This window comes from Castanea sativa, chromosome 8, assembly GCF_040712315.1.
Source record: "Castanea sativa cultivar Marrone di Chiusa Pesio chromosome 8, ASM4071231v1".
Taxonomy (NCBI): domain Eukaryota; kingdom Viridiplantae; phylum Streptophyta; class Magnoliopsida; order Fagales; family Fagaceae; genus Castanea; species Castanea sativa.
Genome location: NC_134020.1, coordinates 25,511,371 through 25,583,185, shown reverse-complemented (window position 1 = coordinate 25,583,185; position 71,815 = coordinate 25,511,371). Strand labels below are relative to the sequence as shown.

General features: G+C 36.2%; 5 protein-coding genes, 1 long non-coding RNA gene and 2 other non-coding genes across 15 annotated transcripts; 5 read left to right on the top strand and 3 right to left on the bottom strand.

Moving 5' to 3' along the window:
- The first annotated feature begins 11,755 nt into the window (after positions 1-11,755).
- Positions 11,756-11,829, top strand: TRNAV-AAC (transfer RNA valine (anticodon AAC)). Its single transcript has one exon. It is a non-coding gene; the product is annotated as a tRNA-Val (tRNA).
- A 66-nt stretch (positions 11,830-11,895) lies between these two features.
- On the bottom strand, positions 11,896-11,967 carry TRNAC-GCA (transfer RNA cysteine (anticodon GCA)). The gene has a single exon. It is a non-coding gene; the product is annotated as a tRNA-Cys (tRNA).
- Positions 11,968-18,086: 6,119 nt separating this feature from the next.
- Positions 18,087-25,005, top strand: LOC142608237 (uncharacterized). Of its 8 annotated transcripts, none has more exons than XM_075779974.1 (5): positions 18,087-20,659; positions 21,655-21,749; positions 22,576-22,806; positions 23,485-23,769; positions 24,100-25,005. In XM_075779974.1, the coding sequence occupies exons 1-2, from the start codon at positions 18,268-18,270 to the stop codon at positions 21,663-21,665; spliced, it is 2,403 nt and encodes an 800-aa protein (XP_075636089.1). In that variant the 5' UTR covers positions 18,087-18,267; the 3' UTR covers positions 21,666-21,749; positions 22,576-22,806; positions 23,485-23,769; positions 24,100-25,005. The 8 variants fall into 8 exon arrangements, with proteins under 8 accessions (XP_075636089.1, XP_075636087.1, XP_075636088.1 ...); XM_075779972.1 differs by having other exon boundaries at positions 22,455-22,806; XM_075779973.1 differs by having other exon boundaries at positions 21,655-21,754; positions 22,455-22,806.
- LOC142606078 (ACT domain-containing protein ACR9-like) lies at positions 22,484-24,213 on the top strand. The gene is made up of 5 exons (XM_075777482.1): positions 22,484-22,525; positions 22,576-22,806; positions 23,485-23,592; positions 23,877-23,948; positions 24,100-24,213. Exons 1-5 carry the CDS (start codon positions 22,484-22,486, stop codon positions 24,211-24,213), a joined length of 567 nt encoding a protein of 188 aa, XP_075633597.1.
- A 4,793-nt stretch (positions 25,006-29,798) lies between the features above and the next one.
- Positions 29,799-30,573, bottom strand: LOC142607398 (histone H2B-like). The gene has a single exon (XM_075778868.1). The coding sequence runs from the start codon at positions 30,460-30,462 to the stop codon at positions 30,001-30,003; it is 462 nt and encodes a 153-aa protein (XP_075634983.1). The 5' UTR covers positions 30,463-30,573; the 3' UTR covers positions 29,799-30,000.
- A 12,441-nt stretch (positions 30,574-43,014) lies between these two features.
- Positions 43,015-43,975, top strand: LOC142605549 (histone H2A-like). Its single transcript, XM_075776950.1, has 2 exons — positions 43,015-43,402; positions 43,532-43,975. The coding sequence occupies exons 1-2, from the start codon at positions 43,208-43,210 to the stop codon at positions 43,769-43,771; spliced, it is 435 nt and encodes a 144-aa protein (XP_075633065.1). The 5' UTR covers positions 43,015-43,207; the 3' UTR covers positions 43,772-43,975.
- A 13,264-nt stretch (positions 43,976-57,239) lies between these two features.
- On the top strand, positions 57,240-58,839 carry LOC142607928 (uncharacterized). Its single transcript, XR_012839398.1, has 2 exons — positions 57,240-57,488; positions 58,427-58,839. It is a non-coding gene; the product is annotated as an uncharacterized LOC142607928 (long non-coding RNA).
- Positions 58,840-64,383: 5,544 nt separating this feature from the next.
- On the bottom strand, positions 64,384-67,138 carry LOC142606077 (uncharacterized). Its single transcript, XM_075777480.1, has 4 exons — positions 66,534-67,138; positions 65,191-65,522; positions 64,602-65,066; positions 64,384-64,421 (listed from the first exon to the last, which is right to left on the bottom strand). The coding sequence occupies exons 1-4, from the start codon at positions 67,136-67,138 to the stop codon at positions 64,384-64,386; spliced, it is 1,440 nt and encodes a 479-aa protein (XP_075633595.1).
- Between the last annotated feature and the right edge of the window lie 4,677 nt (positions 67,139-71,815).

Below are 71,815 nucleotides of genomic sequence, written 5' to 3'. Positions count from 1 at the left end.
ATCTTTGGCTTGTCATTTAATCCTCACATACTTCTAACCTGGGTTTCAAGCCCACACTCTACAAATTCATATTGTTTAAGGCTCATTGGGCCTGAGCCCGTAACTGTTCTTGGGTCCAGGTGCAATTGTGCACTTACAATTGGCGCCGTCTGTGGGAAATCTAGTCTAGAAGAGGTAGGGATATTATGGCAGGCCTAGGCTCTCACCCTGCAGAGTCACAGGGATCACAACCGGAAGATCATTTCGAACGTCTTGAACGTCGAAGGGATCGTGAAGACAGTGTCCATACAGAATACCCCGGCGCTAGCCATACTCATGGTGGGGGTAGCACCACCCACGAGGAGGGTTCTAAATCCATGCAGAAGGAAATCAATCGTTTGAAGAGGAAGTTACGCCGTGCTAAACGTAAGTTTTCACCGTCCTCGTCTAATTCTTCCTCGGAGAAGGGTAGGGGAAGTGGCTACAGTTCAAGGTCGCGCTCCCCCACCAGTGCAACATCCTCCGGTGAGGAGGACGACCAGCCAACCCGCAGACGTAAGAAGCCTCGTTCTAGGGGCTTAGGCAACGATACCATGAGTGGGCGTTTACACCAACTTCTCTAAATCTACGTGAGGATTGAGAGGGGAGGCTTCCCAGAGGTTCACCCAGCCTCACCTTTACCATCTATAATGGCCGGCTACTGCCGGGGAGCACGCGAGTCACTTCAACCGAGACAGGATGGCGTGCACTCTCAATGAGACTCCGATGTGTAAAGTTTTCCCCTCCAGCTTGGGACCTGGCTGGCTATGAGATGGTTTAACGGTCTCAAATCGGAGTAGGCTCGATTTGGGGAGCTAACTAGGGCATTCGCTTCGCGGTTCATTACGTGTAGTAGTCCCCGGCCATTGGACCGCTCGCTATCCATGGCCATGAAGGAAGGGAGACATCGAAAGCATACTCCGACCGATACCGGGAGATGTTTAACGAGATAGATGGTGACTTTAATGAGGTGGCGCTTAATCACCTTTAAGGTAGGTCTTCCGCCGGACCACGACCGAAGAAAGTCTTTGACGAAAAAGCCCGTCCGCAGCGTACGCCGCCTTATGGATCGTATTGATGAATACAGAGGTAGTAGAAGACCAACAGGGGAAGTGGAAAGGAGAAGGTTATCCGCAAGAGGAGAAGGGATTTTGTCGACAGATACCACAACAATAAGCCGAGGAGGGATTACTTCGGCAATCCGGCTCGGCGGCACCTGGGGAAATACTGTGTTCCGAGAACCAGTGCATCAGTTACTAGAGAAAATTCGTAAAGAGCCCTTCTTCAGATGGCCAGGCAAGATGGCAGGGGACCCTGCGAAAAGAAACCAAAACCTCTTTTGTCAGTACCATCAGGATGTGGGCTACACTACCGAAAACTGTCGGATCATGTGGAACCATCTAGAGCAACTCGTCAGTGAGGGAAAGTTGAAGCAGCACTTGTGTCAACCCACTGGGCAGGTCAGTCAAGTTGGTTCAAACAACCAGAGGAACAATTCATCTCGGCCAGCATTGGGAACAATTAATGTTATCTTCGCTGCACCTGGTAGGACCGGCTCAGGTCCCACTAGGGTGATGGCGGTTTCCCATCCTTAGGCTGAGGATGTGGAAAGCAGGCCGAAGAGATTGAAGGGCACTTTACCCGTCTTGGGTTTCTCCGAGGAGGATAAAGTAGGGACTATCCAGCCCCATGACGATGCTCTTGTGGTTACCCTCAGGATAGGCAACTATGATGTAAGGAGGGTGATGATAGATCAGGGCAGCGGTGCAGATATCATGTACCCTGATCTATTTAAGGGGCTAAGGTTGGAGTTGGAAGATCTAACTCCTTACGACTCCCCACTTATAAGCTTCGAAGGGAGAGCCGTCAGTGCAAAGGGGCAGATCCGTTTACCCGTTCAATCCGGCAGTAAACGTGAGGTGGATTTCATTGTGGTTGACGCGTACTCTCCATATACACACAGCCATCCTCGCCAAGGCCATGGCTGCACGCTTTGGGAGCCGTCTCCTCTACCTTACACGTTTAGGTTAAATTCCCTCGGGAGCATGTTGAGAGGAAATCCTCGCAGCCAGGGTAGTGGCCAGGCAATACGCATATCGGCCGCGGTGCTTCGTCGCCCAGAAATTGAGTCATCAACTTTGCCCATCCAGGAGTCATAGCAATTAACGGCTGAGGCACCTGGAGCGATGACAGGAGATGAGGCTGTTTGTGAGGAGTTAGAGAAGTTTGTAATAGCAGGATGATCCGGAGAGGTTCTTCCAAGTTGGCATACGTTTGCCACACCAAGAGAAGATGGAGTTGTTGGAATTTCCTGAAGGATAATATAGATGTCTTTGCGTGGGACCCCTATGAGGCCTGTGCGTAGATCCGAGTTTCATTTGTCATCGTTTAAACGTCAATCCTGCCATTGTTCCGAGGAGGCAGCCACCTCGGCGATCTTCCCGAGAACATTCGAGGCTGTGAAGGAAGAGGTTCTTAAACTCAAAAGGGCGGGGGCTATCAAAGAAGTTTTCTACCCCGAATGGTTGGCTCATACGTTGTTGTTAAAAAGAAGAACGGCAAATGGAGAGTATGTGTGGACTTCATCGGTCCGAACAAGGTCTCGTCCTAAAGATTCGTTCCCAATGCCACGGATTGATCAACTGGTAGATGCCATCGTCGGACATCCTCGGATGAGTTTCTTGGACGCCTTCTAGGGTTACCACCAAATTCCTTGGCGTGGAGGATCAGAGAAGACCGCTTTCATTACTCCAACCGGGAACTATCATTATAAGGTCATGCCATTTGGGTTAAAAAATGGGCTACTTACCAAAGAATAATGACCCGAATGTTTGAACAGAATGGGGGAAAACCATAGAAGTATACGTGGATGATATGGTGGTGAAGAGTAAAACAAGTACTTTCACACTCAGACGGTCTGGCCGACACCTTCCAGATGCTAAGGAAGTATAAGTTGCGCCTTAACGCCTCCAAGTGTTCTTTTGGCGTGGGGTCTGGAAAGTTCTTGGGATATATGATTACTCATAGGGGCATAGAGGTAAACCTAGTGCAGGTTAAGGCTATTCAGAATTTGCAGCCGCCTCGGAACCCAAAAGAGATTCAGAAATTGACCGGAATCATTGCTGCGTTGAATAGATTTATCTCTCGGTCAGCTGACCGGTGCCGTCCTTTCTTTCAGTTGTTGAACAAGTGGAAAGGGTTTCAATGGACCGAGGACTGCGAGTTAGCTTTCCAACAGCTTAAGCAATATCTTTCTCGGCCACCCATTTTGTCTCGCCCTGAGGTGGACGAGGTTTTGTTCGCTTATCTGGTCGTGGCTGTCCACGCGGTGAGCTTAGTCCTTATAAGGAATGAAAGCGGAGTGCAAAGACCGATCTACTACGTTAGTAAGTCCTTGAATGAGGCCGAGGTGCACTATTTGCCCTTGGAAAAAGCACTTCTGGCTGTAGTCCACGCCACGCGCAAACTTCCTCATTATTTCCAATCTCATACTGTGGTTGTTCCGTTCCTCTAAGGCCGTGTTGCGCAAGTCGATTATTTCGGTAGGTGGCAAAATGGGGAACCATTTTGGGAGCCTTTGATGTTAAATACAAGCCTCGCACCTCGGTGAAGGGTCAGGTCCTCGCTGATTTGGTGGCGGAGTTTACCGAACCATTGTTAGAAGAAACTTCAAAAGAAGCACACATGGATGAAAAATCAGTTGGTGTGATCACGGCCGTATTGCCCTCGGCTTGGAGAGTGTATGTGGATGGGGCTGCTAATCAGAAAGGGTCTGCAATCGGACTTGTTCTAATGTCCCCTGAAGGAATTGTCTTCGAAAAATCTTTGAGATTGGCCTTCTCGGCTACTAACAATGAGGCCGAGTATGAAGCAGTCTTGGTAGGCATGCAGATGGTACATAAGATGGGTGGCAAGGAAATCCATGTGTTCTTGGACTCTCAGTTAGTGGTCGGCCAGGTCATGGGAACCATGGAGGCTAGAGACCCCAGAATGCAGGAATATTTGGCCCAGGTCAAACGTCAGCAGGCTGAATTCGACTCCTTTGCCTTAGCTCACGTCTCTAGGAGTGGAAACACTCATGCAGATTCTTTGGCTACATTGGCAACATCCTCGGCTCAAGGTTTACCAAGGGTTATCCTCGTTGAGGATTTGGTAGAACCTTCTCTTGTAACTGCTAACGCACCTCGCATCCATCTAATAAGGCCTGGTCCTAGCTGGATGGACTCCATCGTATCTTTTCTTAAGAATGACATCCTTCCCGACGACAAGGCTGAAGCAGAAAAGATACGTCGAAAGGCGCCGCGTTTCTGGTTGTCCGAGGACCAGAAGTTATACAAACGATCCTTTTCAGGACCGTACTTGTTGTGTGTGCACCCTGAATCAACAGAAGCATTACTGGAGGAACTGCATGAGGGAATTTGTGGGAGCCACACCGGGGGAAGGTCCTTAGCCCATAGAGCCCTGACTCAGGGTTATTGGTGGCCCAATATGCAGAGGGAGGCTCAGGACTATGCCAGAAAATGTGATCAATGTCAGAGGTTCGCCCCTAATATTCACCAACCTGGAAGGGTTCTCAACCCTCTTTCCAGCCCTTGGCCTTTCGCACAATGGGGCTTGGACATTGTAGGGCCATTTTCGAGAGCTGCTGGAAACAAAAGATGGCTGCTCGTAGGGACAGATTACTTCACTAAATGGGTTGAAGCTGAGCCCTTAGCCAATATCCGAGATGTTGATTCCAAGAAATTTATATGGAAAAATATTGTCACTAGATTCGGTATACCACATACACTTGTCTCAGAAAATGGTGTTCAATTTGACAGCAACGCCTTTAGGCAATATTGTGGTGACATGGGTATCACAAATAGATACTCTACCCCAGCTTATCCTCGGGGAAATGGGCAAGCCGAGGCCGTTAATAAGGTCATAGTCAACGGGCTCAAGAAGAGGTTGGACGATGCGAAAGGCAGATGGGTATAAGAGCTCCCTCATGTCTTGTGGACATATCGGACCACACCGCGCAGGTCAACTGGAGAAACGCCATTCTCTATGACTTATGGAGCCGAGACGGTGATACCACTGGAATCTGGTTTTCCTACTTTAAAGACGAGTTCTTTTAGCCCAGAGAATAACAAGGGACTCCTAGAAAAATATCTTGATTTACTTGAGGAATGGCGTGAGGCAGCTATGGTTCAAATGACTTATTATCAACAGAAGCTAAAACGAGGATATGATGCCCATGTGAAACTAAGACCACTTGCGCCAGGTGATCTTGTACTAAGGAAAGTTGTAGGCACTTCTAAGAACCTAGCTTGGGGTAAGTTAGGACCCAACTGGGAAGGCCCCTATCGTATTGTTTCAGTAGCAGGCATAGGGTCGTATAAGCTAGTTGACCTAGACGAAAGAGTTGTACCACGTCCATGGAATGTAAATAATCTTAGAAGGTATTATTATTAATGAAATGTGCTTTTGTCAGTTGATATTCCAAAGTCATGAGTAGCTCTATTGTTTGAAGTTATCACTTTTAAGAATCAAATAGAAACTTGGTTAAGTGTAGTCCTCGGACCACAAACCTTGTGGAAATTGATGTCTTGTCATTTGTTAAACAGAACCTTAGTTATGCCGGGTCTTCGGACCTCCTACTTTGGGAAAATTAACATTTGAAGTTACAACTTTTAAGAATCAAATAGAAACTTGGTTAAGTGCAGTCCTCGGACCACAAACCTTGTGGAAATTGATGTCTTGTCATTTGTTAAACAGAACCTTAGTTATGTCGGGTCTTCGGACCTCCTGCTTTGGGAAAATTAACATTTGAAGTTACAACTTTTAAGAATCAAACAGAAACTTGGTTAAGTGCAGTCCTCGGACCACAAACCTTGTGGAAATTGATGTCTTGTCATTTGTTAAAAAGAACCTTAGTTATGCCGGGTCTTCGGACCTCCTGCTTTGGGAAAATTAACATTTGAAGTTACAATTTTTAAGAATCAAACAGAAACTTGGTTAAGTGCAGTCCTCGGACCACAAACCTTGTGGAAATTGATGTCTTGTCATTTGTTAAACAGAACCTTAGTTATGCCGGGTCTTCGGACCTCCTGCTTTGGGAAAATTAACATTTGAAGTTACAATTTTTAAGAATCAAACGAAAAATTGGTTAAGTCTTATCTTCGGACCACGACTTTGATCAAAGTTAACTTCTGATTATGTCTGGGTGTTAATGCGTTGCTGTTCATTAACTTGGATCTTAAGTTTTATATCTTTAAGTGTTAAGCAAATTTGTGTAAGGAATGGCCCTCGGACCTTACATCCTACTAGAAAGGATGCTGTACATTACAAGGGTTTAATCGTTATACAGGATCTTCTCTCCTTTTTTAATCAAAGGCATTGTTTAAATATCTCAACCATACCACCTTCTGTTAAATCTTTAATAATGTGCGTATGATTATGTGGAAGTTATGATTGTGCAATCCTTGGAGTTAGATTTGTTTACTCTGAGAAACTTTTGTTATGTATTAATGGGAAACTTTTGCGATAAATATAAAAAGAATAAAGTAAAAACAGATGCAACACGAGTAGAAATCAAATAAAGTTGTTCTTCATTAATCATTTGGGTATGCATTACATATAAAGGCTGAACATGGAGAAAGAGAAGCCCTAAGCTAAGTCCTAAGCTTTTGGAGGAGGATCTTGCTGAGAAGTGCTGGTTCCCTCTGTCTCTTTCAACTCCAACTCAAAAGGAGACAGAACCTTTTTTTCTTTGTCTGCTACTTTCGTTGGAGGGACATTGGACTCCATGACTTGGCTAAGTCCCTTCTCGGCATCTCCGCCTCCTTCCTTGTCTTTATTGGAACCCAAAGGTTCTGTAGGATCTGGAATTGGCTTCGGGACCATGGGAGGAAGAGCAGGAAGAGTTGTCTCAGGGGTAGGAGTAGCAGCAGGAGCCTCTTCAATCCTCGTATTTCCAAGGGAAGCCGACGTTCTCGGACTTCCTCAGATCCGAAGATAGAGGGAACTCCTGCTACGTTTAAAGCTTCCCCAGACTTTTGACATTCCCGCACAAAGCCGCGAACTTCTCTCCGTCACCTGCTCCTCGGTGGTTGCTACCCCTTCCTCGAAACTCGCCCTCGGGGCTGAGCAGGAGTTGGAATGAGCTGGCTTCTTCCTTCATCAGCGCCAGTTCCTTTTTCAGATCTGAGCACTCCCTTTGGGCTTGGGAGAGCTCTTCATCTCTTTCGCGAAGGAGCTTGCGCTGTCCTTCTATCTGGGTCTTCATGGTCTTCAAGTTTGACTCGACCCCATTCTTCTCTCTCCTCAGCTCAGCCACCTCCGAGGTAAGCTTTTCGTTCTCAGCAAGAGCAGTGCCCAAGGACTTCTCAGTCTCCAGCCTAATCTCCAGCTCAGTCCTGGCCTTCTTCCGAGTGTCTTCTATAAATTTCTCGGCTACAAAGACCTCTTGAATGGCCTGCAACAAAGTATGATGGAATCAGGAACAGTAAACAACTTATGAATATTATTAAAAGTGAAATCTTCCTAAAAAGGGGTAAAATTACCAGCGCTAAATCCCTTTTTAAGGAAAGGAACAGTTGTGGCTGGTTCATTTTTTCCAAGGTCTCCATGTCCTTGGGCAATAGAAGAAGGCGCTCCAACACTTCGGCCAAGTGGTGGGCATGGCCTTGTTGAACCGCCCTTATACTGGATTGGCAGGAGATGGGTGCGCCGTCCAGTCTTAGGTCGGGGGACCAGGTGGTCAGTGCTCGGCGCACTTCGGCCTCGTCCTTTCCCCGCTTTCAACCGAGCGGGCCCTACCCTTGCCTTTGTCCAGCTTCTCCTGGCTGACCGCGAGTTGTTGTCGTGGTTTCGGGGTCCTTATTGATCGTCCCTCGGCATCCCCCTTTCTCTTCTTCTTGGGATCCTCGTTGGAAGTTTTGGCTTCGACTTGGAGGAGGGGAGGTGGTAAAGATGGGGGAACTTGGGACGTCCCCGTCTTTTTCTCCACAACCTTCACTCTATTGGTTAGGAGAGACCCGCATCTCGCCCATATCTTCCTCGATTCGTCCTCGGGTAGGCAACCACAAACCCTGCAATTCCAGAGGCCCTCGTGGCTTCTTCCTCCTCGTCGAAAAGTACAACAACCGATTCCCCGCGAGGTCTCCTGTCTTCAAATGGAATTCCCATCTCGTCGTCAAGTGTATGCGAAGAAGACACTGCTCTTCCTGGAACGATCCAGCGCTGCCGAACACGGCGAGGGGAATTGCTGCTATAGGCTGATTGTACAAAACGGTGTGAGGGGCGTCCGAGAGATCGTGGTCGTCCAGAAAGTGGGGCCGGGCTACGTTTATCCTCCTTCGTCTTCGGTCACCCGCAACTATGGCGTTTTCTATCTCCTGGAAGTCCGAGGAAATGGGAGTGTACCCAAATGAGACGAACGTGCCCAGCAGTTGTAAGTCTTCGCTAATGAACACCTCGGAGCGAAGTACTCGGTTTAGGTCTGCGACGTTACAGTGACTCAAACGAGGACGCACGTGTTGCTTATCTGCAAAAAAGACATCAAAACAAACAAACCTGGTCAGATTCACACAGATATTTAATAAGTTTAAGTAAGTATGAATACGCATTTCTGTGTGTGTTAGAGGAAGTTGTGTTGTGGGGAGATTAATCCTACGGCATCGCACCTGGATCCCCCCACTCAACTGGGCAGTGGAAGCCGTCGTGCCAGTTCCCAGAGACGATCAGGTGGTCGTCCTTCATGCCTTTGTTGGATTTGGGCAGACAGGAGATTAACCTAACGACACTAGAACGGGACTTAATGTAGTAACCTACGTTGGAAAGTTTACGGGACTCATACAGAAAGATGACATCGTGCCAGGTGAGGTTCAGACCCATTTGCTCATTTAGAGCATCGACACTACCCAAAACTCTAAAAACGTTTGGGAGGCACTGGTCGGGGCACAACCGGTGGTTGCGAGGTACTCCCTAGTTACCAGGTTTCATTGTGGAGGGTCATCCCACCATCTATAAAGGCTATCATTGGGATGATAACCTCTCCCTCTTCCTAGAATCGCCACCTGCTTCCGCCGGACAATACTTTAGACCTACGTCGCTGGGAATACGATACTTGGCCCTAAAGCCTTCCATCCCAGCGGCGGTATCAACTAGACACTTGAATCTTCCCATTACAGAGGAACGAGAGATTAAACTCTAAAAGGGAGAATGTTTGTAGTGACAGCCGAGGACAAAGACCGAGGAGAAAAGGTTAAGAATAGAAAGAGCAAGAACTTACAAGGTTGAAGGTGTGCAAATTTCCACGGTTTTCTGCAGGTAAGGTATGATGGCTGATGTTTTGATGGGATTAGCTCCTGAGGAATTAAATGAAGGCGCAGGTTCCCGAAGCGTCACGACGTGCGAAAAGGCGGCCTCGAAATTATATTTGTCCCGCCTAAAATTTCGTGGAGTAACGAGGACCGTTGGATGCCCATCTCACCGTTGAACGTGGGGGACAAAGTGTAACTTACAGTAATAAATACGCGCGTTTTTGAAAATAAAACCGCCAAGTGGCATCTTCTGGGACGCGAAACGATTTCCACACGTGCCATAACTCACAAAGTGTGTGGAGTAAGTTCTCGTCAGATCAAAACCCTATTTTTCTCCTCGGACGTTGAAAATTAGAGTTTTGAGGGGCTATTGTGGGGGGTAAAAAGACCCTGATGGGTACATGGGCCGTTGGGCCATGCTAAGGAAGGCCGACCTGCTCTTGGGTTTAGGACTTGTTAGTACTATGGGTCGGCCCATGCGCCGATGATCCGAGGATCTAGCCGAGGGTGAATTTCTCTGCAGATGGACACCGGAGAACTCGGGATTTCATGGTAAAGGTTAGGGAATGACACGATCAAGGCCAATGGTTAAAGGGGGTGAACCCTTGAATGCCCTAGAAGCACTAATATTGGAGAAATGTCAAAGATAAAGGCTGCTACCTCCACATTAAAGACCTTGCACCTATCACCCTGGCCGCATTAATGGGGAAGTGACACCTGAACAGTGGAAGAGAAACTTCTGGTTACTATTCAAAGGCACTGAGAAAAGAAATATCTAGGTTAAGGGGGAGATGGGACAACACGCGTACAAAGTATCAAAAAGAGGAGTATTTAAGGGGCAACCTAAAACAGAAAAAGGGGGGATGGACTTCTTTGTAATCGAAAAGGAAAAGAAAAAAGGGGAAAGATAATATAATAAGAACTCTTGGCTTACGTCCGAGGAGGTTGATTTACAATATTCTCCATTATTTTTCGAGTGTTTGCAATCTTTGGCTTGTCATTTAATCCTCACATACTTCTAACCTGGGTTTCAAGCCCACACTCTACAAATTCATATTGTTTAAGGCTCATTGGGCCTGAACCCGTAACTGTTCTTGGGTCCAGGTGCAATTGTGCACTTACAATATCTATTTAGCTTTTTTTTGGGATAAACTTGAAGTTTTTTTTTTTTTAAATCGATTTGAAGATAATGTAAGGATGATTTTTTTAAAAGGAAAAAAGAAATAACTACAAACATATAGTTGTTTTGAAGAAGTGGGTTAGTAGGAGAGTGATCATATTTTGTAGGAAATGTTTTAAGTGAGAGTTAGAGATATATTTTTACTAAGTTATCCTCAAGTTTTCCCCCTACTTAAACGTAGTCTGTAGGAGTATTTTGGAACAAAAAAATCTGGTCCAAAGAAGGGAAGCTACTTAAATAGTAGTATAGATAATCCTTACTAGTATTCTTTCTCAAGCACAAAACCTCTTGATTGAAATTTTTAAGTCAACCATGGATAATAAGCAAGCATCTAAACAACCTTAAATTCCTATAAAAAAATCACATTCACCCATAAGTAAGCACTTCTCAAACTTTGAATGCTTGATAGCCATGACAAATAAGAACTTAAACAAAGTCAATGATAAAGAAAAGAAAAAAAGAAAAAAAAAGAAAAAAGAAAAGAAAAGGGAACTTACAAAAGATAGAATCTACAAAGTTGTTAGAGCCTCTGGCAATATCTGTTTAAATTGTTTAGAAACCAAATCCAAAAGTATAAGAAGGAGCCTCTGACAAAGTCTGTTTAAATTGTTTAGAAACCAAATAGAAAGAAGAGGATGTAGAGTTAAACTAAATGTCTTCAATCTGAGAAAGAATAAATAACTTTTTTGATAGAAACGTGGGTCTTTTTTTTCATTAGGTTTTTTGTTTTTAATTTTTAAAAAGAAGTTTAAAACAGTTTAAATAAATTGTAATATATATATATATATATATATATCTATATATATATATATCTATTTAGTTTTTTTATTTTTTGGATAAACTTGAGGATGTTTTATTTTTTTATTTTTTAAAATTGATTTGAAGATAATGTGAGGATGATTTTTTTAAAAGGAAAAAAGAAATAACCACAAACGCATAGTTGTTTTGAAGAAGTGGGTTAGTGAGAGAGTGATCCTATTTTGTAGAAAATGTTTTAGGTGTGAGTTAGAGGTATATTTTTTACTAAGTAATCCTCAAGTTTTGCCCCTACTTAAATGTAGTTTATAAAGGTATTTTGAAACAAAAAAAAATCCGGTCAAAATAGGAGAAGCCTTTTAAATAATAGTATAGATAACTAAATTACTAACAAATGAAAAACATGTATTAGTGAGTAATTATTTTTATATACATGTCTTTCATTTATTGGATTTTGACAAGAATGAGATAGTACAAAAGCAAATAATAACAATATGGTGTCGTGGTGTAGTTGGTTATCACGTCAGTCTAACACACTGAAGGTCTCCGGTTCAAACCCGGGCGACGCCATTATTTAATTTCAGTTTTTTTGCACTTGGATGCTTTTCACAGACAAGAGAAAAAACATATAACAATAGGGCCCAACCGGGTTCGAACCGGTGACCTCTTGATCTGCAGTCAAATGCTCTACCACTGAGCTATGGACCCGAAGTTGATATGGTCGGGCTACATCTATTATTTAAATAATGGTACAATCATTTCATGGTCTCATACCTGGCCGTTACATAGCAATATTGGGTCCAACTAGAGACATAACATACAAGTTATGATGAAGTACACCAATTATGAATAATCATTACAAGCCGTTTTGGAAATAACTTATTTAATTAAAACTAAATTTTTTTTGTTGAAAGTATAGAAAAAAAAAGAGTTAAAAACTAGTTGAATATTACAATGAGATTTATAAATAATGTAAAAAAGAAACTAAAATCTCAAATAAACTAAAGCAAATAATCACATCTCAAATGGGCTGTATATATGATCCGCAAACAAGATACTTTCTCATAGTGACAGCCCTTAGCCAATATCAACACAATGTGTCTTAAGACTTTCTTTGGTGGCCATTTTTTAGGAGGATTGATTTTCGGAAGGCAAAAGCTATAGCCCTCTTGTTTCTTTTTCTTTTTATTTATTTTTAACACCATCTTGTTTCTTTTTATTTTATTTATTTTTAAGACCATCTTGTTTCTTGAACAAATGGGTTTCAGCCTTTTACCAATTTTGTAAAGTTGCTCTGGGTTTTAAACCAAAATAAAATAAATAAATAATTCACAAAGCAATTCAACTTTTAATTGGTTTAGGATTATTTGTCTTGAAGTTCTTAAAATATTATCTATTTATTCTATAATTGGTGAATTATATTGTATCAAGATATGAATTATTTAAATAAATATTGATATGATAATTCACTTATTTTTTCATATATAAGGGAGGTTGAGGTGTGATTGGAATCACAGACATAAAACACAACAAAAGATACTCAAGTTATCACTTGAATTGTGTAGATTAACTTATTTCCAAATAAATGAATACAATTTTAAGAATTCTAAGATTGAGTTATTCAAAAGTCAAAACTATATAGAAGATCCTGATTTTCATTAAGTGTAGACTTCCCAAAGTGATCCCTGTTGCCTATTGGCAATATGTTCTCAGCTGGTGGCATGGGATTCATTCCATGGTCTCTCACACTTGCCCAATTCCCAATAACTTCGCAATTCTGGTGAGAAAATTGTGACTATCATTTAGGAAGATTTAACAAAGGTTTAATAAACTCAATTGTTCCACAATTGACCTCGAATCAGTCAATCGTGGTAGGTTTGATCTAATTGAAATTTCGATACTACCTGGTTTTCTCCATGGAGAGATTCTGGGTTCAAAAAATTTCTCCCCACTTGCTGTAAACTTCCACATACAATATAACATAAAACTTTTTTCTTAAAAATAAATAGCAAAAACGTATCTTTCTAAAATGTGCTTAAAACATGATTGATCATTCTGTTATTGTTTCTTCTTCTCTTCTTAAAATGACACAGTAACTTAACATTGAACAATGACAACAACTTCTGATTATTTTTAACGATCATCAATCTGTCTCACTCTCCCACAAGCCCAAAAACCGAACCACGAAAGCCGAAACAACCACTACAAGAGCTGCAAACACGGTTGGAAGAAAAACATCAAACTTGGACGTCCTCACCATGTTAGCAGGAAAGCACATCACCTCCTTGGGATAATCCAAAGGAATCCTTAAAAAGCCCTCCACATTACATGATTTCGAGAACAATGAAGAAGATGGAGAAATGGCATTCACAAAAGTAATCGCTGGAGCAAACGATGCCACGGCCACAATTGAGATCAAGAGAACCGTCCACATTGTCACGCATAATAGTAGCGGCCACCGTGATATGACTTGGTGGAAGATTGAGTGAAAGAATGTCAGAGACATGATTGGTGGTTGTTGGGAAATGAAGGTTTATTGTGAAATTTAGTGAGGAATGAGGAGAGAACGTGTTTTGAAATAGTAGTTTTTTGTGATGCGGTTGTTCCGAGTTCCTACTAGGTGTTGACGAAATAGAATGGTATGGCATGGAGGCACGTTTGCATTAATAAATATTTGTGGAGAGAAGGAGAATGACGGTAATGCCCTCTTTAGTTCGACTTTTAGTTACGACTTGAACGGCAACTTGCATGGCATTGTTTTGGACTTTTGGCCGTACAGGTTCTCGGGTTGCTTTCTCTAATTGGAATTTGGGATTTGAGACTTGAGAGTATTTGTTTTGTTTTGTCTTGTTTTGCTGTATCTGAGTATTGCTGTTTTTACCTGTTAAAAAAAAAAATTTTGATTGGCCGGCCTAGGACTTCATTTATGTTTCCATGTTTTGAAGTTTGGATTGTTGTAGTGTGTTCTGTTGTTATGTTTTGAAGTTTGGACCATTTGAGTGCTGGTTGATGTTTGAAGTGAATGGTGCATCTATGTTTTCTATGCACCAGTCAATGCTTAATTAAATGTCGAGTATTTGCCTTCAATGTACATGATTTAATTAAAGGAAAATACTAACGAATGCCATTGGTTAATAATTCATTTAAAGAAAGTCTTTATAGAAAAAAAAAAAAACAATTAATGTTTTGACAATTTTTTTCATTTCTCATAAAAGTAATATCAAAACTTTCCTAAAATGGATTGTTAACCAATGTTTTAAAGGCACTTGTTAGCATGACCCTAAAATCAAGGACAGACCTAGGATTTCAAGCTAGGGGGGCCGGAGATAAACGGAAAAAAAAATTTGAAATACACATCCATATAGTATTAAAAAACTATCAACCAAAACAAATACACAAAGGCGCAAGTGAACAATAGGCGCAAGTAAATCACTGTTATTTTCTTAAATTTGTGTGACAATTTACGATATTATATGATTTGTTTTTGTCTTTTGTCTTTGGTCTTTGTATCTCTGCTTTTATTTATCTCTTTGTCTTGGTCTTGTCTCCATATTTCTGACACTCACCTAGTCCCGCTACCAACACTATGAATTTATTATGGACTACCAACAAAAACTTTTCCTAACTTTACTCTTTTTTTTCTATCGCTTGTCCCTATTATTGCCCAACTATCAGTCAACAAACAATCAAACACTACACCGATATATTCTCTCTCTCTCTCTCTCTCTCTCTCTCTCTCTCTCTCTCTCTATATATATATATATCTATATAATATAAGAGAGAGAGTCACAAACACAAAGTGAAAAAGAGTCATAAAGCCAAAAGGCCAACAACAAAAAAAAAAAAACCACAGGCACAAACTCAATTCACAATCACCAAAATCAGTTCATCACTATCAGTAAAAACACAATCATCACAAGTCCACAAGCACAGATTGTTAGATTCTGAGATTCACAAACAATCAAACATTATATTAGGTTTTGAAGGATTGATTAAATACTGGTGTTGGAGCAACGAAGTTGTGCTAGGCAAATCGAGCAACCAGGGGGAAGATGGGTCTCGCGTCGACGTGGCGGCATTGGTGAGTAGCCGTTTGGGTCTACGACAGCTGACAGGGATTGGGATGGGTTTGCGAAATGGGTCTCACGTGATGGTGGCGTGGGCAGTGAGATGGGTCTCTCTCGCGTGGTAGCGGTGTCACAGCATGAGTGGTAGCAAGACAGTCTCTCTCGCCTCTCAGTTTCTCTCTATACTACTTTCTACTCTCTAAGTCTATCTCAGTGTCTCACCTCTCACTCTCTAAATCGCTTCTCACTATTTCCTCTCTTTTTTCATTCGTGTTACCGTTTGGTTTTGGACTACTGGGTTTACTCTTTTTTTTTTTTTAATTTTACATGTGCTTTAGGCTAGGGGATCAGTGGAATGGATCATGATTTTTGGAGGGGGGCCTAGGCTACAATGTAAGGGGGGGGGGCAATTCTTCTCTTCTTTTTCTGGAAAATTTACTTACTAAATTTTTTTTTTGGGCCCAAGGGGGGCCCGTGTCCCTTTAGGCCCCCACCTGGGTCCGTCCCTACCTTAATTAAAAGTTCTTAAGAAAAAATGATGTAAGCAAATTTGATGACTTTAATCAAATCTAAAGGGTAAGACTTAGGTACAGTACTCTTAAGTATTGTTCCTTAAGTTCTTCTTTTAAGATCCTGTCACGTGAATTTTTTCTCATGGGATAAAAATGTATTTCTTAATTAAGTAACCACATGACTAAATCTTAAAAGGAAAACCTAAGGAATAGCACATAAGGTACTATACCTAATTTTTGTCCAAATCTAAAGCCTCAATTTAAGAATTATGAATTGGCTTGATCCCCACTGAGGGTACGTACTACGTAAGCAATTTAAATACATTATTAGGTGCAACTACAAATAAATAAAGGCATATTTCCTCAAACACAAAAAATAAACTCATGTACAAAGGCAACGTGATTGGAATCAAAAGGTCTTCCCTTGAAACAATGAATTATAATTAAGAGATATGTTATCTTGAATAGGCACTGTTCACGTCAATCAAACTCATATGCCCAAACGCTTATAGGTGAAATTATGTTTAATAGATCGTACTAAATAACAATTTTGTCCAGCACTCGTCTTTGCAATATACAAGTTCAATTTGATCTAATTAGCTCAATAACTATGTTGGAATCAAGTTTGATGTCTAACTAAGAAATGCCCATATCCAATGTCATATTTAACCTATTTTTGAGTGCCCTAAATACATCTATACAGTGGTTGTGAATCTTATTGCCCTTGTAAAATGTTTCAACCATTGCCCTCTATAATCTCTTAAGAGACCTTCATTCAACAATCCTAATATTCTTTAAAACAAAACTATTCGGATTCAATTTCATCTAACTTAGTATTGGAGCATTTATGTTCAAAGGGAATAGATATTGTGCCTCTCATTAGGGGTGACAATTCGTGTTTGCGTGTCGGGTTCGTGTCGTGTCGACTCATAAGTATTCGACTATATAGGTCAACTCTAACTCAACATATTTATTAAATGAGTCAAGGTTCCATAACCCTAACACAACTCATTTATTAAACAGGTCAATCGTGTCAATTTTTTTATAAGATTTTATCAAAACAAAAAGAAAAAACTAATTTTAATATTAACCAAATTGATATGAATTATGAAAAACTAAACAAATAAATATTTTAAATATAAAATTCAGAATTAACTAGTAACTGCATTACAAATAATAATTCAAACTTAAAGCATATCTCAATATCATAAATAATCAGTCATAATATGTCAAAGAAAATAACCACAACAACTAATAAGTTTATATACCTAGGGTTTGAAGGGTATATTGGTAAAATATCATTTAATTTAACGGATCAGACATGTCAAACGAGTTTTATGTGATGGACACTAACCCAACATATTTATTAAACAGGTCAGTCGTGTTAACCCAAATATGGCATGAACTCATTAAGCATCAAGCTATAACCTACTAATTTTGTGTCCTGTCGTGTTGGGTTCGTGAGTCGTGTCTAATTTTGTCCACCCTACCTCTCGTGTTCCAATAGTGCCCCAACAAGCAATAATATTTGGTTGCCTTAGCAAAGACCAAAGGAACATGACCAAAAAGTTTGGAGTGTTCTTTAAAACCAAAAGAATATCCTAGGTCCTTCAAACCCAAAAAATGGTAGCCAAAATAGGGAAAATGTGACTATAAGTTATGAATTGCTGAACCTCTTTATCAGTAATTGATGTGGGATTCAACCACGTTGTGCATGTACATGATGTGTGTAGCACTAGTTAAGTTACAATTTGTACTTATTACAATCACTTATAAAATTCGAACTTTGACAAACAAGGGCATCCGGCCCTTTTTGAATATTTAATTATTCTCTCTGGTGTATAAATGTCATGAGGCCTTAGGAATTATTGAACTAACCCCTTAGGGTTCATTTAAGAAATTTTTTATAACACTTTTATGGGAAATATAAAAAATTGTCAAAAAAATCAATTACCTTTTTTTCATAAATTTTTTTTTAAAATAATCATAAACCAATGTTCTTCAAGCATCCTTTAACTTTACCAAAAAAAATCATTTTAAAATTTTCAATAAACTTCCAAAGAGGCAGCATAAAAATAAGCAAATCGGCATCTCATTAAAATATTTTTAATTACCCATTTCCCGTGTGCATCCATTCGATTCTATGTATTCATTTGAAAACAATTTATCTAGTTTTTTACTGAAATTTTTTTATTTGAAGTCTGCCTAACCGTATTTGTACCTTAAAAAAAATGGAAGAAAGAAGCGAGGTTTTAGCAAACGGAGCATTGGACTTCGACATTCAACAAAGCCCGTTTCCTCCACCCAAGCGCAGTTCCAAGTTAGTTTAGTCCCTTCCTTCCTTCCACAGACCTCTAGCTCGAACCTGTTACCTGGGCAACCTCAAATGGCAAAAAACTAAAACTCTCTCGTTTCAATCCCCAGTCAATATGAAGCTCACTCGTCCTCATCGACCTCTCTCAAATTCCACCATCCATTACATAAAACAAAGAAACCTCTCTACCTCCAAATTCACCTCCCAAGACAATGACGAAAATGACTCTCACTTTGTTTCGATCCTCGGAGACATCGTAAGAGGAAACCGGAGCTGGAAAATCGCACTCAACAACACCTACATTTCGAGCACTTTGAGGCCCCACCACGTCGAGAAGGTTCTGATCCAAACCATCGATGACTCCAGGTTAGCTTTGAGGTTCTTCAACTTCTTGGGCTTGCACCACAATTTTCACCACACCACGACTTCGTTTTGCATTTTGGTCCACTCACTGGTCCAGTCCAATCTCTTTTGGCCAGCTTCTTCGCTTCTGCAAACGCTTTCTCTTCGTGGGTTGGACCCAAAAGAGGTTTTTGAACATTTTCTAAATTGTTACGTGGAATTTAAATTCTCTTTCAGTTTGGGTTTTGATTTGTTGATCCAGAATTATGTGCAAAATAAGAGATTATTGGATGCTGTCGTGGTCGTAAAGTTAATGAAAGAGAATAATTTGTTGCCTGAAGTTAGAACTTTGAGTGCCCTTTTAAATGGGCTAGTGAGAATTAGGCAATTCAATACGGTTTTGGAGTTGTTCAATCTGTTTGTGAATGTGGGTCTTCAGCCTGATGTTTATATATACACTGTGGTGGTTAGGAGTTTGTGTGAATTGAAAGATTTTGTTAGGGCTAAGGAAATGATTCGGCAGGCAGAGTTGAATGGATGCAATTTGAGTGTTGTGATGTATAATGTGTTGATTCATGGGCTCTGCAAGAGCCAAAGAGCTTGGGAGGCTGTTGAGATTAAGAATTTGTTGAGAGGAAAAGGATTGAAAGCGGATGTGGTCACATATTGTACATTAGTACTTGGTTTGTGCAGACTGCAAGAGTTTGAGGCTGGGGTGGAGCTGATGAATGAAATGATTGAATTGGGGTTTGTGCCAAGTGAAGCTGCTCTTTCCGGAGTTGTGGAGGGGTTGCGGAGGAAGAGAAAGATTGAAGATGCTTATGACATTGTAAATAAGGTGGGGAGAATTGGAGTGGTGCCTAATTTGTTTGTTTATAATGCCTTGATCAGTTCTTTGTGCAAAGAAGAGAAATTGGATGAAGCAGAGTTACTTTTTAATAACATGGGTGAGAATGGTTTGTTCCCAAATGATGTCACTTATTCTATTTTAATTGACTCCTTCTGCAGAAGAGGAAAATTGGATGTTGCATATCTTTACTTAGGTAAGATGTTGGAGGCCGGCATAAGAGGTACTGTGTATTCTTACAATTCTTTGATTAGTGGGGAATGCAAGTTTGGGAAATTGGATGAAGCGGAGTTTCTTTTTGGTGAGATGATTGTTAAAGGAGTGGTGCCAACAGTTGCAACCTATACATCAATAATAAGTGGATACTGCAGAGAAGGGGAATTGCACAAGGCATTTAGGTTGTATCATGAGATGACTGGGAAGGGCATTGCGCCTAATACTTACACCTTAACTGCACTTATTTCTGGTTTCTGTCGTACAAATATGATGACTGAAGCAGGTAATTTGTTTGATGAAATGGTTGAGCATAACATTATGCCAAATGAGGTGACTTATAATGTTCTGATAGAGGGTCACTGTATGAATGGTAACACAGTAAGAGCCTTTGAATTGCTTGATGAAATGGTTGAGAAGGGTCTTGAACCAGATACATACACATATAGGCCCCTAATTAGTGGTCTTTGTTCTTTAGGTAGAGTTTCTGAAGCCAAAGAATTTGTGGATGAACTTCACAAAAAGAATCATAAGTTAAACGTGATGTGTTATGGGGCACTTTTACATGGTTACTGCAAGGAGGGAAGGTTAAAGGATGCATTAGTTACTTGTCATCAGATGGTTGAGAGAGGAGTAGACATGGATCTTGTGTGTTATACAGTACTCATTTGCGGAACCCTAAAGCAGCATGATACAAGAAAATTATTTGGTCTCTTGAAGGAGATGCATGATCACGGACTGAAGCCTGATGAAGTAATATATACAAGTATGATAGATGCGTATGGCAAAGCTGGAAACCTTAAGGAGGCTTTTGGGTTTTGGGATTTGATGGTTGCTGAGGGATGCTTTCCTAATGTGGTGACATATACTGCCTTGATAAATGGTTTATGTAAGGCAGGAAATATGGATAAGGCAGAGTTTCTTTTAAAGGAAATGCTGATTGGCAATGCCCTTCCCAATCAGCTCACATATGGTTGTTTCCTTGACCACCTTACAAAGGAAGGAAATATGGAGGAAGCTGTACAGCTGCACAATGCAATGCTTAAAGGGTTTCTAGCCAACACTGTCACATATAATATACTTATCCGTGGTTTCTGCAAATTGGGTAAGATTCAGGACGCCACTGAGCTCCTTGTTGGAATGACTGACAATGGTATTTTTCCTGATTGCATTACCTATTCAACATTTATCTATGAGTACTGTCGAAGGGGTAATTTACAGGAAGCTATTATGTTGTGGAACACTATGCTAAACAAAGGTCTTAAGCCAGATACATTAGCATATAATTTTATGATATATGGTTGCTGTGTTACTGGAGAACTCACCAAGGCATTTGAATTGCGTGATGACATGATAAGAAGAGATGTGATGCCAAATCGGGTCACATATAACACTCTTATTCATGGAACTTGCTTAAAAAGTTCAGTTCTTTCGACATAGTCATGCTCAAGAATAATTTCTGCTACATGTATTGTTGAAGTTGATTGATGTCTTTGTGACATAATACCAGAGCTCTTTTATTTACCATAGAAGAACCATGAGCTTTGACCTTGGGCTCATGTAACTAGATCTAACTACCTGCATTGCTAGTTAAGATGACTAAATTCTTTCTGTACATAATTATGCTTATAAACTAGGAGGTGAACGATAGATAATGTACTATATAGATTGAGGATGACCAGTATGAGAATGAAAAGAATCTTTTACTGATGGAATGACAGCAATGTTTTGCTGTAAGCATTTTTGACCAGTATATAGAATTATGGCCATTTTTGGTTGTAGAATTTTCTACTGATGGGATATGGTGTTACATAGTATTATGGGTAGTTCCTCAATCCAATTCACTCATCTTGAGATGGTTGAATTTAAAAAACTGTCTTGTATCTGTATGCCCATCATGTATGGTATCATTTTACTTGGACCAATCATCTACGCACTCCACGTCTTCTTCGGTTTACCTATTGAAGTTTTTTAGCCTTGATCAAAAAGGATTACTACATGGTAACAATGATTCTCTTTAATTCTTCTAGTGTCCTTTAGTTTCTTTATTTGTATGTCTGTGTGGTTCTAATGCAGAAGGTTCTGTGTGATGTTACACAGGTCCTCTGTGAGCTTGAGCTTACAATTCAAAGGGTAAAAGTGATGACAACCCCGGATGGCAGAGTTCTTGACCTCTTCTTCATAACAGATAACATGTGAGGTGGTGTTATAATTATTATTATTTTGATGATGGTGGTGATACAAGGTGGAATTTTCTCTTGACATGCATTTGATTTTATTACTAGGAGTTATTAAAGTCATTGACTGTATTAGCAGGCTTCTGTCACATAATGAACATCATGTCTAGAATTTCCTTCCTCTGGGCCATTTAATAAAATTGTCCACTTTTTTGGCCTCAAGGAAATAAATGTGATGTGGTTTCTCATTTTCATTACAGGCCTTTCTCACCATTGGATTGCATGCTCACTTTGCTGATTCCCATTTTTATCTGTGATTCCCAAATTAGCATCCAAATATGGTTTTGATAAAGATGTATTTTCTTTTTTGTCTTTCTACATCTAGGATATAGATTTAAGCTCCCTGATGTCAATGGTACAGTTTTTTTTTTGTACCTATCCTCCACTTTTTCCCTCTTTCTCCATGTTCATTTTTTAAACTTTTCTTTCCAATTTTGCTAACCAAGTAATTATTTTTCCTGGGCATCTGGAAATAAAATAGACCATATGTATCAAAGAAATCAGGGAACTGACTTGAATTGATGGGACTAAATTGCTGTCCTCATTCTGATTGTTTAGAGCTTATTATTATTTTTGTTATTTGTTGATATTTTTTTCAAATGCAACAATCACTCAAGGTGAAACTTGATGGTTTTTTCACTCACGTCTACTATTTCAATTCAGGGAGATTCTAGACACAAAGAAGCGACAAGATGAGACACAAGAACAATTGCATGCTGTTTTGGGAGAATCATGTATCAGCTGTGAACTTCAGCTGGTAGGTCATGAGTATGAATGCCCTCAGGGAATTTCTTCTCTTTCTTCTGAGGTAGCTGAGGAGCTATTTGGGTATGAATTATCAGACAAGGAAATCCGCTCTCAAGCTCTTAGTCCAGATATGTCAAAATTGAAGAAGGCTAGTGTCGCAGTAGACAATTCATTGAGCCCAGCTCACACATTGCTTCAAATACACTGTCCTGATCACAAGGGTCTCCTATATGACATCATGAGAACCTTGAAAGACTGCAATATCCAGGTTTTTAACTCAAATCTGTTGTGGGGATATTCTAATGTTTCAGTTTGGATCCTAGGTATCCCAGACTAGGCTGGCCCTCCTCCCATGTTGTTTTACTTTATACAGAAATACATTACTTGATTTGCTATAATCCAAGTTGACAGATTAGCCATTGGCCTTGGGCTCCCATGTAGCTTAATTGGAAATAATTAAGCTACCTACCACCTTAATTGGCTATTTGGTAATTGAAGCTATTAGACTGCAATCTTGTAGTCCCAGTGTCTTTAACTATGACTAGGTCACCTTGATTATCCTCTCAAGGTTAGCTACTAATATGGTTTTGCCATGTGGTGTTAGCAAACCATGAGTGAACTTTTCCAAATATCTGTTGTTCCTGTGAGCCAATGGTCTGTCCAACTTGCTTCTAGGGTCACCATTTTTACATTAATAAATAATAATCAAACAGATAAAAGACAAGGCACTGATTGTGAATTATTTTTGCTTGAGAGAGAGGGTGAGGTCAACTAGATAGTAGTGAACTCCTGGATGGTTTTTTTTCTTGGGCTCAATATGTATTGATGAAATTTATAGTCCTCTTCCTATAACCATCGCGTAAGTTTGGATGTCAAATTTTTCTGACAAATGATTACATGTTTGCAGTTTTCTGGTATTTATTGTATGTTGTTTCTTCTTGTTCAGATAGCTTATGGTAGATTCTCACCAAATTCAATGGGCTATCGTGATTTAGACCTATTTATTCAGCAAAAGGATGGGAAAAAGATTGTGGATCCAGAGAAACAGAGTGCAGTATGTTCTCGTTTTAAGGTAGAAATGCTTCATCCCTTGCGTGTCATCATTGCCAACCGAGGACCAGACACTGAACTGCTAGGTTGCTAATCCAGTTAAGTTATCTGAAATGGAAGACCACAAGTTTTTTTTGATGTTACGCTTGCTCTAAAATCACTTGGGACCTGCATTTTCTCGGTATGAAAGTTTGGCATTAGAAAGTAAGTGATTCAAAAAACTCATCAGCACATTGCAGCTACCAGGATCTTCAATCTTAGATGGTTAAATGAATATTACATTTCCAGCAAATAATGTGGCAAATTGGGAACCATAGTTCTTATATTGCTAATGCCCTTCCACTCCACATGTTGGCATGGGTAATTGGATATTGGCTAGTACCTAACTATGGTACTTGCTTTTTCACACAAACTTGTGCAGTGCTGATGGGATTCTTGAATCACTTCCATATTGTAAATTACCTAGTCAAATCTTGAAATACTTGTAACACTTTCTGTCTTGGGTTTTTAGGCTGAAATAGGAAGATATTCAACATCAGAATCAGATCATGAATGGGAGGTCTACAGATTTCTTTTGGATGAGGACTGCAGGTTTCAGTTATCCAAAATGATAGCTAGGAATTAGATTGTAGATAGAGTTAGAAGAACGTTGATGGGCTGGTGAGTAGATTTATTCGTATTATGCCAAGATTCTAAGTTGGACTCAACTTTGTTTGCTTTCCTCCCTCCATCCTTTTGGGCTTAAATGATCAATAACCTGGTGCGTTAATTTCCGGTTATCTAAGGCAGAAAGTTTGTATTCTCAAATTTCCTCAAGTCATGACTGTGTGTTGAGCGTAAGCCTTCTAAATAGGAATGGCTTTTTTGCTTCTCCGTGTAGGCTTTGTGAGCTTTTCACTTTCCTGTGGCTGATTGATATGTATTTCTACTTAGCATTTTCTTCTTCATATCGATTTAGTTTGGGTTTGAAGGGCGTAAGTTTTGCAAACTTGGGTTTCAAGGGAGTAGTAAGTTTTACAGTTTTCATAGGAAACTGGTACTTGATGGTGTCATATTACTGTAGCTTAGCTTTTCTGCTGCAAAATGCATTTCAAGGAGACTATATTGGCTTCATTACAAGAGGACTATCGCTATATTGGTTTGGTCCTATACTCCCATTTGATCCAGAAGCCACTTAACCTTGAGACTAGTACTTCATGGAGGGGGGGAAAGGGTGGTTCCATACTCCACTGCTTATTTTCCAATTTTAAGGAGTCTTGGAAACCAAGAAGCAAGAGTGTGTTTAGACAGAATTTACTATAAAGTTGATTTGTTTGTAGAATGCCATTTTCTTGTTGATATATTTTGTTACTTATGCAACGCATAAAATAATTAAGTTTATCTTTAGTTCAGTGAAATGTTTCACAAACTTGTTAGTTGGTGGATCTGTGTCCTTTCCTGAATGTTGAACATCCTATAATATTGGAAAGATACAAATAAACCGTGCACAGTGATATTCTATATATTTGTGAGTTCGACACAATGAAATGTACAAATTAAGAAAATAGTTAAGGGTATGCTTGGGGAGAGGAGAGGATCATCTTGTTATGTTGCGGCTCCATGAAGTCACGTTCTCACAATATGTGATTTTCTATATATTTGTGAGTTCCACATGCTAGGAGAGAGGAAGGTCTCATGGAATCACTCCATGAGTTACCGCCTAAGAGAGGAGAGAAGAGAGAAAGAAAGGAGTGCCTCTCACATCTACTCTCATTTAGCAAAACGAATGTGTAATCAAACAGAAGCTTAACAAGCATTACCTCCTTCCTCATTGTCAACTATTATGTAGTTATCTCTCAAATTATTCTAGCGCCCAATATTTTACCCTTTTGACTGATAAAATATAATTTTTAATCATTTTATAAAGCTATCTACTGTATTCTTACTTAAAACTAAAAGTGTTAAGTTATTATTTATTTATTTATTTATTTAAAATGGTTAGAAATATAATTACTAGTATGTCACACCCCATGTGGCTTGAAACAAGGCTCTGGCAATTCCCATGCATTTAGTGTGTAGGGAAGTACCATCCTGATTAATGAGTCCGTTGGTTTTGACGTCAGTTATGAACTCTGAACATATCAATTAGGGTCGGCCACATGTATTTGTTTCTCCATTCTATTAGTGCATAGGGAGGTACCATCCAAACTAATAAGTCTGGTGTTTCATGTTGAAATACTTACATCGTACGTAGAACCATTAGCTAGCTTATCTGTTTCAGCATCAATTGGTATTATGTTGGTATCCATAATACCAGTGTTTTTTTTTTTTTTGGGAGTACCATTGATCATTTTTTTATGCTTTACACCACATCTACTCTCTCCCTTTGAGCATTTGCCCCCCTCCTCTCATGCCTTGTCAAATATGAATGTGTGATTTAGTTTGTAAAGTTTAAATTGCTACATTTAAATCTCTAGTTTGGATCAAAATGAAGCACTGGGATAGTATTAAATGAGTATGATTTGAGTGCTTGTTATTTGTAATGGGGAAAAAATGTTATGGGTTTTCTATTTGGGTTCCGATTGGGGAAGCTGACATTTCTCCCTGTAAATTTGTAGTTCACCTCTTTTTCCACTTGGAAGAATAATTTTAGGGATGGTGAATTTAGTTGTGCGAATAGTGTAATGTCAGTGCTAAAACCAGACGATTTTGAGGGCGTGAGAATGAAGCCTATTTTCTTTGATTTTCTCAGTTCCTTGGCAGCTAAACAGGAACACTGACAAGAAAGGGAACAGGTAATGAGGGCAAAATATCTCTAACGAATTTATAGAGAAAATTCACCAACGGGTTTCATTTTGTTCATATTTAGGACAAATTACAGGCAATACTCCATGGCCAATTTATCTTCCCACTCATGACAGACCATGAAATACCAGCAAATAAATCATTAATGCTTTAACATGACTAACACAAACGTGTTTAAAAAGCTACATTACAGGAAGACCATATAAAACATAACTTTTGTCACAACTGTCCAAATGGCAAACTTGTGAGCAGTGAAAAAAAGTGTTTTAAGTTCATGTGAAAATAACAAGCAACTTATATAACTAGTTACATAGAATACTTGTCACAAAAGTTTGGTATTGTAGTAGAATACTGGGGCAATACTCCGTTGCTTCTACTTGGACAATAGTCTTATTGCTTTGCGAAAACTGATGTGGAGATGTTTTCCCCATTTAAGTGTTCAAAAAGCTCAGAATTTGGTGTTTAAATCTTGACCTCCACGTTGAGTGACAACAAATTTGACAACGAAAACAAACTAGGAACCATCCTCTTTTAAGACATACTTGTGTTAACATACATAATAACTGAACAGAATTATCCAATAATTAGACTGAAAGTCAAAAGAAGCATTTCTAGCATTGCCTATGCTTTTTTTGGATTTCAGTTGGGAATGCCAACAAGCTCAGAATGCAGATGCAGCGTCGGACATTTCAGAGCACTACCATGTAGAATGTACTACTAAACAGAGCACTAACACGTAGAATGTGGTACTAAACATGATCCTGCAGCTACTAAAATGGTAATCACATTGCAAACACTGAAATCAATCAGAAAGAAGAGCAAAAGCTAAGAAGGTTCTTGCTCTCATGTGAGGAGTCTGGTACCATCAACAACTAAAGCATTTTGGAACCCACCTCAGCCAGGCACATAGAAGTCACTCTCTTCCCATAAAATAAGCCATTGGATTGGCAAGACATGAATCATTCAATGGACTTACATCCGGTGACTGATCAGAGTTCACTCCTCAACCAAGACAGCATTACTAAAACCCATACCACCAATGTTTCACCATCGAGCAACAAAATATGGAGCGTTGGCATTGAAAATGATTTACAAGCCTGCAACAGCTCTTGACCCTGATGTCAATGCAAATGGTACTTAAAAACTGCCAATTTTCACAAAAATCCTGGCGTTGTCACCTTCAATAACGAAGAGACATACAACATTCCTTCCACAGACAGACCCTCTAGATATCAATGTGTGAATCGAGTGTATACTTTAAAACTGCTTATTTTCACAAGAATCCAAACATTGTGTCACCTTCAACCATTAAAACACATACAAAACTCATTCCACGGACTTAGGCTGGTGCACGATTCCAAATATCAATGCATGAATGGAGTATGCTTAATCACATGAATCCAAGCATTGTCACCTACAACAATGAAGCCACATATAAAACTCTCCCAGACAAAAAAGCCTTAGGCTAGTGCATGATTCTGAATATCAAAAGAAAAAAATGTATCCAGATTCAGAGAGTGGATTAACATCACAAAAGGAAAACAGCATAGGCTTAATTCTTGTCCATCTTCCACAAAAATCTACCAAGTCCTAGGTAAGAGACTCCTTCCACATGTGGCCCATAGGTAATAGTAGCAGCATCTTTCACACAATCATAGCATCAGATTATCATTCTAAAAAAGGTTAAATTAAGCGCTAGATGCATTTTAGGTATTAATAGTATTTTTAGTGTAAGCTCTCAAACTCACATATACGGATATACCAGTAAAATTGTTCTGTAATTGCTTTACAGTTAATTCTACATAACACCATTGCAATAAACAAAAAACTACCTCTTAATTTTCATATATTTCCCAACCAGGTAGTACATATGCAAAATGCATGCTCCTACCACACTGAAATGCGTGTAAACCAACAGCAGAATCTACCTAATGGAATTTGTCATAACCGTTTCCCACTAAATTGACAGCCAGATATTCCTACTTTCAGTATAAGAAGCTATGAGTAGAATATAATTATTCAAATATAAAAAACATGCATACCATGTACTCTTTATGCCAAAAAGATCAATAGAGCAAAGACGAACAACCATGTTTTGAATTCTAACCAAAATGCATTTCAAGTATACCCTCTGGAGATGAGAAAAATTAATAATGAAAATAAATAAGCAGGTGGTTCATGCCAAATAAAGCAAACAAGACAAAAAATGACACTTGACATCATATGGGCCATCCCAAGCAAAGCAGACAAGACAAAAACCTGACAACACAAGAACCAATATGCAAAAGAACATTAGCAGAGTTTATTTGTTAGATCGTGCATACAGCACCATTAGCTGCTGGAGCTACAGTAGGTGCCACAATGTTTATACCCACAATCTCTATCTTCAATGGTTTCCCATAAGCTGGACATTGTTGTACCTCTTGACAGCGGCCACAGCATCACCTAGTCTGGAGAAGACTACTTCAGCCATTCCCTAAGAAAAAAGTGTTTTTATAAACTGCAGCAGAACAGAGAATTCATCAGAAGGACCTAATCCACCCGTCATAATGGATTGTGTTACATTTCAGGTCCCGACATCTGAAAAAAGTTCCTGCACATAGCTCCAAAAAAAAAAAAAAAGTCCTCAAAAAATGAAAAAAACAAACAATAAACTTTTTTTGAATCAATTTTCTCAAAGAAATGTCATGAATGTATCAGATCATGAGAAAAGAAAGATTCAAAGAGATATTTTTGCTCATTGAGGTGATTTATTTTTTGTGAATATAATGTAATTAATATAGGGAAGAATCTTATCAAAGAATGTATATAACCTCCTGGGAAGAAATGCATATGCTTCATGATGCCTTTCAATTGTGAGAACCAAACAACCAAATGTAATTCCCACTTCCGATCATCTCAAATATATATATAGAAGAGGAAAGAAAGTCATTGCAATCATGATAAAAAAAAAACATGAACACATAAAATGGCTTATACAACAGAATCAGCATAAGATAGATCCCAATTCATAAAAATTAAAATTAAATGCAACAAATAGACAAACAAGGTAATCTCTCCATTAGTTGATATGTGCACTCTGCTTAAATTAGACAAATAGAGTCTTACTTTTCCAATCATTCCTGCAATTGCAATCACCACCACACATACAAATTAAAAGGCAACCATTAAATGCACACACTCATTCCTTAATAACAAGCACTACAAACCAACATCTGCTGCGTTTCATTCACGGAATTACCATAAAAATCATACAATCCCGAAGGACTAACCAAGATTAAATAAACCAAACCATAATCACAGCATTCACCACTGATGCAGTAAATTCCTCAATGGGCAAAAAACTTGACAAATACAGGAACCAATTATAGATTGAATATACTAATAGATATTACCACTAGTCAAAAATAAAAACAGAAATCAACGTGGGTAAAAGCATTTCCATTTCCAATTAAAATCATATCAGTACTTACATCGCCACTATTAGGTTCAACTAATATTACTCAAAAAAATAAAAACATAAAACGACATCAAATTAGAAAGTACCATCGAAACCCTAACCCTAATCACAAATCACAAAATGAATAAAAGTCAAGCCCGAAACCCTAGCAATACCAAATCATTCAATTCAAGAGCTTGTAAACTTTGTGACCGCCTTGGTGCCCTCAGACACAGCGTGCTTGGCGAGTTCACCGGGCAAGACTAAACGAACGGCGGTCTGAATCTCCCGAGAAGTAATGGTTGGCTTCTTGTTGTAACGAGCCAAACGCGAAGCCTCCTGAGCGAGCTTCTCGAAGATATCGTTGATGAAACTGTTCATGATCCCCATGGCCTTGCTGGAGATCCCGATATCTGGGTGGACTTGCTTCAGGACCTTGAAGATGTAGATCTTGTAGGTTTCCACGCTCTTCTTCACGCGCTTCTTCTTCTTGTCTCCGGCGCCGGCTCCACCTTCCTTGGGAAGCTTCTTCCCGGCCTTGGGCTTCTTCTCCGCCGGGGCTTTCTCGGCGACAGCCGATTTTTTCTCCTCCGTGGGTTTATCGGAGGCGGGCTTCTTCTCAGCGGGCTTTTTCTCGGCCTTGGGTGCCATCGGTATTTTCTTCGTTTTTTTTTTTCTGGGGAATGCAAACACAAACAAAGAATTCGGAGAGAGATAGAGAGTTTGTTGAGAATTTGATACGGATGAAGAGATGGGTTTAGTATTTTGGTATATATAGTGCGGTTAGGTTGATTTTGATTGGGGGATAGGTGAAGACGCGGATTGATGACATGGTGATTTAAGGGCTGTTGGATTTGGGGGACTTTGAATTCGAAATCGACGGCTACCAGAGGATGCGTGAAGAGGTCTTTGGTTTGTTTTGATTGGAGGGTAGGGTGAGCCATGGATTGATGACGTGGCGTATGAAGGACGTTGGATTTGACGGTGGATAAGTGGGGATCCACGGCTTGGATTGAATACTTTTACAATTTTGATGACTCCTCTCTTTTTCTTTTCAGTTTTTCTTCTTCTTTTTCAGTTTTTTTTTTTTTCCTTGTTCTTTTTTAAGTAGATATTGATGCTCATTTTGGGAAAGTCTGGCAGCAAGAAGAAGCCCAACCATGTGGGCAAGAAGAGAGTTAAGGGATTAAGAGAATGGCAGGAATGATGGATCTTAGGTCCATAAAGTAAACAAATAGAATTTGAAAAAGCAAATGGGCCAACGAGAGCCCAAAGGAAGAAACAATAAACACATGGGCATTATGCGTTGTAGAAAAATGAGAATGGTTCATAGTAAACCCGATGTAATGAAGTAAAAGAGTAAGAGGTTTGTGGAAAGTCCATGAACCCCAATAATGAAAAATATAGTAATTAGGGTTAGGAAGCCCAAAAGGAGTTATTATAAACCCATGAGAATGTAGAATTGGAAATCGGCCGAGGACGTCCAAGGAGGGAAAATGGGTTGAGGATGCCCAATAAGGAAGAAATGGGTCAAAGGAGCCCACAAGTAATGTAATGGGCCCAAGAAGCCCAAAGTAGCATGAATATGAATTCAATAATCATACTAAATCATTGAAACCAATTGGGAGAAGAACGTGCAACAAACCCAAAAGAGGCCTAGCAGGCACGGGTCAAATAACACCATAGCATGAATGACAGGGTTGTATGGTCGGAAGAACAATAAAATTACGGAAGGAGCAAAGAATGGGCTCAAGAGGGGCGAACCCGCAATCAAGTAAGGCCCAGCCCTTGGAAGGGGCAAGCCAATAAAGAATGGAAAATCAAAAGACAGTTCACACCATAAGAGGTCAAGGATGAGCGGCAGAATGCACAGATGAACCTCCAGACCATGGCAAATGCATGAGCAACAGACAAGCTTTTGATGTACACGAAAGAGGAGTATGCGCAAGGCCCAGACACTACCAACCTGTACCCCACCAATACAAGGGTGGTGGGTCATGGGTCAGAGGTAAGAGGGGGTATGGTCTGGCGGTAGGGAGAAAGGGAAAGCCTATTCTGAGGTTCCCGTTCAAACTCTTTTTGGAGAAATATCCTACTAGGATGATATACCACCCAAAAGAGGAAGAATGAGCTGGGACCACTAGGTACATGTCACGAGGGATAGCAAGAGAGAATACCCACACCATGGAGAATAAGAATGCCACCATGAACAAGCAAACAAAAGAGTTTTCTTTTTCTGGTAATGGGTAGTAGCACAGCCAGCACAGGTAAGTGATGGTAGCTGGGCAGCTGACAAACCAGTGAGTGGTCAGAAAGAACACCCAAATCCAGACAAAAGTAGTTAAATGCTAAAAAGGTAAAAACCAGTCATGGCAGGCACTATATAGGGCTCTTGCCGTGCATAGTATGGAGGAACAATACAATCACAACAATAGCAGTCACCAGGAAAGAATCATGATATCACCAACACCACAACACTACACGAGTAAACACTAAGAAAGAAAAGAAAAACGAGAATCAAAGAATAAGGAAGAAAAAACAGAAGGTGTAGTACAACAAGCATGCACCAATAGGCTAATCCCTTCTCTCCCTCTAAAATGCCTACTCTCTATTGAGGAAAGAAGGATTCTTTTTTTTTGGGCAGAAGCCATTCAGGTCCGTTATCTCAAAGTGAGTAACATTTGTGGCAGGATTCTTCTTAGAGGTTATTCACATTGAGGAAATGGTTCCCTCCTTGGCCTTAATCCCATAATATTATTTGATATGGCAAACTAACCTTTTTCTTCTTTTATTTAATTATCATTATTATTTTCCTCTTATTTCTGCCATTCCTTTTACGGCACATTTCCTGTTGTTGCGATCTTCATTTTAATCCTTTGTTTACCTTGTCTAAACGCATTTTTTTCTTTATTCTATTATATTCTGTTTGCCATAGCTTTGTTGTAACGGCTACGCCTGCCATGGGCATGTAATCATAGTTTTTATAAATAAATAAAAAAAATAAAAACATAGTTTGTGCACAAGTCGGACCAAAGTGAGTTGTAATTTGACCAGTCCTGACTCTCCTACCCAGAATACTTGGGCCTCAGAGCAGTATAAGGTAGCCCAGCCCAAAATCACAAAAAGGGCCACCACAGTAGATATATAATGAAATAAATTCATTAAAAACTAACAATACAAATCCTTGCCTTCCAAAAACACTACAAGCTCTAAGATTTGCTATCAAAGATTCTAAGGAAAAATATATATAAAAATTGCTATCAAACTAGACTAATCCCTCTGGTTGGACCAATAACTCATGAATTGATACCTAACTCAACCCAGATGGATCACTTTTACCCAATTGATTTTTTTTTATTATGAACAAAATTACATTTATAAGTTTATTGTAATATCGTTTTTTACTTCTGTGCTATTTAAAATGAGACATTTTTGGTAATTTTCTAGAACTAAAAGCTTTAAATGATTCAAAGAAAATAAAAAGAGAATATTTCAACAAGAACAGAAAATAAGAGGACACAGAGGCCTGAAGAAGTTTTAGCAATAGGTTTGTATGTAGAACTTCGTCAGTCCCTTTCTTCCCTAAATCTCTCTCCCCTCTTCTCAAAAATGAAATTTTGGTTGGTAAAACAAATAGGATTGGGTTTCATGAGGAGTTTCTAACTCCATATATGAAACTTGGAGTCCTTGACTCGCAGATCCTATTTGAAAACTACCAAATAAAAATTCTCTCAAACTTTTGTCCAAAGTCTTCTCAAAATCAATAGAGTCCTTGACTCTACCATCATGAATTTGTTCAATAGAGTTCAATAAAATTCTTTCAAACTTTTCTTTCCCTTAATTAATTTTGGAGACTTCAATCAAAATATTATCACTAGTTAAAATTCCTACAAAGAAGCAAATAAAAGAAAGAGAAATTTGTTTGGACATGCAATTTCTCAAACAGAGATTCTTTGGTTCAATTTACATAAAAACAATGACTAATCCTAGAGATTAAAATAAAGGCAAAAACACTATTTTGGTCCCTACATTTTCGGCTCACAGTCAATTTAGTCCCTACATTTTGATAACAGTCAATTTGGTCTTTATTATTTCAACTTGCAGTTAATTTGGTTCCTATCGTTAAGTTACTAACGTAAAATGCTTACATGGCAAAAGACGTGTACACATGGCACATTAAAGCTAATGTGGCAAAATAAAATAATATTAAAAATTTTTAATAGATTTTTAAAATGCCATGTCAGCATTTGAATTCAAAATCAACAGCTAGCAGAGGTTGCATGAAGAGGTCTTTGGTTTCTTTTGATTGGAGGGTAGGGTGGGCCATGGATTGATGATGTGGCGTATGAATGACGTTGGGTTTGATGGTGGATAAGTGGGGATCAACGGCTTGGGTTGGATGCTTTTACAATTTCGATGGCTCTTCTCTTTTTCTTTTCAGATTTTCTTCTTCTTTTTCAAATTTTTTTTTCCTTCTTCTGCTTTTAAGTAGATATATAATGAAATAAATTCATTAAAAACTAACAATACTAATCCTTGCCTTCCAAAAATACTACAAGCTCTAAGTGCAAGCATTCTAAAATTTTTAGCATTCAGCATCTCAAAAAGCCACTTTATAACATTTAACATCTCACTTTATAATACACCCAACATCAAAATTTCTATTTTTTTTTACAACTTCATTTAAATATAATCTCTTTATTATTTTTTATTCCTTTTTTGTTTTTATTTTTTTTCACCCTCTCGGTCTCACTGTTTCTCTCTCCCTCTTGGTCTCACTGTGTCAACCTAGCAATCCTACCCACCGCTAGCCACCAGCCACCACATTTCCAAAAACCACCGCAATGATCAGAGACCCGCGCCGATCAGCCACCACAATCCTACCCATTTTTTATTCTTCCTTTCTTTGTCTCTCTCTCTTCCATGTCTCTCTTTCTCAACCTAGCGCCGCCAGCCACCATATACACCCACCCACCCGCCGATCAGAGACCCACATTCTCCATAACCAAAAACAATCACTAAATCCATACACTGCTCACAAAACCCATACTTAAAAATATTTCTCAAAACCCACATATAGATTTGATTTGTACAACCATATCTCAATTCTATTCCCATGGAGATAGAGAGAATCAAACAACCGGATCACAATAAGCAAATGTATGTAATTAAATTTAAGCAAATAAATTTAATTACAGACAAGAGTGGGAAAGCTTGAGTTTGATGAGAAGGAGAAAAAAAGAGAGGAAAGCTTAGGGAGAAGAAACACGCACGGCACACGAGAGAGTGAGAGAGAGAAAAAGAAAAAAAAATATTAAAAAATTTTAGCATCTTGCTACAATAGGGTCTCAAAAATAAGATTTTACTGTAACTTAATGCTAAATTTTTTAAGATTTAGCATATTTAATGTAGGTGAGTTTTTTTTTTTAAATTTTTATTTGAGGTGCTAAAAATGCTAAAAAATAGCATTTAACATTTTTAGCTCATTTGATAAGAATGCTCTAAACTTTGTTATTAAAGATTCTAAGGAAAAAAAATATAAAAATTGTTATCAAACTGGACTAATCCATTTGGTTGGACTAGTAACTCATGAATTGATACCTAACTCAACCCAGATGGATCACTTTTACCCAATTGATTTTTTTTTTTTTTTGGTATTATGAACAAAATTACCTTTATAAGTTTATTGTAATATCATTTTTTACTTCTATGCTATTTAAAATGAGACGTTTTGGTAATTTTCTAGAACTAAAGCTTTAAATGATTTAAAGAAAATAAAAAGAGAATATTTCAACAAGTACAGAAAATAAGAGGACACAAAGGCTTGAAGAAGTTTCGGCAATAGGTTTGTATGTGGAACTTCATTAGTCCCTTTCGTCCCTAAATCTCTCCCCTCTTCTCAAAAATGAATTTTTGGTTGGTAAAACAAATAGGATTGGGTTTCATGAGGAGTTTCTAACTCCATATATGAAACTTGGAGTCCTTTACTCGCAAATCCTATTTGAAAATAACCAAATAAAAATTCTCTCAAACTTTTGTCTGATGTCTTCTCAAAATCAATGGAGTCCTTGACTCTACCATCATGAATTCGTTCAATAGAGTTTAATAAAAATTCTCTCAAACTTTATTTCCCTTAATTAATTTTGGAGACTTCAATCAAAATATCATCATTTGTTAAAATTCCTACAAAGAAGCAAATAAAAGAAAGAGAAATTTGTTTGGACATTCAATTTCTCAAAAAGAGAGTCTTTGGTTCAATTTACATAAAAACAATGACTAATCCTTGAGATTAAAATAAATTATCTCAACCAAAAATAAAATTAAGGTGCGGTTTGGATATGGATTATTGTTGCTACGTTTTGCTTTTCTGCGTTTTGTCCTTTTTTTTTTTTTTTTTTTCAACGTGCATGAACAGTAACCAATACTGTTCATGCACTTTATTTCACTGTGCGGGAGACCAATTTCACTGTTCATGCACTGTAGCCACACTGTTCATGGGACCCACAAGCACTTTATTTAGAAAAAAAAATTAAAAATAGGTCCCACAGCACTATTCACACATTTAAAAATTATTTTGCTACAATGTTTTCAGTTTTCGGGAATAAGCTCTATCCAAACGGACCCTAAGTCAATGCTTAATTAGATACCAAATATTTGACTTCAATGTCCATGATTTAATTAAAAGTCCTTAAGAAAAAATGATGTTAACAAATTTAAGGACTTTAATTAAATCTAAAACCTCAATTTAAGAATTACGAATTGGTTTGACCCCCCCAAGAATATGTAGACAACCTAAATACATTATTAGGTGAAGCCACAAATAAATAAAGATACCTATCCCCTCAAATACAAAAAATAAACTCACGTACCAAGACAATGTAGTTGGTATCAAAGGGTCTTCCCTTGAAATAATGGATTGTAATTAACAGATACGTTATCTTAATTGGGCACTACTCGCATCAATAAAACTCATTTACCTAAATGCTTATGGGTAGGGGTTTCCAGGACCCGCTCAACCCGCCGAAACCGTTCAACCCGCCGCCACCCAAACCAAAAGCCAACCAACCCGAGCACCACCGCGGTCGATGACGGTTTTGTCCAACGAAACTCGACCCTCGTCAATTCAAGTTTCGGTTTCACGTCTCTCAACCCGCCGGAGCCGACCCGACCGAAGAATATAAAGATTTGTTTGATTTTCCTCCTTTTCTTTCTCAGATCAGCCCAGTTTTAGTGAAGATCTCCCTTTCTATGCCCAGATCCGGTGGAGATCTCAAGATCTCCGTCCAGATCGAATGGAGATCTTGAGTTCTCCGTCTAGATCTGGTGTAGATCTCGCGATTTCCACCCGGATCGGGCACAAGATCTCGAGTTCTTCGTCCATATCTGGTGGTGATCTCGTGATCTCGGCAATTTTCGGTGCAAATGGAGTGAGTTTTTGCAGATTCCAACGAAGTTTTTGAAGATTCCGGCGACGTTTGCAAGATCCGGCGACTCTCTCAACCGACCTAAGCATCACTAGAACCCGAAACCGACTCGACCGATTGAGGCCGACAGTCGGTTTCGAGTCCCTCTGCCTTCCACCCGATGCCAGTTGGTCGGGTTTGGGTTGGGTCCAAAACCGACCCGGCCCGATCCGTGGACAACCCTACTTATGGGTGAAATTATGTTTAATGAATTTTACTAAATAACATTTTTTGTCTGACACTCGTCTTTCCAATATACAAATTTGATTTAAGTCTATAAATCAAGTTTGATATCTAACTAAGAAATGCCCATATCTAATGTCATGTTTAACCTATCGTTGATTGCCCTTAATACGTGTGTACGGTGGTTGTGAATCCTATTGCCCGTGTAAAATGTTTCAACCATTGCTCTTTATAATCTCTTGAGAGACCTTCATTCAACGATCCTAGTGTTCTTTAAAACAAAACTATTCAGATTTAGGGCACGTTTGTGTAAGGCTTATTGCGTTTGTATTTTCCTAAGTTGCGTTTTTTGGCTGGTCTATGGCACTGTTCATGGACCAGCCAAGTGCTAAAAATGGGTGAACAGTAAATTTGAGCAATAAAAAATATTTTGCTACAATGTTTTCAGCAATAAGTTTTCAGTTTTCAGTTTTTAGCAAAATAAGCGGTATTGTGTTTTCCTAAGTTGCGTTTTTTGGCTGGTCTAGGCACTATTCATGGACCAGCCAAGTGCTAAAAATGGGTGAACAACAAATTTGAGTAATAAAAAATATTTTGCTATAATAATTTCAACAATAAGTTTTTAATTTTCAGCAAAATAAACGGTATCCAAACACACATTTAGTTTCACCTAACTTAGCAGTGGAGTGTTTCCGTTCAAAGGAAATAGTTATTGTGTCTCTCGTGTTCCAATAGTGCTCCAACAAGGAATAATATTTGGTTGTCTTGACAAAGACCAAGGAACATGACCAAAAAGTTTTTAAGTGTTCTTAAAAGCCAAAGAAACATCCTAGGTCCTTTAAACCCAAAAAAGGGTAGCCAAAATGGGGAAAATGTGATTATAAGTTATAAATAGCCAAACCTCTTTATCAGTAATTGACGTGGGATTAACCACACTCTTGAATGCACAACACATGATGTGTGGCCCTAGTTAAGTTACAATTGGTACTTGTAAGTGTTCAAAAAATAAAGGATCAAGCCCACTTAGACCAATGGTACGTTGTCCTTTAATTTGGCCTAAACAACATAATTTGTATTGAGAGTGAGAAGTTTAACCAAGTGCAATTCTATTTTATGTCCAAGCCTAAGGCTAAAGAGTCCAAGATATCAAATAAACAGAATTTAAACAACAATTAGAAGTAGTAACCTCATCGGGAAAGTTCAAGGATTAGTTTCTCTTATATAATAGTAGTTCAAGTTTTACACTAAGTGTATTACCTTGTTCTCTTTCTTGTCGTAGTAATACTTGGAAATTGTTTATCTCCTTTTTAAGATGGATTCCCTTCTTTTTATAGTCCTTTCCTACGCATCTTGACCCTCCACTTGTACGTTTCCAGGCATTCTCCCAAGATACTTGTCCTATTAAGGCTCTAATGAAGGTGGTAGAAGAAGATGCTAGCTGTGAAGTTATTCATTAGGGGCCATTTTCACATTAATGCAGCTGATAAGGTTGGTGGAGGATATTGAATGCGGAGGTGGAGGGATATCCTCCAAGAAGTTTCCTTCCACCATCCTTATTCAAATTGCCATAACCCTTCCTTTCCTCGGGCCTTTTAGGGATACCCGTTATCTAGATTCCTTCTTTCTTCTCGAGTAGATGAGGTTCTTGGAACTTGCTTACCCTCCTAACCCTAGATTACAAAGGCCTTTCCTTGGTCTTGACTCTTCGGTCCTCGGACCCCACACAGTATTTATCACAGTCACATATTAAATTTGATTTTGACAAATGAGGGTATCCAAACCTCTCTAACTATTTAATTATACTCTCGGGTGTATAGATGTCATGAGGCCTTAGGAACTACTAAGCCAACTTTGGGGCTCATTTAAGAAAATTTTTATAATACTTTTATGAGAAATATAAGAGAGTTGTCAAACAAATCAATTACTTTTTTTTTTCATAAAAAAATTTTAAAAAAATTTATAAACCAATGTCCTTCAGGCACCCTTTAACTTTACTAAAAATTCATTTTGAAATTTCGAATAAACTTCCAAAAAGGCAACATAAAAATAAACAAATCACATTAAAAAAAAATTTTAATTACCCATTCACCTAGATGCATCCATTGGATTCTACATGTCTGTTTGTAAATGACATATCTAACTTTTTACTAAAAGTGTGTAAAAACATATTTGTACCTTGAAAAAAAGATTAGAAAAGTGGGAAAAATTGGAAAAAAGAAACGAGGTTTTAAAAAATTGTGCATAAAATAGAACAGCTAAAAGCTAGCTAATGCTAAATAGACTACGAAGAAGAAAAAAAACGTGCTAGACTAGAGTATTGCTCACCAATAGATTTTTCTTTTTCTTTTTGGATAAATATTGATATTAGATGTTTGTACCTAAATTTCGAGTCATCACTTTATATGCATTCACTTTAATGCATTGTGAGAATACAATTTCAAGAAATTCTTATAGCAAAAGTGCAATAAAACAAATGACCATGGGTTTCACCATGATTTGAACGAAGAGTGCGTAAGTTAAAGAGTATTTATAGGCAAAGTGAGTTAAAAATTTACACGAATTAGATGAGCTCAATAAATCTCAAACAAGGTTTCAAAATTTATAATACTCAAGATTTTAAGACACAAAATAGTTTGTATAAATACATTTGTAATTTTTATTATTATTATCTTTATAATAAATACATTAGTAATTTTATCAAGAGGTATTAATAACTTTCCTCCCAATATTCATATTAGATAACCTCAACTAGTCACCTTAAACCAAATCATAACCTCCTTTGTATAACCAACGCATAACCATAACATCAACCAAACCATAACCATAACCATAATCTCAACATTGTTACCTCAACCAAATTCTAGCTTTCCATCCAATAGTTTGTATAAATATATGTGTAAATCACCATTGTTACCTCAACCAAACCATAATCTAATCTTGTAACCCAAATAAGTACTCCATTAGTGATGACATCTTTCAAGTGTTCCATCTTAATTTTATTCGTTACAATGTTCATCTCAAGTATAAATGTTAGCCTTGTAGTTCGCCATCTTTTACAATCTACTCAACCTTTTATACCAACATTAGTCATACTCATATCTACTTTAGCTAAGCCAACACTATCACCATTACCTTTATTGCCAAAGCCAACATTGCCATCTCTACCCTCATTGTCAACGTTGCCAAAGTCAACACTGCCACCTTTGCCATCGTTGCCAACATTGCCAAAACCCACAATTCCAACAATTTTGTCCATTTCTTCCAAAACTCACACTTCTAGTCCTACTTTGCCAAAACCAACGTTGCCTTCATTGCTCACACTACCAAAACCCACAATTTCACAAATCCCCCCTGTCCCAACTCTTCCAAAACCCACACTACTAGTCATACTCACTTTGCAAAAGCCAACGTTGTGACCTTTGCCCTTATTGCCAATATTACCATATTTGCCCTCATTACCAAAGCTCACAAATCCATCTATCCCTACTATTCAAACTTTGCCAAAATTGACATTGCCAATGATTCCCTCAATCCATCTATCCCTACTACAAATGTTTAGTCTACATTTTGTAGGTAATTTAGTTCAACTACGAGGCTTGCAATACTATCAAATAAATTTTTTTTAAAAAAATCTATTTCACATTCAATGGGAAGGGAATGGAAAAGTGGGGAGATATAAAATATTTTAGTTTTACTTATTAATTTTTGGTTGAAGAGTGGAAAAGTGGGGAGATATAAAATATTTTAGTTTTACTTATTAATTTTTGGTTGAAGAGTGAAAAAGTGGAAGGATAGAAAAGAGAGTTTGTAAAATGTTACTCTTATGCCCCTATTACATAATTTTTTATATATAAATATTTATATTTAAAAAATTATTTTTTTTGGAATAAAATAAGTAAGCCAAATGTTCAACAAAGAACCTAAAAAAAGAAATAAAAAAGAGAGTTAACATTGAATTTAGTTTATGAGAAGGGGAAGGGGTAAATGAGTACTTTCCCTCCAACCCATTCTACTCTCCATTAGGGATAGCAATTTAAACACGTACTCACAACTACTCGTTTTACTTGCCCTAAATGGATGGGTTTACCTACCCCGCATAACAAATGGGGCGGGGATGGGGGATAATATTTTCCCCCGCACCTACCCCCCGTTTGCATTTAAATAATTAATAAATATTTTTATAGGTTTTTTATAAGACATACATATGTGTTTTTATCCTTCTAACTTTAAATTTATGATTATATATATATATATATATATATATTGTATTATTGAATTTATACTTTTATGTTTTAATATTTACGTTGTTCACATTTTTTAATTGTTGTATTGCTATGTTTGAATTGTATTTGTATTTCTTATTACTTGAATTGTTATGCTTTGAGAAGGTTTTGTAACATTAAAACTTTTTTTTTTTTTAATGTTTTATGATTTTTAATTTAATGCATCCAAAATAAACCTTTAATAACTCTTATATATATATATATATATATATATATATATATATATATATATATATATATATATAATAAACTGGATGTGCTAAAACGGGGCAGGAAAAAAAAAAACTGCCTTGAAGCGGAAGTGGGGTTGGGGCGGGGAATAGAACCCGCCCCATGCTCACTCATTTGCCATTCCTACTCTCCCAAAATCACCCAGTTAGACGCCCTTCCCACCCAAAATATCTCATATTTTTCCTCTTCATTTTCTATTCTCTTTATGTTCATTTTAATTAAACACTAAGTCCAATAATTTTGGAAAAAATTCAAAGCAAAATTTGTTGTCATTGTGATTGCTTGCATCGCAAATATTTTTCCTTAATCATTGCGCATGCTTGTGAAGTGTGTGGGGGGAAGGGTTGAGGTTCAATTTTTGAGAAGGGAGTTTCATATACATAGGATTTGTTTGGTTAGAGATTTCTAATATCGTTGTTTAAGTATTGTGGAAATACGTGTGAGTTAAAAAGTATTGTGAAAATAAGTATATGAGTGTTTAAACACTGAAAACTATTATTTAAACACCCTATCAAATAGACTCATATACATTTAGATTAGGCTAGAATAGAATTTATATCTTATGTATAAAAAATATATTTTTCATTAAAAAATAATTTTTAAAACACTATTGTATTCGTTATTGACATAAATTAAAAAAAACAAAAATTTTAGGTTCATAATTTTTGTTATAATTGTCCACATGATAAACTGTGAATGATAAAAAAAAAATGGTGAGTTCATGTGAAAATTATATACAGTTAGTCACAATTTACCATATAGGATAGTTGTAGTAAAAATTGTAACATTTTATTTAGATCTAGAAACTAATATAAATAAAAATCTTTAAAGACAAAAAAAACAAAAAACAAAAGACACAATGAAACTGAAGCGGGAAATTGAAAAAAGTTTGGCGGAGATCCTCAAAAACTTCATTCCAGCGCACAAAAATTTAAAATATTTTCAAACTCGCTCCCCATTGGTCCATTTCAAATGACACGGATCGCAGCACAAAGATCCATATCCGTAGAAAAGCCCTAAATCCAACGGTTCATACACCTTGACTCCCTAATCCTTACGACACTCAATGCTTCTTGCACTACACACCCATCTATAAAGCCACGCCACATCAATTCTTACTTACTCCATCTCTATCTCTCTCCGTCACACTCTTTGCCTTTCAAATCTCAATCATTCATTCTCTACAGTTTTCGTTTCAGTCTTGCCCGGTAGGTGTTTGTGTTTTTGTCTTTTATAATGGATAAGAAAGGTGCCGGGGGAAGAAAAGGTAGTGGCTCAAGGAAGAAGTCGGTTCCCCGATCCGTCAAAGCTGGTTTGCAATTTCCAGTCGGTAGGATAGGCCGGTACCTTAAGAAAGGAAGGTACGCCAAACGTTTTGGATCAGGTGCCCCTGTTTATATGGCAGCCGTGCTTGAGTACCTTGCTGCTGAGGTATCAAAAACAACAGCAACCCCTTTTAAGCCTCTTATTCTTTCTCTGATCCGTGTTTGCGTTCTGGGTTTCGCTTTTTTAGTCTTAGTTTTTATTGGGTTGTATCTAATTTGGGTTTTCTTTTAACAGGTGTTGGAGTTGGCTGGAAATGCAGCTCGTGACAACAAGAAGACTAGGATAATCCCAAGGCATGTGTTGTTAGCTGTGAGGAATGATGAAGAGCTTGGAAAATTGCTTGCTGGTGTTACTATAGCTCATGGTGGGGTCCTTCCTAATATCAACCCTGTTTTGTTGCCAAAGAAGACTGAGAAGGCTACCAAAGAGCCTAAGTCTCCTTCCAAGGCTACCAAGTCACCCAAGAAGGCTTAGCTTAGTCTTTAGCCTAAGTTTAGATGCTTGGTTTTCATTTTGTATGTAAGCTGGTTTTAGGATCTTGCTTATTTTTTTGTTAATTTTGTTGATTGTTGTGTAGGGGAAAAGTTAATGGATTTGAAACAGCTTTGTGATCTCTATGTTAGGATTTTGGTAATGAATTAATGGATGAAATGAAACCACTTGTTTCTACTACCAAAATTAACGGGTAATGTTATTAGTATTTTTTTGTTGGTTATTGGTTGAGGGAGATGTGGGTTTTTTTTTTTTTTTTTTTAATAATTTTTTTTCTTAGAAAGTGGTATGCATATGCGAATTGGACTGAAGTTGAAGCAAAGAACAATTTTTCCTCCTTTTTCCTTTCGTAAAGCAATCTTTGCTTGCACATGCTTGATTCATTATTCTCTCCACTTTTGGTGGATTCTGTCTGTCCCTTTCTTTACAATGGGTGTGGCATCTAAACTTGGACGTGTAATTTAACAACTACCACATAAGCTATCGCCTTTTTTTTAGGGAGAACCTATCGAGGCAAATATGTTTGTTAATTGGCCATGATTCATGAATGGTGTTCTGGTAGCTTGATGGGTTCAAAATCTCGGATGGCGGAAATGCTCATTTAGTAGGAAAATTTATTTTTATTGATTTATTATGCATACGTTGAATAAGATAGGAATTTATTGTGATGGCATATTCCATTCCATATTTCCTTGTATTAACTTTTTACTATGTTTTATTGTAACTTGTATATTTTATGGATTAATTTGTAATTGGCTGAAAGGTGAAACCATGGTTTTAAAAACTAGTACAGTGAAAGAACTAGAAAATGGACTAATTATTGTTTTTTTGATCTGATCGGTCTAATCGATGGTTGAATTAGTGATGTTATAAATAATTTAATTAATAATTATAAAATAAATAAATAAATAATTTTATACTTAGTTATTTTAACTAAAAAATTTAATAATAGTAAATATTAAACTTTAGCTTATCAACTTTTAGACATCACTTAACACAATTTGACCCCAAAAAAAAAAAAAAAATTGATATACAAGCACCCATAACCCACTATAAAATATTTTAATTATTTTTTAACCTTTCAAATAACAAAAAATAAGTACACCAATGGATAGTAATATCATTGCCCACTTGATATTTTTTTCCCCTCCACACATTCTACACGTTAATACTTAATATCCCATCTACCACACATTGTGTTCCTACTTCTTTAATAATAATAATAACAACAACATTAGTAATATCACAGTCAGTAAAGTTTGATAGTACATAAACTTTTTTCACTTATTAAAAGTTAAAATGCCGTTTAAAACTTCTTTGGATTAGAAAAAAAAAACTAATTTGAAATCTCAAAATTTTGTAACAATTCACGTGGGTGTGTTAGAGGGCACACTGCCACAAGTTTCAAACAAAAAGCAAACCTCCTTCACTTTTTATTTTTTATTATTAAAAGTCACAACAAAACAAACAAGTGAACTACTAAAGCCTCCAGAAATAAAAACTTTAAAACAAAGAGAGGCAGACAGATGGAAGGATGGGCGTGAAGAAGAAGAATGATTGGTCACTTTTGGAATAGTGTTAGTGATGACGGTATTATGGGTTACATGGTATTTTCTTTTACTGTTAATCACTTTTTTCTTGTTTTTTCTTTTACAGTCCAATATTCTTTTTCTAGTTGGTATCCGATTCTTTTTCTTAGGCTTCACCACTGTTGAGGACTTTTTTTTCGCCCCACGTGGCATTACTTCATTGGCAACCCATGCCACATCAAAATATTATTGATTTTTTGGGTAAATCTCTTTAAAGCCCAAAATAAGCTTATATCTCATGAATTGGGCTCACGTGGCCCATAAAATCTTTACTTCAAGAGCCGAATTCATGGTCCACATTTCATTTTCATCAATTGGGATCATAACCCCACGGCATCATTAACATTAACATATAGATCGGGCTAAAGCAATGAATCAAAACTCACGGCCCATATTACCTCTCTTACACTCATGGCCAGCGGCTTTTTCAACAAAAGCCCATATTCACACAAAATGACAACAAAACCCAAGGTACGTCATCTCATCTTCGACTTATGATCCAAGCTCATAAGTCTCTTTGGGGAAACTTTGGGAGTCGTGGTTTGGAAGGCCAAGAGGTATGTTCAGTAAAGCTCCAGCAGTTTAAAGTTGATAAAAGAAACATGTTGCTTGGCGTGTCTTCTCCAACTCCCTGAACTCTGATGAGTCCGTGTGTAGTGGGTAACATATGGTAAACATCTCTTATCATATAACACTTTAGATGATAATATTCCCCATTGCTCTTTTCCTAAAGCTTAATATTCATCATGTGACAAATACTCAATATCCCCAGCCATCTAACTGTTGGAAAAATAACTGTTCATTCAATTCCCAGCTGTTGCTATACAAATTTGGAAATTTCATTATATTATTCTACATAAACCTTATTACTACTTTCAGCTAAAATCCAACTCAAACACATGGCCTAATCTGATTGGCTATCTTTAATTTTCAACTATATGCAAAGTATTCATGATATCTCTCAATACCCAACTGCTGTCTGCCACAATCAGACCATCTATTTCTCTGCCAGCTACTAGAGCAGAACATTAAATACTCTTCCTGCTCACCAAGATTATGTCATAACACAATGAGGCATTGACTAAATCTCTAAAGCTTCATTAACTTTCAACCAATCCTTCTATTACTTACTAGAAATGTGTTGTAATGGAACCTTGCACCAAAACCACAAACACCCAAAAGGAGAAACATTTCCAGCAAAACCCTAGCAGTGTATTCAGCACTTGACACCTGGTTGGGAGTGATATAATCAGCCATTTAATGTTGAAATCCCAGCCGCCAGCTGCTATACCCAAAAGAGTAAGATACCCAAAATAGTAAGATACCCTTGAACGAGATCTTACCATTTTCAGCCAAAACCATAAAGTAAATGTTGAATAACCTCTCCAACACTCTGAAATCACCATGCTGACCTCTTTTGTTTCTGCCCAAAGCAACAACTGTCTTATGACAGCTGTCTTATGATAGCTGTTACAACCTTTCTTGACAACTGGGACAGCTTTTCCTGACAACTGGGACAGCTTTTTCAGAACAGATATAACAGCTGACCAGTAGCCTGAGCATTACTTTTTTTTTTCCACATTTGGCTAAAATCAAAACCAACTAAAGTAACTATCTTTTTCTTGCCAAAATACCTTCCTTTTTTGTAGCTTTTTCCCCAGCAGCTCTTACCCGAAATAGCAAGAACACCTTGAACCTAAACATACATTTTTTTGCCCAAATCTTAAGATGGATTTTCTGAAGATTCATTGCTATTTGAGGCAAATTTTGGCTGAGATTATCTGCGAAAATACTCCTTTAAACTCAGCTAAATAGGACCCCTCATCAACACTTTAAGGGGAGACAAAGGGAGAAGAGCAACTCTTTCACAAGCTTTCTATTCTCTCTCCCTTTAATTGTCTTCTCAAGCTCTTAAAGAAGTTCTGAGTTTTTAGTTTCAAAATCAAGAACTAAACTCTTCAGCCCTTAGCTCATAAATGCCTTCATAAGCCCTCATCCATAATCCAGCAGAAAATCCCAGCAATACATACCAGCAGAAAAGCCCAGCAGTAAATTCCAGCAACATTGCTAAACACACTGCAACACTATTACCCCTCTTATACTCATTTTCTCACTTTCCATATTCAGAAAATACACATATCTTACTGCTCCTATCTCCAAATACCTAAACACATCTCTATACTCTTCACTTACAAAGCCTTTCCTCTTGGAAAGCAATCTCTACAATTTCTATAACGGTTATAATCTCATATTTTTACTATCTTTAACCACCATATCTCTCATACTTCCATATATCATACATACTACAAATGCTACATCCCACAAAACATTTATATCTCTAAACATCTCTTTCTCCACTTTTCACACACAATCTCATATACATTTACTACACTATTACATATAACACGCTACACTCTTCTAAACTCCACTCTAATACTTTTTTACTCTAAAATTCTACTATTTTGCTACTCATAAACACATATCAGTACTTTTCTCTATCTCTCTTATAAAAGCCCTTCTCATGGAAGGCATAAACTTTTAATGCTAAATCTCTTCTCCTATAAGGCACCAAGATCTCATATCAAAGCCCTTCTCATGGAAAGCACAAATCCATCTTATATAAATTCCTTATCTTAGAAGGCACAAATACTCCATACAAAAGCCCTTCTCATGGAAGGCAACACTATTCATAACTTCACAACAACTAAAAGAGCATTGTCAAGGGGAAGACTCATTTAAGTGCATGATAAGAGGGGCAAGCTTAACCAGCCCCTACACACAACTGGACATACTCTCTCTCCCTCCAATTGCACCTATTTTTCCCCCTAAATCTTGAAGTTGTCATGGCAAATTGCCTCTCTACCGCTGGGGTCACTCTGCTGGGATATCATCAACTCACAAAAGCTGTACAGCTGGGCTACATACCATACAAAGATAAGTGATTTTGCTTCCTTATTTTTAAATTTACAGTATTGAGTACATGATAACTTTACTTCTAAATAAATACTACTTTATTTCAACTATTAATCAAAGTTATCATGTCAAATGCATAATGTATATTTATTCAACCATTATCGTGATTCTTAGACTTTGGCTTTAATGGTTTGGTAGGCTTAAAAGTACACCGATAGCCGTTAGACCACGTGGCCCAATGTTGAGTTCCGGGACGCAACTCCCCAAACGAACCCGGGTCTAGCAAGGTCGCCCTTTCAAAGGACCATACGTGGCCGAGCAACCAAAAAAGGCCCTCGAACAAACACTTCATACTTGAGTGAGCATTTTCAAAATCAAAACCTCTATTTTTAAATTTGAAACAAGATCTCTTTTTAATTTTTAATTTTTTTTGGGTTAAAAAACACAACAGCTGAAGTATTTATGAAGTGCTAAAATCGGTTTAACCGTACCGGTTTTCGATTATGCCGGTTGAACTAGCGGTTTGTACTGTTTGTTAGATTTTTCCTTCATTTTTGGTTTTAACCAATAATCGAACTAGATTAAGGTCCGGTTCTCGATTGAATTGACCGGTCTGGTTCGGTTTTTAAAAACTTGGGTGAAACAACTGGAGTAGAAGTTGAAAAAAAAAAAAAAATCCTGTACAAGTGAGATTACATGGAACAAGTGTGCAGTGTTAGGTGAGTTAATTATTTTGAAAAGTTTTGGGACAACAATCTTGACTCTCTTTGTTGAGCAAAATTTCTAGAACTTATGATAAATTTGTTATTCTTCTCTATTGTACGGTACCAATCAAGAAACTAGACATGGCAAAATGGGCAAGTAGGATTTGGGTTAGGTCAATTGGATTTGGGTAAAAAAAAAAAAATTTCATTTTAAGTGGGTTAGAAATGGATCGAGTTAGATTGACTCAAATTTTTTTACACGAATTTTTTAAACTATTTTTTTATTAATAAAAATGAGAAATTACAGTAGATCCACTTGTGGTTTTACTTGTTTTTACTTTGTCTACTTGTGGTCTAAAACTTAACACTTTACTCTCCTGAACTTCAATTTGTTTGCTCTTTGTTACTCACCCTTAGACATTAGAAAAACACATTTTTAATACAAATCAGAACATAACACGAATTAAAAGCACGAACCACTGAAACTTTTTCTTACGAGCCCTAAAAACACAAAAAACCCTTTTATTGAGCTAGGGTTTTGATTCTTCTGATTGTGATGAATAACACTTTTATGTGAGGGCGAGGTTCTAACTTTGGGTTGTCTTGAGGCATTTAATATTCGAAGATACATCATCACTAGGTACGAAATTTTAGCTTTATGTGAGTTAGGGTTTCAACTTTTGATGCTAACTTTGATTCACAGGAAATTTGGGTAGAAGTTGATAAGCGATGTCTTCTTCGAGTGGAAATTACTCAGGTTCAAGTGCGCATATGTGTACATATGAGACTTGTGTGCTGAGAACAAGTCTGACAGTGGATAATTTTGGGAGAAGGTTTCTGGGTTGTAGCCGATATAAGGTAAGTATAGTTTTTTACTTAATCTAGCTGTCTCAAGTGAGTTTGGAATGTGGTGTGTTCAATTCAATTTATGAACAAGTTGGTCCTAAGTGCCATTTCTTTCATTGGATTGATAATTCCATTTGTGTGCATAGGAATGAAGCTGCCCATTTGGTGCAACAAAAGCTGGATTTATTGTGGAGTGAGCTGCAACTTGCAAATGAAAGGGAAAAAACAGCTACCCAGATAGCCGCAGAAGCTACCCAAATGGCAGAAATTAATCAAGAAAGGGCAGTAAAAGCCACTAAGAGGGATAAAAAGTTTCGAGCTTTCTTTGTTAAAGCCAAGGAGATAGTAGTGAGAGCTTTAGAGCAAGAGAGAAAGTGCAAAATTGCACTAATTCTTTCATGATTTTTTTTTGCTTTTTGTTTTGGTTATGTTGTTTTCATGTTTTGGCTCAAGTGAGAATGTTGGAATGATGAAATTAAATCTGCTTGGTGGGTTGTAATGTATAAGCAGGTCGTCAATTGTATTGTAATAGAACTATGTAAGATGCTAAATGTAGTTGGCTTGAAGCCACTTTATAATAGAAGCTTTTTAAAGATAAAGTGTTATTTATGTTAGATGTTTTTGGTGTTTTTGTTTAAAGTGAATTGGCAACTTGTGACTTGTTATTTTGTTAGATGCTGTGAACTGTGTTGGATGCTGTGACTTGTTTGTGCATAAAGTGCATTGTGTAAAGATAATTGAGTTGAAAATGAATTGTTTAAATTTTAAAGTGCATTGTGTAAAGTGTTTATGTTGAAAGTGCATGACAATCATCTATTAACTTGCAAGAAAAGACAACAAATGCACACATAAACCTGCTATTTAACAAATACACCTGCTGTGTTCAAAAGTGACTGCTATATTAAATACATACACACATAACTCTGCATAATCAAGTCTCTGTTGTATTCAATACATACACACAAAAACTTGATATGTTCAAGTGCAATAATCAACCACATGACAACAACTAGCCAAAATAATAATTCAGAACACCTGCCATTAAGTTGAGAAATTGTATACACATTTAAGGTGGCATTGAATATTGTCTTTCATTAACCACTAGTCAATATAGGGCATTTGGTACAATAATAACCAAAATAGTTGCACCTGCCATTGTTTACAAAACTTACAAAAATACAAATAAATCCCAATAGTATTTTAATAGCATATATAACCAACAATTTTTTGCCTTGCCATTGTCTACAAATTACATATAACCCTAACACAGAACCATATTGCCCTAACACTACATATCCATGGCAACAATATTGTCTTGACATAAGCTTCATTTATTGCCCATTCCTTTCCCACCATAGCAGGCCTTTTCACCTCTTGTTTTGCATATCTATCCTACTTGCATTACTCCTTTCTCTCAAAGCAGCTCCTTTGGTAGCAGGTGGTCTTGTAGGCTGTGATGATGGTGCTCTAGTGTCCCATGTTTTTGCAGGGGTGTGTGGTGTTGGCTAGCTTGAAGAGAACCAAGGAGCTCTCCTAACTGTATACTTGAAGTCTGAAGAGTACCACTGAGTTGGTTGTTGTGACCATGGAGTCTAACTTGGTGGCTGTGACCCTATTGTCTGGTTGGATGAGGCCATAGTATAAGGCTGATGTGTTGGTAGGGGTTGAGATGATGCTAAGGGTTGAGATGAGGATGGGGTTTGAGATGAAAATTGGGTCTGAGATAAGGATTGGACCTGTGATGAAGATGGGGTCTAGGATCCTTCTCTGCATGTAAAAGGCCTTTCCCTTGCTTGCAACCAAATATGAGCATGTTTACAATATCAGTTATTGGCATTTTGCATATAATAAAAAAAATTTGTAAAAACTTATAGATTTCTCTTTTTGCACTCCCTTCCTCCTCTCCCATGGTGTCTCACCAGTGATATTGACCTTGCATCCCCTTCCATTATGCCCTTCCTTTTGACATTTTCCACACTTTACTGGCTTGTTTGCTTTAGACACCCTAGAAGGGTTCCTTGGCTCATCACATCTTTCTTCCTCTTTATGGGTGGCCTACCTGATGGCTTATAGATAGTAGGTGCAACAGGCTTAGGTTAGCCACTTGAGATCCACTCAGACTGGCTAGGCATGGGAGGCATAGGTGTCTTGTATGTCTGCTCATAAGCATCCTTGTAGTAGCATAGATGGGTGTAATCCTCTAGTTTTTCACGATTCACAAAAATGGCTTCAACTCCATGCTTGCAGGAGATTTCTGTCAAGTCCCATACTTTACAACTGCATGTCCTCCCTACCAAGTCTACCACATGCCTCTCCCTCTCATTGTCAACTTCATACACAAACCTCCTAGATGACATTGCATAGAAGTGTTTAATCTCTAATTTCAACTTCTATAACTTGTCTTGTATGCTTAGGCACAACTTGCCACCATACTTTTCTATGCCAATGTTCTTTATATACAGCTTGCTTATAAGCCTAACTTTGATCCACTCTAGCATTGATAATATTGGCTTGTCTTTAGCCTTTACAATCATAGAGTTAAAACTCTCATTTAAATTGTTTACCAGACAATCTGTCAAAGCCCTTGGAGAAAAGTGGGATCTTCCACTATGCATGCTCTATATCTACAAGGTACTTCCAAACTTCTTCATCCAAACTCTTAAGATACTCCATCCCCCTCTCAAATTCCCTGACGGATGTTGTGCTAGCACACCTCCATATTACACTCTTCAACTTTATGCCCTTATGGTTAACCTTGAAGTTATTGTATATATACTTCACACAATATCTGTGCTCTACGGTTGGGAATAGAGTCTCCATTGTAGGTAGAAGGCCTTGAGTATTGCAAGCAAGTAAGCATTCAATGTCAGCAAGTAATCATGTAGCATTCAAGTAAGCAACTATATATGCAAGTAAGTACTCAATTAAGCAAGTAATCAAGTCATAAACATGAGTTAGATGATAATACCTTCTACTTGTCACTGATGAATACTAGATTGAGATCCTCTGGTTTGCCAACCACAACCATTGTCACTAGGAATATATTGTCATTTCCATCCTTGGCAGTGGTAGACAATAATTGCCTACCAAACCTATCCTTCAAGTGGCATCCATCCAGCCCAACAAAGGGTTTACAACCACCTAGAAACCCAACTTTCTGAGCATTGAACCTAATGTATATCCTTTTAAACTTAATTCTGCATTCTCATTTTCCTTCTCTGATTGCAGTATCACCTTGCTTCCTACATTGTCCTCTTTATTATTTTTGCGTAATCTCTAAGTAGGCCATACTAAGCCTCTTCATTCCCAGTAATCAAACTACTAGCTGTCTTTCTTGATCTATACAATTGACTAAGACTTATATCAACTGAAATTTGCTGCATCACATGGTGCTTAACACCTAAGACATCCCAATTAGGATTCTTACTAAAATCCTCCAAATACATGTTTGCCACATATGCTGATGTAATTTGCCTATTTTGAAATGTTAGGGGGCAGGTACACTCAGGATTAAGTGTCTTGATCTCAAATGTGCACTCTCCAGTCATCATTGAGGCATAACACCTTTATCCACAGTTGTTCTTATAATGTACAAAAATCTTCTTCTTCTCATTCAATTTTCACTTGATATTAATGTGATGCTGAACACATACTCCCTTAAAGCCTTCCTAAAAACCTTGGAGTTTGGAAACTTCATCCCTTTTACCAATTAAACATTTGTCATATCAGTCCTCTCGTTGAATTCTGGGTTGCCAAGCCTTGGCTTATCATCAGAACCATCCACACTTGCAATATCATCCTCTAAAGCTGGTTCAACCCACTCTTCATCTAAATCTATGTTTGGAGGTGGAACATTGCTTAGGAGAGTTGAATTTGTGTTTGGTTGAAGTGTATTAGTGTTTAGTTGAGGTGTATCGGTAGTTGGTTGAGGTGGAACAGTGTTAGACTCAGGTGGAATAGTGTTAGGCTCAGGTGGAACACTGTGAGGTGGAGAAGACTCACCAAAAATATTATTAGCAAAGTCTTCTCATTCCAAACCTTCATTCAACCAATCAAACTTAGCATCACCCCTTGTAGCAGCCCCTGCACCACCCCCTTGACCAACCCTCCATCTATCCCTCCACCAACTCCTTCAAGAACTTCAACTGTAAGTGGAGCATGACCACTCTCCACATACTGAATGATGGTGTCTCTTGACCCTCCCTCATTAAGCTTACACATAGACACCACATCTGTATCATCTTTTATGAGCCTCAAGTCTTGCTCCAAGTTGCCCCTAGGAGCTAAATAATGAACCCTAGACAGTTCATCAATCCCCAATTCCTCACATATAACTTCTATTTTAAAATAACTAAGCCTATCAGGATCCTTATACACTATTTCAACTTTTCCACCAAAGTATTCTAAACTTGGGTTCCACAAAAAAGTACTCCCATAATGAACCTCAAATTTCACTTCCTCATCGTCCATTTGCAATAACAAATTACCATTTTACACATAGACAATTAAAGAATTGTAAACAATAGACGCATAAAGGGTAAACACTTATATGTTTCTGTTTTGCTTTCGGGATGCAACATACACATCAGAGGGACCACATTTTTTGCTTTGCTTTTTTTTTTTTTACTAATAAGCACATGCAAACCCTAACATTTAAACCCAACAGATTCGTACGGTCCACTGTGAGATACAATGATCACGACAGACAAAATGCCCATAAATAAACACAAATCCAAATAACAGGTGGTCACATTTTTCATAAACATTAACAAACACAACCAATATTCTCATTCCATTACATGTAACATTGGCCATTGGCTGATTACTAAAAAAACTATAAAACAACCACAAGCCCAAATTAAAAATAGTTCGAAAACCCAAATAGTGATTGATTTCTTACTAGGATTTTAGTCCCTCGAACAACTCATTGCTCGTCTAGGTTTATTCTTGCAGCACAATTTCAATATCAGATGCAGAAGAAGGTTTTTCATGTTTCTAGGGCTCCTGAGGAAAAGTTTCAATCGTTTGTGTTTTTTATCCGTGTTATGTTGTGATGTTTATTAAAAATGTGTTTTTCTAACGTCTGAGGGTGAGGTAGGTAACAGAGAACAAATGGATTGAAATTTAGGTGGGCAAAGTGTTAAGTTTTAAATTACAGGTAGGTAAAGTAAAAAGGGTCAAACCACAGGTGGGTTTACTGTAATTTCCCCTAAAAAAAAGTGTATTTGTCATTTGGTAAATTGTAGAGCAAATTATTTGACATGAAATGCATTACTTTGTATTCATCACCAACGTCAAGAAAGAGACCAACTCAAAAGATTGATATTTGTTCAATAATTATAAAATTATACAAATCCCAACATTATAACCAAAACAAAATAGCATTAGCACAAAGAAGTCTAGTCTACCAATTGAAAATCAAATCAAAACAAACACACAAGTTTCATTTCTACACAAAATTAACGTCACAAAACTTGGAAGGGGGTTTCAGTTATAAGCAAAAGGAGAAAATAAACGAGAAAAATAAATAAGAGCATTAGAGAGAAATAGGGAGGAGAAGGCAGCGAACAGTAGTTATGGTGGTGTTGTTGAACTCAGGTGCTATCAATGATGGCGTGGGCTTTGTGGAGCTTAGCCATGGCTCTGAGAGAGAGAGAGAGAGTGCCACCGTGGTGCTAGCTCATGGCGGTTGTGGCTTGCTAGCGGTAGCCATGAGGTTTTGGGGATCAAAGGTTAGGGTTAAGGAGAGAATGAGATAAAATATGACGAGAGAAGATGAGAGAGAAGAAGTGGGTTAGAATGATTGACAGACTAAACGGTGTTTAATGACAAAAAAGTTGGGTTTAAGAACCCGGTTAGTTAGTTTTGAAATGTTTTGGACTTAATTAGCATTAGCCCAAATTTTAGGATAAATTAGTGAAATTTACCATTTTCTTTTTAATTTTTTATAACCTAACCATTTAATAATTCCTATTGTCTCAATTTTAATTACTCAGATCGCAGACCTCTCCCCTTCATTTTCTCACGGTCAGCCGAACCAAAGATTGAAATCAATGGAGTTGCAAAAGCCCTCTGCCTCTTTCACTACTTCACCACTTCCCTCTCACACCAGATTCAAACTCCACACAGTCAGATTCAACTCAATGTGCAAAGTGAAATTTGCAAATGATGTTCAAACTTCAAAGAAACCAAAGTGCGATCACCAAGACACCAATAGACTTTTATTTTAACATCAGCCAGTGTATTTTTTTTGATACCAGTCGCTCTTTATATACAACTGATTTCACTCATGTCTTTAGAATTAGGAATGACATCAATATCAACGTTTTAATATTCCTACATTCGTATTATACTTCCAACCATGCACTGTTTGTATACTCACAGTTAACAGATTGGAAAAGAAAAGCAGCAGTGGAACAAGCGCATTCCAAAAGCCAAATAATAGGGAGAGGGGTTCCTCTCAGTTTTGCTGGTTTGTCTACAGACTTTGCCATGTTGACAAACATACACAACCAAACAAAAAACCATTCCAAATATGGTCCGGACCGAAGTCCACACCTAGTAAAAATCCCAAAGTTACTCGAGCAGATGACATTAAGTATAGAACAAGAATGCTTGTCATCGAACACTAACCAAAGCATTTTTGAATTACATAAATGTTCCAAGTCATACATTTCGACCATTCTTAGATAAAACAAAAGAACTAAATGAACAGGCGCGAGAACTTCAATGGCATGGTACAAGGACGAACACATTTCCTGGTGAACCAGTCCAGTCCTCCCCAACATAGTTTAAGACCCCTCTGGCACCCACAAGCAGAGAAGAGGCATAGGTGGCCTGCTTCTTGTGATTTTCTCACACATTTGCTGACCTTTTTCTTGAACTCGTCTCTCTCTATTCCTTCTGCAACAAGAGATGCAAATTAAGAAATTCACTTTGTGGTACCAAACAATATGTGGCTATATTTATAAATAAATTCTTTGGCCATATATATTGGAAAATGACGTTCTTCCAATAATAGATGGAGAAGTTGAAAAGAACAATTGAGGAGAAAAATGATAATGGAGGAAACTGCAACTTAATCATAATCACCACAAACTTCAACTTCATCAAATTGTAACACAAATTAAAGTCATACAAGAGCAAATTATGAAATAATGTAATTTTTTAATCAATTTAAGATTTTATAAAATTATTTTAGTCTACCTCACGAATAGATAGATTTCTATGCATAGCATGGGTTATAGAAATCTGAAACCTCTGCCAACACCACAATTTTCCATATCAACCCAACACAATATTTAAAAAATAAAATTAAAAACACCATTTTCAAAACCCAATACTTGTTTTTTTTTTGATAAAACCCGATACTTACCTTTAAAAATGAACAAAACCCGTTAGACACAAACACAAACTCAGCACGCAGGTTTACTCGTCTCTCTTCATGCTGCCCCTCATTCCTTTCTCTTTGGCTTAAACGCAGAGCATCCCTCTTCTCTCAGTATCGCTCTCTCTGTTCATAGCCTTTGCTGGCTGAAGTCTCGACCTCTAATTTATAATCAATGGTACCAATATCCTTTTGTAAAAACAGGCCAGCCCCATCACCATGAATAGGCACCCTTTGTTCAAAATCTGTATCCTCTCTAGGTGAGTTTTAATTTCTTAATTATATTATTCTATTTAATAATATATGCTTGCAATCCAATTTGACTTATCTTATTCAATTCTTCTCTGTTTTATATATATGTGGACGATCTTCCTATTTGATCTTGATCAAAACCCAACCAAAATATATTGAACTAAAACTCAGGGATCAGGTTCTCAAAAACATACAGAGTCTCACCAGTTTTCTTGCTTAGTCTCTCTGTAATATTCTCTCATGTTTTTTCTGGTATAATGGTTGAAAGAATGATTTAAGAATTGGTATCCTTTGTATAGGCCAATAAGTGTTTGACAAAATGTCTCACTGAAATTATAATCAGTGAAAATTAAAGGCTTGGTAAAAATTTTACATCAATAGCTATTGTGTATGAAGAAACAATAAAAACATACAACATATCGTTAAATAATTTTTATTCATTCAAAAATCTAAATATGCCTTTTGATTTTGCATAATGATAGAGGTATTCATTAAAGCTTGCTATATGTCAAGTCTCTCTCAACCCTGTCTCCGAATCTCTGCCTCAAATTTATAATATCTAATACTCTGCCCATCTTGCATAATTATATGTAACTGAGTTATATAACTTATGTTTTAGACCAAATTATATATGTAGCCTTTTGTAATTTCCTATAGCTGAATTCTTTTAAAATAGAGTTCCGAACATGTTTATATCTATAATTATTTATAGCTATGAATTGGTTTTCTCATGCACAACCTTTACCACTCTGATGCAATTGTAGTTCTTAGCCTATATTGATCATATCAATTGAGTTTTGCATTTACCTTTGACTCTGTTCTTCTGCTTGTAATATCCCAGCTAAATATGGTCATTTTTTTTTCTCTATATTACTGTAGTTCTTAGCATGTATGTATCATTCTTCTTCAGTTGGTTTATAATCATTTAATGCTTTCATAAGGCAAGATATCCAGGCGCATGATGGTCCAATTTTGGCAATGAAATTTAGTCCTGATGGGCAGTATCTTGCAAGTGCTGGTGAAGATGGGATTGTACGACTGTGGCAGGTGGTGGAGGGAGAGATCTAATGAACCTTGACATTCCAGAAATAGACCCATCCTGCTTATATTTCACAGTGAATCATCTCTCTGAATCAAAACTTCTCTTTGCTGATAAAGAGAAAATGTGTAAAGTGAGCAGCCCAAAGAAATCATCAGACACAGCGTGCATAATTCCATGTGGCAATAGTGTTTATTGAAATTCTTGGCACACATGTAGTGAGACTGATTTACAATTTATATGAATTTGTATGTTTTTATTGTTGCAAAATTAAATTTGGATTCTAGCTTTGAGCCTATGGTTGCAATTCTTTATAGATAGTTGTCCCTTTCTCTCTCTCTCTTTTTTTTTTTTAAAGATTTTTTCTTGATGGGCAAATCAACCTCTTATCGATTCCTTTAGCTTTTCCTTTTACTGTGAGGTTGATTAATTATTTTATTATTTAACTATCCCGTGTATTGCACAGATTAGCGATTAATCTACTATATAATAAAAGTTGAATTTAGAAGCCATGGTTGGTCAAGTGGCTTTACTAAATTGTAATTTTTTTTTTTAAAGATTTTTAAATTTTAAGAAAAAATATATATACAAATTTTCTTCTCCTATAATTTCCAAGTTAATAAAAATATTGATTTGATTACAATCCAAAATTTTCATCTAATCCTTATTTTTTACAATATATTTGTTCTTATTAATTTCTTTAGATAAAACGGCAATAAGTGTTTAAACAAAACATGCAACCTACAGTAAGTATTTTCTAAAATTTCAAAAAGAGATTAAATTTAGTTAGTTGGTCTATCTAAAATATTATCAGCAAAGCCTAAAATGAATAGGATAGAATTACCTAAAAAAAAAAGGACAGAATTTCAATAAATAAAAAATACATAAAATAAAGCAAATAAGATAGAATTAAAAAAAGAAAAGAAAAGATAGAATTGAATACTATTGCGTATCAACATGCGTTCATTTTTGTTAATTTTTTTAAGTTCCTTTTTTTTTTTGGATAAATATGCATTTTATGTCATCTTTTTCCTAATAATCAAGTAACAAAAGAAAGCAATATTTGATTTACATCTATAACTACATTTGTGTCTATAAGGTCACAATTTGCACTTAAGCCCAATATTAGAGGGGTATAGGCCGAAAGAGCCCAATACAATAAATTTGTAGAGATTGGGTTCTAAATCTAGTTATTTGTGAGCTTAGTTAACAATGGTTCTGGCTCTAGATCATAAAACAATAGTGATTGACAAGTTTATATGATGAAAAACCGTCCTCGGACTCAAGCCGAGGAGCTAGATCTTACCCTTCTTTCTTCTTTAAAGGAAGATTGCAAAAAATATTCAATCTACAGTATTTTCTCTCCGATCCCCTTTTTCCGGAATGTCTTCTACCCCTTTTATATCATCTTTCTTCCTCTCTACATCCTCCACGTAGGGATCAAATTACTGGTTTGGATACTTGTCTCATTAGCCCCTCCTTGAAATCTTTGGTAATAGCTGTAAGGCTAAACTTTGATGCTCAAACATCAATTCGCCCATTAATGCGGCCAGAGGTTTAGCTGCAAAGCATTTAATGCGGTGGTAGCAGCTTTATCTTGGATATTTCATAGCCCTTCTTTCTATCTTGTACATCCACCATGCATACACTTACTTACAGGATCTCCTAGAACATCGCTTTTGAACGTCGGGCAACACTTTCCTACCTCGGCTTTATTTGGCCTTGGACGGACTCCTCCTCGGACCACCTTCCGGGATGACCTTAATTAGTCTTTGCCTCTTTATCGACCAACACTACCTCTTGGATTGATATTCCCCCATTCTCGGACCATTTTAATTTCCTCGGATTGGGCCTCTAGCCCAATACATATTCCTGGGCCCATTGACCCTACTGTGTCTATCTAAAATATTATCAACAAAGCCTAAAATTAATATGATAGAATTACCTATATATATAAAAGGATAGAATTTAAATAAAAAGGAGAGAAAAAAAAATGTGAAAGAAAAAGATAGATTTAAAAAAAAAATACATAAATCAAAAATACTTTTTTTTTACTATGTTTCTTCTTCTTTTTTGTGGATAAATTTGCATCTTATGTAATCTTTTTCCTAATAATAAAGTTAAAAAAATTTAAGTACTTGGGTTTCACCTAAACTCCTTCTTTTTGTTCATATCATTTTCTTCACAACCTGAAATTCTCTCTATATATACACACATTTTTTTAGTATATTATTCTTTCTACCACGTACCTTACAATTATTTACTATATTCTTCCCTTCTCCTCTCTACCCTACCTACAACCTTGCAGGTATTTTTTTTTTCCCATCAAATTGAATAGATTTTGTGTATTTGTTGCCTTTTTATTATATATTATATGATTTTTATCAATAATTTTTATAGATAGACTGAAATTTTATGTTTAATCGTACCTTTTAGTATTTTTTTTTAGATGTCAATATAGCAAGCAATATATTTCTATTTTTTATTTTCTTATCACATGATTATTTGTTGTTGACATTAATATTTTATTGTACAGGGATTTAATTTGTTATGGTTTTTGTTTGTTGCTTTGTTCCATGTAATCTATCTTCTTTAATTAAAAGCAACATTTGCCATTAAACATGAAATTGGATACGAGAGAAAAAGAATGATCTAAAAATGTTCTTATATCCATTAGTCAAAATTCCTATGTAAGTTTATCTTTACTTAACTCCGTTTTCATTTTTTTTTTAAGTTAAAAAATTTGGATATTTTGTCACTAATGAATTGAGATTTTGGCTTAATTTTTTTTTTCAACTGTTTCAATTATTGAATTCGTCATTTTTTCATGTGTAATATTAATATTTGTGTTTAAAAAAAAATTATATATGTGTTCTTAAAGGCTAAAGTACAATACAATTACAAAATTTACTTTAAGTTAGGGTGTTATATTTATTTGTTAGTAAGTTAAAATGTTACATTAAGTTATGGTATTATATTTTTATTTATTATTAAGTTAGAATGTGTGATATAACTTATAACCATTTGAATAAAATCAAAACTAAAACAAATTATTTAAATATTAAAATAAGAAATAAAAATTAAATTTCTTTTAAGTGTACAAGTACAATTTATTTTTTGATCTTAAATTTTGAATTAATTCTTTTAGGATGATCCCCTCTTCATAAATAAATAGGAATTATTAAAAAAATTATAAATTTTTTTATTGATCATTGTAATTAGATATATTATATATAAGGACAAATATACAAAATTCAATTATTTTTTAGATTTTTAAATTTTTTTTGTTTTTATCTTTTACACACACACACAGATTTCATTAATAATTGTTATACTATTTTTACAATTTGCCATAGTTTTTAAAATATTTGTTTTTGAAAAAAAAATGCCAAACTTGAACTTACATAATATACATCTTCCATGTAACTTTTTTTTTTTTCATTTTAATTTTTATTCAATTTAATTATATTATCAAAATATTTTTATCAAGCTGTGCCTCGCACGGGCATAATACTAGTCATCTATTTATATATAACCGAAACCTTTGAAACTCTCACAATTTTTCACGTTAGCACAATATTTAAATAAAATTATTATATTATTTAATTAAAATTATTTTTGTTTATTCCAAACTTAACAAGGAATAAAACTCTATCTCCATAACAAATTCAACTAAAACTCAAATGCATCATTATCATTTTTTTAAAACAAAATTATTTTTGTTTAATCCAAACTTAATAAGGAGTGAAACTCTATCTCTCTAATAAGTCAAACTTTAACTTAAACTCAAACATTGATAATTTATCTCTAAATTTGCGAGGTTGATCATGAACACTAAAGCAAACCTCAATATTTTTTTTAACTTGAGTAGAGGTATGAGCTATTTTTATGTTATTTTCTTCTCCTCTATTTTATTAAAAAAATTATTTCATGATTTTTCATGTATTTTTTAAAAGGTAATTTTCGTACATGAACCACCAAACTCTCTCTAGCCGTTTTTTACAAGATAAAAAAGTTTGCAATAATGGAAATTATTCTTTTGAATGTAACTCATCATTTTCTTATATTTCTCTATTATTTAGTCATATATATTTTGTTTTGTTTCAATAATTTCTAAGCAGTAAATCATTTGATTCTCTAATATACTTTGGTCTTTCAAAAGTTTTAATATCTTAATTTTTGAGATTTTGTTTTGTTGTATCTGAAACTATCTAAGAAATTTTTTGTAAGCTATTGTAAGTTCAAACAATGGTTTCTTCATCAAATTGTAACATAAATTGAAGTTACACAAGAGCAAATCATGCAATGATGTAGTTTCTTAAAAAATTTATAAAACTATTTTAATCTACTTCACAAATAGGTAAGTTCCCGTGCATAGCACGGGTTAGGGACTAGTATATATATAAAATCAAAACCTCTGAAACTCTCACAATTTTCCACGTCATCACTATGTTCTTTTTCTTTTTATTTTAGGTTTTATATCTTATATATTTATTATTTCTCTTCAACGTGTAATTATCTTATCAAGTGTTACAACAGTTTAGTTTAAGTAAAACTCTATTAGATATATGTTTCAAGAGCTCAAAAATTCTACTTCAACTAAAATTCTATAACAAAAATTTCAACAAATTTACACCTCATTAATATTTTTTAAAAAGTTTTATTTTAAAAAAATCATTAGGATTTCTTCATTTCTTGCATAAGAACCTTGTACGGCATCAACACAAACATAAACCCTGATTTTTTTTTCTTTCTTGCATACAAACCTCCCTTTACAGCACCAACACAAATATTAAAACCTCATTAGTATATTTGTGGCCCACTCCTTGATGAAGGTTGATTTTCCACTCCCTCTTATTTTCTTGGAATTATTTGTTTAGTATTTCTTGGAATTGATATATAGATTGCTTTTCTTTTCTTTTCTTTTCTTTTTTGAAGAGAATTGCATATGCAGGAGTGTTCCTATATAGGGTTTTTTTTTTTTTGTTGTGGTTTTTGGATTGGTGGCAATCAGCAAAGAGAGAGAGAGCAAACTAAGTTAAAGAGCAGTATTGTGACTACTCATATTCAACAGTTGGGAACGTTTTATCTAACAGAGCCTAAACATCAGGTTTAGTACTTTGATTTATTGTATTTTATCCAATACAAATTTCACACATGATCTTTTATTGTAGAACTTTATAATTTAAAATTTAAAAACAAGAAGCATGAAGCAAGAAGATGGACTTCCTAAATTTGGTGGTGAGTCACTACTTCTGTTTACGAAATCAATCTTTTGTGTTCATTATGCTGTAGGAAATCATAATTAAAAGTGAACACGTTTAGTATTTGAATTTAAAATATTTTATCCCATTTTGTAGAATTCAATAGGTGTGTTTGAAAGATTGAATTAATCTTAATTAAGTTTTCAATATCTTTTCATTATCCTCTCCTTATATCAATTTCAAATTCTAATCATGTTTTGAAAAATCAAGGAGGTGATACTAAATTCCAATATTGTCACCATATATAGAATCAACTTATTGGTGTTTGCTTTTATGAATAATCATTGAATTAGTTATTATTCGTACTATATTGGATGTTTCAAACCAATACTAATTATTTCTACTAGACATGATATTAAATTGTATTTTTTAGAATGACTAAATTATCTTGATTGTCTTTTGTTTTTGATATTTGGGGCTCTTTATTTCCTTTCAATTTCTATTTTTGTTGGTCCTAACATCTAATTGAAATGTTTGATTTAGCCAATGCCATAACAAACTCCAACCAATTCTTTTTTAGTTTAAAAGTTTCATCTAATTGATGGCTAATCGACAAAGAATGAGAAAAACACCGCAGGGAGGTACAAAAACAACACAAGATTACAAGAGAGCTTGGCGGGCTTCAACTTCTAGAGTTTCTGCCTCTCTATCGAGGTAAATTGATGTTATTTAGGAATGGAATATCATTTCAGTTATTAAGAGAATAATAATTTTATTTTTTACTTTGACATCAAAATCAATATAAATTTGACACATTTATGTTATATAATACTGTGCATTGCACAAGTTAGCGAATAGTTTTTAGTACAAACTTGAACGAAAATTAAACATAGAAATATTATTTATAGTTGAAGGCTTGAAATCAAGAGGATTGTTCCAGCGTCCTGATTGGTGATCAGACCATCTCATGTCAACATTTTCAACCTCCAAACCTTCAATGTGTTCCATGATGATCCCAGCAATGCTGTGATTAACAAGTCCCTGACATCCTGGTCTGTAATCTATTAATCCACCAGAATAATTTGTCCATCTTCTATAAGTCAGGTTCACATTTATGAATCTCAAATTGTTTAGTAACCCATGTTTAGAACCTGATAAGAATACACCATTTTCAGAATTTGCAGTGATGTTAATAAAAACAACATTTGAGATTGAACCCTCCTTTGCACTAGAGTCTCTTGGGCATGTTGTCACATATATAGGCTCCGCTCTTCCCCACCATGAAGGATCATAGTATCTTGTGCTTATGTTTATGTTTGAGAAGGTAATGTCACTTACATTTCCTGCACAAGGTAAATGCTTATTTTTTATTAAGAAAAAAAAATGTCTAAAAGCAAAATTGGGCTTAATTTTCCAATCATTCAAGAAAAATCCTCAATAAAAAAAGAAAAGCAAGATGAGTGTTACCTCCATCACGTATTTGAAATCCCAACCCTCTATGAGACTGTACAATTGTGATATTGTCAAAAATTAGACCCTTGAAATCAAATGAACTAGCACTACCAAGTTTGATTGCTGAAGATTTTGTTCGAATCCAACAGTTTGTCACAATCAAGTTATGAAGGGGGCTAGTGTATGTCTTTGGACATATCGCATCATCTCCTGTATCGATGTGACACCTTGTAATGACTGTATTATTTGAATCCTCAATATCAATCCCATCATTGTTAGGTGTGTTGAAGTTTCCATAAATCGAAACATCATGAATTGATGTGTTTTCACACCGTACTATGTGCAAGCTGTTCATAAGATACATGGCTATAAATTAGAGTTTTACAATATAAAAATATAGCAATTGACAAGTTTATGTGATGTGAGTCTATTTTACTTGGAGAGGATCATAACTGTTTGCACCAAATTGATTATTTTTTTGCAAGTGCTAACTTTTGTGCATTGTGCTAACTATAAAGGGTTCAATTTGAATAAGAAAATGAAAATGAAGAAACACTTCATTTGTTTTGGAATAGTTTTTCTATATCTATAATTATCGCAGTAATACACTAATAGAAATATCAAATTTTTTCTTTTTTCTTTTAGGTAAGTACAAATCTCTACTATTTAAAAGAGAGGGAGAAAAAAAAAAACTTTATTATAGTTTCCCATTATACATTTTGTAACAAAAAATTATTTAAAAGGGAATTTATTCACAACTAGACAATAAACAACTATCTATATATCTATATACACACACACCATTAAAGTTGTATGTATACATGTTTGATTAAGGGACTCTACATGAAGGCATACATTCATAATATGAAGGAAAACTAAAGGTAAAGTGTTACCTTAAACTATGAGAGGTCATTTGTAATATTCACCCTAAACCATAAATTTGTACAAGTACAATCAGCCCTATTATTTGAGATTATTTTGCAATACCCCCCAAATCAATATCTAAATTAAAAAATCTCGTTAAATTTATTTATTTATTTATATATATATATATATATATATATATATATATATATCAATTTCTCAGGTTGAAATGCTATTTTATCTATGAACAAATATATATTAACTCAAAAATGTATAGAAAGAATACACACAAGAAGTACAAAATCAATGTGGGCAGTGGAAGATATATTGAAAAGTCAGAGGATACAAATGCAACAAACATCACATCTTCCACCATACGATACGTATAAATTACCAATCCTAGAAGAATAGCTAACTTTGAACAACAACAAAATCATTAAAAGGAAGAGGGAATGCTAAAGTATAATAAGGGTATAGCGTAAGTGTTTACGCACCACCAATAAGCAGGCTCTGTGAGTGTGATATTCCAAACCCTAACATTCTTACAATCAATGAAACCAACAAGCCTGGGTCTACACTCATCTCCTAAACAAGCTCCAGTGGTGTTCCAACTCACCATCACATTCTTCCTCATATTAAACCTCTTCACAAAACCCAAACCATGTCCATCCACCACGCCTCCGCCGGTAATCCCCACATCACTCGCGTTCTCCGCCACCACCACGTACCATTCCCGCGATTCTTTTGGGTAGTCCTCCATTTTTGTACTGCCCAGCAATGTTGCGTTTTCTTTGATGTCCAATACAACGCCTGATTTGAGGAACAGGGTTTTGGTGAGGTAGGTTCCAGGAGGGAAGGTGACGTGACATTGCGTGTGGTGGGAGGCATGGCAGGCTTTGATGGCAGATTGGATGGCAGCTGTGTCATAGTGGAGTCCGTCGCCAATGGCTCCGAAGTCAGTGACTGATAGTGAGTGAGGATATTTGGAAAGTGGGAGATGGAATGTGGATGCAATGGCTGGGTGTGATTGATGGATTGAGATTAAGAGCAGGGTGAGGAGGAGGAGTTGAAGGAGTAATGGCCTCACTGGGATTGCCATTTTTTTGTTTGAACCATTTGATATTGAATCATTGACTAATTTTTATAATAGTCTCATTCATTCATGGATTTGGGTTTATCATAGTTTACTGAAATGTCTTACTATTTTAAGGCTTAACTTATCTCTTACAACTCCTTTATCTACAATGATCCTAAAAGTAAGAAAATTATTGTGAAGTGAGACAAAATTAGTAATAGGATATATTTTATGACAATCTAAAAATAAATAAATTTTACGAGAAATGCTAAATCCACAATACTTTCATAATATTTTTCACAATAAATCTTAGATGGCAAACTATTATTGTTGGGTAAAAAATTATGTCAATAGTGGGCCTAAATTATAACTCGTAACACTTTGTTACCTCAGATTTGTTGTAAAAGTGTTGCTTATATAACATTAATATTTTTATAATAACTAAAGAGTATAGTGCTAACTTGACAAATCAGCCCAACCTAAGTGACCACTTGGCATTGATAAGGTGAAAATTTGGCTATCCTTAGGGAGATGTAAGCTTTGCCAATCTAAGCTCCCCCACCCCTAAAGGAATATATCAAAAGCTCCACGAGTACCCTAATCGATAACCAAATTTCTTGGAATCAATTCACTTAGAGAATTAGCGTTGGATGTTCTAAAAATACACCATACATCTTATCTCTTACTTTAACATATCACCCATTAAAATAACCTAAAATAGCACCTATATTCTATTTTTTATTATTTTTTATTAAAAATAACCCCTTACCACCCCCAATAACCCACCATCATCACAAGTTCGCAACCCACCAGATTTATGCAAATCAAGATTAAAAAAAAAAATCCACATCTTGCAAAAACACCAAAAGCCCACAACTCAATTGATGCAATTCACTTAATCCAAAAACCTTGCTGCCCCGCCTCCAACTTGATTGCTACAATTCACTTAATGCAAAAATCCACAACTCAAAAACACCAAAAACCTATAACCAAGTGCTGTGATTTGCTTAATATAAGAATCAACAACTTGCAAACCACCAAAAAGCGATAGCACCACCATTATAAAAGCACTATGCCAATGCAAAAACCTTTGATTTCAACGCCTTAATGTCATTGCCAATCAACTTCTTTATAAATGTCATTGCCAATCTAAGAGAATTCAAGTTAGAGAAAGGGAGAGAGACAATGAGAAGAGAGTCTTTGTGTGTGTGTGTGTGTGTGTGTGAGAGAGAGAGAGAGAGAGAGAGAGAGAGAAGACAAGTGATATGATCCAAACGTGGAAAACAGGATGGGACCCAGCAACCTGACTCAAACTTATGGGAAAATACTTGACCCAAACCTAAATTTTTTGACCCAAAGTAAAAACGGGTGACTTGTGATTTGACCCATTTTTTAGGTTAACCCAGTCCATATTTTAAAACTTTTTTTTTTTTGTAAAAAAATAAATTAAATTAAGACAAGGTTGGTCTACTTGTTTGTTTTGGTTTTATAATGCAAAACTCAAGCTCAATTAACAAATATAATGTTATTGCCACTTTTTTTTTAGAAAAAGACATCAATTTTTTTAACATCATTCAAATATAATGGCCTAAAGAAAACAATTGAGACCTTTATCTAGTTGTATGCAAGAGAATCTAAAAGATGAAGGATTTTGACTTCTTCTCACTTGAATAACATGATTAGTAAAAAAAACTTTAAATGTCAAATAACAAAGTAAATGCTAAAATAATCCGGTCACAGTAGAGTAAAAAAACATATATTTGAAATTATAAACATGTTTGAGAAGTATTTATAAGTGTGAAAAAAGTAAATCTGAAGTATATCAATGAAATGACTTAAATTATGGATACTTAGGACTATTTTTTAACAATCCATAGCCAAAATAAATAGATTTTCAAAATAAAAGATGATGTGTTCCTAGAGTGTATGTTTAGTAACAATGATATGATATTCATAAAAGAAACCATGTATAAATAAGTAAATAATCAAATTTTGATCTATACTCCCAAATTGAAATAGAGTGTCAACCACAACACATCTAAAATTAAACACAACTATTAGATTATGAAATTAGTTTTCAAAATTTTAAATCTCTTATATGTTTTTATTTTTTGTCAAATTAACTATTCATTAAGGCATTTGTAATTTCGTTCTCTATTTTGGGATATTGATATTGTGTAGAAGTGAAACTTGTGTGTTTGTTTTAATTAGATTTTCAAATTGTAGACTAAACTCCTTTGTATTTGTGCTATTTTGTTTTGGTTAGCAATTTTGTTATTTGTATAATTTTATAATTGTTGAACAAATATCAATTTGTTGAGCTAAGCTATTTCGTGATATGGGTGGTGAATTCAAAATAATGTATTTTACACCAAATAAATTTGTTGTATGACTTACCAAGCAGCAAATGTGTGGTTTTTTTAAAAATAATTTTAAAAAAGAGGTGAAAAAATACAAGTCGACTTGGCATTTGAAAATTGAAACATCCAATGAAAGGGATTTTTTAATCTTTGGTTTGTTAAATGCTAAAAATTTAGAATTTCGCATACCCAATGCTAGTGCTTTGTCTATTACCTTTACCACTAGTTTATAACATCATGCATATGCACAGATACACTTAAAGGTATACAATAAGAATATAAAATGTATAATATAATTCCTATATATATATATATATATATATATAATCTAAATACAACCATTTTTATATTTTGTTAAGTCTTTAAAAAAATTATAAGGATATTATTAGGTATAAAATGTAAATTGTTCATATTTTACTTATTTATTGTGAAGCACTTTTTTTTTTTTTTTACAATTCATTTATCCTGGACTCTTTGGTTTTTATACTTAATAACTCACTTAGGTGAATATTTATGATGTGGTCTTATATTTGATTCTAAAATTAAGAAATAAAACTCTTTAAGAATAAATAATTTAGGACATATGGCGTAAAATTAGAACTCTAATTTAGAATTCTTTTTTGAGAAATCTCTAATTTAGAATTCTAATTTGAGTTTCTTTCAGTTTCACAAATTATTTTATATATGTATAGATTACATGGACTCATTATTTTTTCTTTACTACTTATAATCTGTCACTAATTATAGAGACGTGGCAAAACGGGCGGGTCGGGTCGGATCGGGTTTGCGGGTCAAACGGGTCGCGGGTCAAAATGGGTCATTTTTAAACGGGTCAATTGGGTTGCGGGTCGGGTCAGGTTTACCCGTATTTTTCAAACAAGTTTTTTTTTTCAATTACAAAAACAAATCAATGACAACATGTTTAGAGAGAATGAATAAAATTAATTAAGCAAATGAATTGCACTTAATGTCACTTGTTAATATCCTTCCAATTCTGATAGTTTTGAGCATGACAAAAATTATTTATAGTCATAAATTCATGATGGAAAAAATCTTCAATGTTAATAGTTAACTGTCAAAATGCATATAATTACAAGTTTACATCTTCAAAAATAGATAAATCTTAAAACAAATAAAATAAGTCAGCAAAGTAGCAAGTTATCGGTCTTCTTAAGTGCGCGTGTTCTAGTTGCATTTAAAATAATAGTAAAGTTAGATTACTTAGAAAGATAAACTAAACAAAAAAATATTTAAAAAAAAACATAACATATTAAATAAAGAAGAATAAGTAAATATATTATAAGAATGACACCTTAATCTTTGACTGCTTTGTGTGAAACTAAAAAAAAGTGTGAAAAATGGCAGAGGCCGGAGGCGCAAGAGAAACTGAGAAAGAGTAGAGGAACTGGGAAAAAGTAGAAGGGCAGAGGCCGTTTGTGCATTATTCATTTGTTTGTGCCTTTGCTTTGGCTTTGGACAATGGAATGGACTACAGCTCAACTGAATTCGGTTTTTTTTTTTTTTTTTTTAATGGTTGTCTTGACTCTTGAGTCTTGACAGCCTTGGCCCTTGCCTTGTGTAAGTAAGTAGTCAGTAAGAATGCGTTTAGATAGCACAGTACGTCCACGTTCAGCCCTTTTTTTTTTTTTTTTTTTTTATCATGCGCATATGTCACTGTTCATTGGCCATGAACAGTAATTTTAGGCCAATGAACAGTACTTTTTGGGATGAACAATAATTTTTACATATTAAAAAATTATTTTTGTACAGTGTTTTCAGTTTTCAACAATAAGTTCTATCCAAACAGACTCTAAGTGTAACGTGTTGTCTTGTCAGCTTGTCTCATGGCAATTAGCAAGGCAAGCACTGAAGCTAACTATTGTCATGTCATTTGACAATTAAAATGACAATAGTTTTAATTGTTTAACGGGTCAGGTCACGGGTTATTTGGGTTGGGTTGAGTTGACTCGCAAAAAATCGAATCAGGTCACGGGTTAACTTGTTTTTGTTTCGGGTCAAAAAAACAGGTTTAGATCATGTATTTTTCAGGTCGGGTTAGAAAATTCTGACCCTTATTGCCATGTCTTATTATAGTAAAGTTTATAAAATACGTTGTACTAAAATTACTTTTCTTAAAAAAAAAAAAAAAAAAAATCTTGTATAGCGAGCTAGTTCCTAATTAGGCATCAAAGCATCGGTTTCATCTTGCCGTTAAAAAATATACCCTCAAAACTTCTAAAGGTTCACAACGTCTTTTCTTTTTTTTCTTTTTTTCCTTTTTTTTAAATGGCCCCGTAGGGCGAAGAAAAAAAGTTCACAACAACAGTTAAGTGGTTGCTTG

What these genes read in the sequence shown, in the direction of transcription:
- LOC142608237 (XM_075779970.1), top strand. Translation starts at nt 18,268, where the DNA reads ATGAAGCTCACTCGTCCTCATCGACCTCTCTCAAATTCCACCATCCAT.
- LOC142606078 (XM_075777482.1), top strand. Translation starts at nt 22,484, where the DNA reads ATGAGACACAAGAACAATTGCATGCTGTTTTGGGAGAATCAT. An exon ending in ATCCAGAGAAACAGAGTGCA is followed by an intron (nt 23,593 to 23,876) that starts GTATGTTCTCGT and finishes TTACATTTCCAG; the next exon opens with CAAATAATGTGGCAAATTGG. An exon ending in CACTCCACATGTTGGCATGG is followed by an intron (nt 23,949 to 24,099) that starts GTAATTGGATAT and finishes TTGGGTTTTTAG; the next exon opens with GCTGAAATAGGAAGATATTC.
- LOC142607398 (XM_075778868.1), bottom strand. Translation starts at nt 30,462, where the DNA reads ATGGCACCCAAGGCCGAGAAAAAGCCCGCTGAGAAGAAGCCCGCCTCC.
- LOC142605549 (XM_075776950.1), top strand. Translation starts at nt 43,208, where the DNA reads ATGGATAAGAAAGGTGCCGGGGGAAGAAAAGGTAGTGGCTCAAGGAAG. An exon ending in TTGAGTACCTTGCTGCTGAG is followed by an intron (nt 43,403 to 43,531) that starts GTATCAAAAACA and finishes TTCTTTTAACAG; the next exon opens with GTGTTGGAGTTGGCTGGAAA.
- LOC142606077 (XM_075777480.1), bottom strand. Translation starts at nt 67,138, where the DNA reads ATGGCAATCCCAGTGAGGCCATTACTCCTTCAACTCCTCCTCCTCACC. An exon ending in ATTTCAAATACGTGATGGAG is followed by an intron (nt 65,067 to 65,190) that starts GTAACACTCATC and finishes TACCTTGTGCAG; the next exon opens with GAAATGTAAGTGACATTACC. An exon ending in TATTTCTATGTTTAATTTTC is followed by an intron (nt 64,422 to 64,601) that starts GTTCAAGTTTGT and finishes ATAGAGAGGCAG; the next exon opens with AAACTCTAGAAGTTGAAGCC.